At 34.8% G+C, this 72089-nt stretch overlaps 2 protein-coding genes and 1 long non-coding RNA gene across 12 annotated transcripts; 2 read left to right on the plus strand and 1 right to left on the minus strand.

Annotated features, from left to right (window-relative positions):
• The first annotated feature begins 27511 nt into the window (after positions 1–27511).
• Positions 27512–30198, plus strand: LOC147556619 (uncharacterized). Its single transcript, XR_015235093.1, has 3 exons — positions 27512–27727; positions 29197–29688; positions 29858–30198. It is a non-coding gene; the product is annotated as an uncharacterized LOC147556619 (long non-coding RNA).
• A 1637-nt stretch (positions 30199–31835) lies between these two features.
• On the minus strand, positions 31836–45632 carry LOC147556620 (uncharacterized). 10 transcript variants are annotated; one of them, XM_086657541.1, is made up of 14 exons: positions 45209–45365; positions 41000–41130; positions 39476–39816; positions 39248–39398; positions 38268–38608; positions 38031–38175; positions 37412–37752; positions 37187–37337; positions 36400–36734; positions 35560–35707; positions 34971–35308; positions 34736–34886; positions 32753–33090; positions 31836–32434 (listed from the first exon to the last, which is right to left on the minus strand). In XM_086657541.1, exons 2-14 carry the CDS (start codon positions 41019–41021, stop codon positions 31997–31999), a joined length of 3240 nt encoding a protein of 1079 aa, XP_086513667.1. In that variant the 5' UTR covers positions 41022–41130; positions 45209–45365; the 3' UTR covers positions 31836–31996. The 10 variants fall into 10 exon arrangements, with proteins under 10 accessions (XP_086513667.1, XP_086513666.1, XP_086513665.1 ...); XM_086657540.1 differs by having other exon boundaries at positions 36400–36737; positions 45209–45277; XM_086657539.1 differs by having other exon boundaries at positions 32753–33096; positions 34736–34898; positions 36400–36737; positions 45209–45277.
• A 16227-nt stretch (positions 45633–61859) lies between these two features.
• On the plus strand, positions 61860–71255 carry LOC147556621 (uncharacterized). The gene is made up of 6 exons (XM_086657542.1): positions 61860–61949; positions 63100–64557; positions 68003–68125; positions 69607–69687; positions 69769–69951; positions 70778–71255. Exons 2-6 carry the CDS (start codon positions 63189–63191, stop codon positions 70999–71001), a joined length of 1980 nt encoding a protein of 659 aa, XP_086513668.1. The 5' UTR covers positions 61860–61949; positions 63100–63188; the 3' UTR covers positions 71002–71255.
• Positions 71256–72089: the final 834 nt, after the last annotated feature.

The following is a 72089-nucleotide window of genomic DNA, read 5'->3' on the forward strand; positions in this document are numbered from 1 at the left end:
CACAGTTTTACTTGTCGAGATTTATTCCAAATTTACCTCATGCCTTAGACTGTGTATGAATCTCATACTATGTCTTAGGTGACAGTTTAGTTTGACTACCGTAGTAGTCGGTTTTAAACTTTGATTATTATCAATTAATTTGAAGATTGCTATCTTCAACCTTGATAATTTCTAGTATTCTTTACTAGAGTTAAGGCTTTTAATTTCTTATGTAGAATTTGCAACAGTTACGGCTTAAACACTTTTAAGCCTACTTTCCTTCCATGTCTGGAAGTTTGCTATAATGACATGTTCAACTATTTGTACTACTTTCATCCTTTAGCCTTCTAGGATGTTTGAGTAGTGTCTCGGGTTTTCAAACCGAATTCGATGTCTAAATGCTAATCATGTCCGACATGATTGACTTTATGTTTACTAACATAGATGTCTCTCTCACGCGTGCTTGCTCATCGGTGCCTTTCAGACTGCGAGTGTTGCAACGCTCTTTGTCATGAGTTTTTAGGTCGAAATTCTTTTAGACTTTTCCGAGTCTTAGATTTTCGGTTTCGGATCTCAAGCATCTCAGCGTACTAAGTTTCTCTTATCCTATCATCTTTTTGGTCTATGCTTATAGATCTTTAGATGCCCAAAATGGCATTTTTATCCTTGTGTGTGGTCCTTTTATTGTGTCAGTTTGTTACTGTTATACAACATCTTTTGTCGTACTCAATCTTTTGTATGTACTCTGCATACGGACCCCTAAAGGTTTGTTTCCCCCCCTTACCTTCTTGAAACTCGTGATTCAAGATTTTTCTTCATTCCTCACGAATCAAACTTCTTTGATTGCCTCTATGAATCGAAGGTTCTAACTCTTGCGTGCTTTTAATCCGTCGATGGATTTCTGAAGCATGCTAATGGAACCAACTGGACTAGAGGAATCTTATTCGTCTTGTCCGGTTTCAATAAACATGAATGTTTCCATTTTCAATTCCGGAAAACTAATTTAGGTCTTCTGTTGACTTAAATTATCAAGCTACATGTCTTGATGAGATATGGATTCCATGATGATTTTTGGCTTCTAGCCAAAATCTAGAGTCAGTTTCCGTCTCTGCGCAGATCTTTTATCTCTTTAGAAATAACCTTTATCTTCTGAATCTTTGAGATTTTTCTTTTGACTTTAAGGGCTTTTGACCAACAATTTGGAATGTTCTCAACAGCTTTGAGATATTCCTTTAGAGACACTTTCAACTACTTTGAGAGTTCTCCTGCGAATTACATTCGCTTTTGTGCGGTAGGTTTTTAAGATCCAATCCTTACCTTTTCCTTTTCCGAGGAACCGCGGTTTTACAGTCTTTCAACAGTTTTGTTGCTCTTGGTCGAACTTAATCGGCCAGTACATTTTTCATGATTGTTCTTCATGATTTTTCTCATGATCGAATTAATTCGACTTGTACTTTTCTCCCACTTATTCTTGTAATAATTAGTACTTTTCTCCCAGATTACTAGGTATGCAAATTACTAAAAGAATACTATCATGAGCAACAAACACTTTGTTCTCTTGATTGTTTGTGGAGGAAGCCCAAATTTCTTCCAAAAAAATTGCGTCAGACTTTAGATAGTTTTTGTATCCTCCTAAAACACTTTTACACAAGATTTAGCTTTTAGACGGATTTTGGTAAGTGTGAAAGTAATCGTTTCTAGAATATATCCCAATCGTATTCGGATGACTTGGCTTAAAGCCATCATTGATCGAATCATGCATAGCAGTGTTCGATTACTCCCACTGAATCCATCATCCGTCGGATGTGTTCCATGGAGTAGAGTTGGAAAATTGTTTCTCAACTTCTTTAATGGTTATCAAGTGTTTGACTCAAGTTTTCACCACTCCAATCGGATGGCTTACTCTCTTGTCAAAGTGATTCTTTACTACGGTTTGTACTTCCTTTGAACCTTTCAAACATTCCGACTCACACTTTATGATTTGTACGTTCCCATACTTCATGAAGTTTGTCGGAGCACATATTGAAGTATCTATCCTTAGCTTCTGCAAGTAAACTTATAGGTTTACATAGCACCGTATGAGTCCTAATAGATTACTAGTCTCTATGCCCTTTTAAAAGGGGTGACTTTGTCAATTAGTCCTTAATACTTAATCGACAATGCTGAAGTTAATGAGTTTGAATCTCTTGATATTCGTCATTATCAATGTTAACCTTTAGTTAATTTACCACTGGTTTAAAACATCAGATGTTTCTAGAAGAACAAAATAATCGCTATTAAGTTCTAACCTAGATCAGTGTTTAAAGGAAGACTTTGATCCCTTTCAGCATCCCTAGCATTACTGCTTCTGCTCCCTCTTGGATCTTTACTTCTTTTATTCAAGTATGTAATTCCCTTAAGCTCCCACTGAGCCGCTCATCTGGTCTTAAATACCTGATGAAGGAATTCTATGATACTTGTTTAACTTTGTTAACAAGGATACGGAATCGGAATTTCATGATCCATTCGTTTTGTTCTCCAGGTGCTAAAGGTAGTTTCCCTTTTGAACGCCCTAACCATTATTTGGAAGCGTTTACAGTAATGAGGAATACTCTTGATCATGTACTCGGCAACTGCTTTTCTTTGATCAAATGTTTGTCTCACTTGACTGACCTTTTGCCCTTTTGAATCTCAAGAAACACTTTCTTAAATTCCTTTTATAAAATCTCAAGAACCTTTCTTAGATTTGATATTCCTGTGTGTTCTACTCAGTTGTTCATAACAAACTGAGTGAGTCATCTAAGGTCTTATCTATATTTGTTTAATCGATATTGAATTGGGTGATAGATTAATTTTGTTGCCTTCTGATGAGCCCAAAAGGGTACACCCGCAAGTATACGGGCGTCAACTAGTAAAACCCAGTAAGACCGGGGTCGAATCCTCAGGGACCAAGTATAATCTATTCTAAAACTTGTATCTATGGCAATTTCCTCTTTTAAAGATAGTCTTAAAAATAAAATAACTAAAACAGAAACAATAAAAAGTTGATAATCGGGAAACTTATGAGAAGAGAGAATCTAAGGTTTCAGGATCCACGTTAGCAAATATGACATCTAACTTATGCAATTCAGATCTTCTCCTTATATAACTCAAGGAAGAATAACCAACCTCGGATGATTTTGACTTTTCAGAACACTTACTTGAAAACTTTCAATTTCGGTACGTAAAATCACGGGTACTCTAACTATTAGATATCAAAAGTAAGCATGAAACATTAAACATTAAAGACCTAATGTCTAAATATGAACCATCAAACATAAGTATAACTAATGAAAGGGGTTATCGTGAAAGATACGCGAAGAAATCCAAGTATTAAGTACTTAAAAGTGATTAGGTCAGAAAATCACACAAAACTAAAGCTTAACCTTAACCCTAGATCGGGAAAGTTAGTTACTCATGATGGATGAGAGCATAATAATGATAAAGAGAAGAAAAATAATAACATTAAAGAAAGAAAAAGAATCGGAGAAGAAAACACCTTGTATCACTAAATTTTCCTCTGCGCAGCCAAACAGGCCCTTAAGGAAAATAATTTTCCAGGAAGGAAATAATTTTGCTACGTAAATCAAACGCGGTCTTCTTCAACCTCTCGACTTTCTCTCTCTAACCCACTGTCTTCTCTCTCTTTCTCACTCTATCCTCTTTTTTTCTCTTTCTTAACAAACAGTAACTCTCTCTTTCTCTCTCTAACAGTAACAGCAAAGAAAGAAGAAGAAAAAGATGATTTTTAATGGAGTTTTATAATTAATTCAATCTCTCTTTCTCTCTACAATCCAGTAGCCTTCTCTCTCTCTCTCTAACTCTTTCAAATGGACCTTCTCTCTCTCACAAAGAGAAGAATTAGAAGAAGAAAAAGAAACATAAACAAAAAAACTCTCAAACTCTCTAGCCTCGATTTTCTTCTTTAATGGAGGATCATTTCTCCTCTGCTCTCTCCGCCCTTTTTTAGAATTGAAAAGCTCTCCTTCTTGCTCCTCAAGTCAGTTACTAAGTCGGTTGTTTCCTTTTTCCATCGGTCGGTTACTTCCTTTTCTTCATCAGTCGGTTGCTCTGTTTTTTTAGAAGTCGGTTGCTCTGTTTTTTTAGAAGTCGGTTGCTTTTTTTTTTAGAAACAGAGAAACAAGAAGGAAGAAGACGACGGTCGTTAAGGAGGTTATAAGCTCCTATTCTAGTGCTTCGCGGCTGGTCAAAAAGGAGTGCCGCTCAAGTCTTAATCCGTTGCCACGTGACTCGGTTAAATATTCACCGTTAGATCCTCCCGTGTTACTCCGTTAGCTCGGTGTACCTCTGCCGTAACCGAATGTGGCCCGCGACTTCTCCAGTCCGTCCGATTACTTGTTGGATGCGCGCCATGTGTCCTTCTTGACTTTTGGTACATTGAATTTGACCCGAACTTTGACTCACTCTATTTTGCTCATCCGAACTTCGATTTGACTTCCGTTTTCGCCTACGGGTTTGTCTTGGACTCTACTTTCCATCCAAACACTAATTTGGACCATGAAATCAGAGTCAACAAATGACCAAAATACCCCTAGCCTGCATTTTCTCCAACTTTTATCCATTTTGCACACATAACTCTGAAAAAGGTACCTGAGTAGAAAAAAGGAGTAATTCATGAGAGTAATTGCCCTAGATAGACTAACTTGTCCAAATTAAGAGACTCAGATGGGACATTTTCATGTCTCATCACCTTCCTTTAGGATGACTTTCAGATTGCCTTGGAGGTCTCGTACCTCTCCATTTATGACTTCTGTAGGAACCTCTTCCTCAGTTTGTCTTAATGGTTACGCTAGCATCTATTACTCTTTCAAAGAGAATGTTATACGATTGCTTGCAAAAAGGCTTTTGACCTTCTCCGGTATGAGTCAACACTGGGATTGGGTATTCTAGTAAGCTCTCCTTTTGAATCTGAGAACTATTCTCGGATTCATTCTTCCATTCTAGGAAGTTGATCAACACCTTCCTTAGGCGTGATTCAAGGTTGAACCTGTTTCCTTGTGTCATCTTAACTCTACATAAAAAAATGGCAAAGTTTTAAAACTCGTTATCGTTTTTGAAAAACATTAGTTTTCCCACATTATTCAATATAAAATCGTCCTCGATTGAATAAGTGATTCCAAGATCCTAGTTCTTCGGAGTAAAGCGGACGAAGGCCCTACCCTTTGACTCCGTCGTTCTGGGTGAGCGAACTACTTCACTGATCATACCTTATGACTCTTGGTTGATAGATTTCATTAATGAATGACTAATCTATCCTTTTGCCTCGAGTATCCAAGACTCTTTTGCTGATCTCGTTGAGTAGAACCATTTAGACATGTAGGCCTCTTCTATAGACCTACCCGCATTGTCCCAAGGTAGAGGAGGTACTCTGCGAAGGCCGACCCACCTTCCTCGAACAAGGGCGCAACGAGTGTCTTAATCTGGATAGGCGATTACTCAAGATTACTTTTGGGGACTTTTACGCTAGTCTGGCGTTTGTTATAGTGAACTATTTAGTCTAACTAACATCCACGACATAAAGCGTAAATAAGTAAGTAAATGCGCGCGAGAAAGTAAATCAAACAGACATGGATCCTAGTATGGCCCCTAACCTAGAAGATCTAATCTCCTTTGGCTTGCTTCTTGTTTCACCTTTTAGTTCGTCTAGATCTCCATATTTGAACCTCCATTGATTTCTCCCACTCGCCTTTGGATTTCCTCCTTGAGTTTCTTCAATGGACTCATAAACCCTAAACTCTAATTACAAGAGTCATACGATTCGCAGATCGTGTAAACTTGAAATTAAAATTATTACAAATTATGCACCCATCTGTGCTTAAAACAAGAATAAGAAATAAATTCTATGGCCATACTAGTTTCCGCATTCACATCACATGCAATCATATAATATATTTTAAGGCTAACAATTATATATGCATGTATATCCGGGAGATACTCTTGTCGACATCCATATGTCATGTACGGACCTTAAGTCTACATCAAAGGATTAGACTAATGGTGCGTCTTGGTTTGATTCTAAAATTCGATTTTAAAGAGAAATTCCATTTGGGCCTTGAATGGCCCGGGTTAATTTCGGAAATATTTGGATTGGAATCGAGAGAAAATTTGGATAAAACTCCCACTCGAATGATGGCCCCTTTTCGTGGTCCGAAAAGCCTTGAAAAAACTTGGGACAAGTCCTAGACAAGTCCCGGCCCAAGCCCAAAAAGGGCTCGGACAAGGTCTGGACATGGCACAGCCCATAGGGCCGGCATGTCCGGGCCGAGGCCTTTAGGCCTGATGATGTGGCGTTAAAATGCCACATTTGGATCACTTAACTTCGATGAGTTAGTTCGTTTCGGGTTTTATTTCTAACTATTTATGTGTTTTTCTTGGTAGGTACCTTATTTGGAGTTTGACGCTTCATTCGGAATAAAACAGAACATTTATCGCATTATCATCTCATGTGGAAGAGATCGGAAGGAAAGAGCATCAGGGGTATTTTTGTCATTTTGAGAAAATCAGAGGTTAGGTGGAAAGTGAAGTCAATGGTGAGTCCGATGGCGAAAACGGAAGTTGAATCGGAGTTCGGACGGGAAAGTTAAGGAAGAAAGAAGTCGAGGGGCATTTTTGTCTACTTTGGAAATTAGAAAGGTAGAAATATATTTTGAAGGCACCCCTTGAGTGTACTACTAAATGAGAGGGAAAGCCCAACTCCCGAAGTCCAATATCCCCAAGAAGAAGACCAACATGAAATTTTATGAGCACTCCCATCTAAAATGGCCCAAGTCAAGGTCTTTATGACCAAGTCTAGGGCTTGGTTGGGGTTAGAAAAGAAAAGAGAAAAAGTCTGAAAAAGGGGTATCATCTTCTCAATTAGAAATTAGGGTTTAGGAGGAGAGTTTAGAGAGAGAGAGAGAGAAGAGAACCCGCTGGCCATAGCTTGGCCGGCCGGGAAAACAGCAAGCTCGAGCTCTACAACAACCGAGAAGATCTTCACCAGCTCTGGTACAGCAACATCTAGGGTTCAGACGAACAACTCGTCTCCGACAAGAAGCAGCTCGGGTATCACCACTGAAGTAACTCAGGACCAGCTGAAGCAGAGGCCACCAGTAGCAATACGGGACGAACAGCAGCTCGAGTTTTCACCATTAGAACAGCAAGCGCGAGTGAGGCTGCTTGAGATAGCAGTCGGGTGCGTGAAAAAGCAGCTCGAACAAACACGGGAACAACAGCTATTAAGTGCAAGAGCAGCTCGGGACGGTACTGTGGCAAGTCGGCAGGAGCTTGCTTGGCCGGAATCCCATTTTCCCGAGCCGGAACTCACCTTTCTTGGCCGGGATTTATCACTTTAGCCGGGACTATTTAGGGTGGTTCCAGCCATTATTTTGGCCGGAAACGTTAGGGGTTTTGCTCCATACATCATTGCCTTGCCTCCTATAATGTTTGATTTTGTTTTGAGCAACAAATCTAAGAGAGAGAAAGCTTGCTTTGAGCTTTCATAGTGATTTAGGGTTAAGAGGAAGAAGACAACTCTGTTGTTAAGGGGAGGTCAAGTTCGGTTGAGAGGACACCTATTGTATTCTGTTAAAGGGACTCTTGCATTCTTTTACAGGGAGATCGACAGCACTTCAACACATATATTTCCCGTCGATCTTAGTCTCGCGCCTCATCGGAATAGGGAGATTCTCATCTTAACTCATGTCTTTCTTTGTTTTCTTCCCGTTTATTATTTGTATCGCCATGTCTAGCTAGCTTTTGTAGTCGGATACTCGTGAAACATGTTTTGATGTGACAAAAGAGTTTTATTGCTTTTAATGATAAAATCTTCCGGGTTTTTAGACCGTTCATGGACTCGAATCTGAGTTAAACTAGGGGTGGGAAAAAGATCCGGAAGACCACTATCCGACCCGTTCGACCGAGATAAAAAGTGTCCATGGACACCCGATGGTCATAACGGTCAGTGTCCGACCGACCCGAAAGAATTGGTGGACGGTCACGGTCAAAATTCTATGTCGAAGGACCGACCGCTAACCGACCGACCAATACAGACCGTCCAAATAACCGACCGGTACAAGTGACCGAACAGGTTGACCGACTAAACTGTCCTCATTTTTAGAAGTTGACCGTTGAATTTTATAGACATTTGAATATATGATGGTCGTTGGCTATAGTCATATAGTCCCCTAGAAGACCAAACATTAGTACATGGCTTAATTATATCTTGTCAAATGATGATCAACTGTGTTTTTTTCTTTTTTGTATTTACTTTTGATTTCTTGGTTAAACATCTTCATTTGTAAGTAATTTTGTTTGTGGTAATAAAATAAAGTTCTGAATTTAAGTAAATTTTATTGGAAAGTCCGGACGCAGACCGTCCGGTGTCCGACTGGCCCGGTAAAATAAACGGTCTTGGACGGTCAATGGACAGAGAATTCTTGAGAGTGACCGTCCGAGTCCGCCCGAGTAAATAGGTGGTCACCAACAGTTTATGTCCGAGTCGACCGGTTCGATGAAGTTAGAGTCCGGTACAGACCGGTCCGGACCGATTCCCACCCCTAAGTTAAACCAAGAGTTCGTTGACCAATCCAAGTAAATGGGTGAAGTTAACTAACTTTTCATGCTTATAGATCATTAGTACTAGTCACTATCGATTTTGTGGATCGAAGTATCCCTCTCATTCGATTCTTGCTCGACTCTTCCCGAATTTCTAACCTTTAGTTTAGTTAGCCTTATTTGTTTATTTATTTGAAATCAATCCAAAAACCAAATTATTATCTTTTCGTTTTTAGTCTGAGTTAGTGACTGACACTTAAACCGGTGGGTTAGACTTTCTCGATATTCGTATTACCTTCCTATCTTCGTGGATCGATCCCGGTCTTACCGGGTTATTACTTGACGCCCGTATACTTGCGGGTGGAGACCTATTTAGGAAACTTTTTAGGCCCATCACCTGACCTCGTCCTGGCCGTAGCCAGGACGCTAGTCCATGCACCAGACGCGTCCTAGACGCATCTGGTGCTGGACCGGACCAGCACTAGGTGTCTCGGACCTAGTCCGAGACACCTAGGACCCCCCAGACGCGTGTGGTCTAGAGCTACCGGACGCGTCTGGTCGCGTCTGATGGACGCGTCCCAGACGCGTCCTGGTTAAGCTGCTGGTCGTTTGGAAGAAGCGACCTAGAGCAGCTGGACTCGTCTGGAAGGCGCGTCCACCCAGTAACTGGACGCGTCCTCCAGCAGTCTGGGACGCGTCTTCTAGGCTGCTGGTCCGGCCAGGAAGCTTCCTGGCCGGAACTATTGAGTTTCTAAAAACTCAATAGTTTCCAATATTTTTTTTTTTGTAGCAATTCTATTGAAACACTTCTAAAATATCTCAAATTATTTTTAGAACAATTCTAAAATTTCCAAATTTTGTTTTTCACATGTTTCCAAAACTTAAAACAACTCTTTTAATCAAACCAATTTGGATCAAAATTTTAGGGTTTGAAACTCTTTTCAAGAACAAATTTTGAAATCTTTTGGCAAATACTTGAATCTTATTCAAAATTAATCAAAATTTTGTGTTCAAAACACTTTTAAACACAATAATCTATCTAGAAAAGCATGGAATTGGTCCAAAACTTAGATAAGATAGGCTAATTGTAAGAGATTCGTGTTCAAAACACTTTTAAACACAATAATCTATCTAGAAAAGCATTGAATTGGTCCAAAACTTAGATAAGATAGGCTAATTGCAAGAGGCTCTGACACCACTGTTGGGTTTTACACCCTTCTACTAGTGTTTATAGCGGAAATAAGACATCTAATGTCTACACTAGTATTCTCAGGATCACATGCATAAGCCCATAATAATACTAAGTAAAACGTCGAAACCTTTCCAATTGCTTATGAGAAGACCAAGTGCTTCAAGAGTAGCTCCTCTACTTGGGACACGAGCAATCAACTTGATCTCCCACCTTGTTGTTTAGCTAGCACACCAATGGTGGTTGGAAGAAGAACTCTTTTCTTCTTGACTAGATAGATAGTTATGGGAATTAGCTCACTTTCTCCTCTCTACTTGATATGGTAGAGTAAGAAAGCTTAGAGAGAAATTCCACACCTTATTCTCTGCCCTAAGAGTGTTTATATAGAAACCTAATAAGAATCCGCCTCCTTTTAGGTTTCCTAAAACACCCTTTAGAATAAGATTTAAGGAAATTGTCGAAAATAGCAACTATTGATATTTTCTTGATTCCCTAAGGAGATGACGTCCAAACCCAGCCAAAATTGACAGATTTAATGTTCATAACATAAGGAAACGTCCCTCCAAAAAACAGCCCAATCCGAGCCCTAAAAGTGCCCGAATCGGCCTAGGCCCAAAAACTCTATTTTTGGCCTTTTTGTACTATCTTTGCCTAATTCCTTTTTAGGCCTATGAGATATGTTTATGGGGCATTCCCATTGTCATATCTCACTCCCACTAGTCATATCCTAGATCAATTTGACACTCTTGTGTGTAACTCGTTATAGTATCCGATCGAAGTTAGCTGCGAATTACTGCGTAATTCGACGATCGTAGTTGGTCTCTAGCTACAACTCTACGATCCCTAAATCAATCGGACTTGATGATCTTCAACTTCTATTGTCCTATCCGACAAATTGTTCGCATTGTCACCTTGGTCGAAGGACAACTCCTTCAACACCTTCACTAACGTATGATTGAATTGCTTTGAAATTGATTAACCTAAATTACAAACAAATTAAGAAATAAGTTAAAAATTTTGGAAACTTGGAAGGAAGAACTATTTTTGTAATAAGTATAAGTAATTGTGGAAGATTGATGGATGAGTTGAAGGAACAATTTGTCAAATAGTGAAGGTTCATAGAAGAGGATAAAAACATATATTACTTGACATTTATTAGTTAGAGGATTATTTAGAGATAACTACAAAAAAAAGGATGTCTAGACAATAAAAAGGGACTTTATTATAATAATGAAGGGTGTCTAGACGATATCCATAGCGAGCACAAATCCCTTCAGTTTTATTATATAGATATCTATATAATAAAATAGAAGGGAAAAACGTTGACTGGGACAAACATCTTTTTTTAATAAAGGATATTTTGTCTAGAAGCCGTTTACCAAATTTAAAATATAGTCTTTCTTAGAAATAAGATAACTTATTTAAAAGAAATCATATTCTTCTCAGAATAAAATAACTAATTTAATGAAATAGAATATATTGTAAGGGTTAAAAAAAGAAATTGAAATCTTTCCCTCTCTCTCATTAATAAAGGATATTGTCTAAAAGGCCTTCCCAAAATTTAAAATATAGTCCTTCTTAGAAATAAAATAACTTATTTGAAAAAGAAATCGTGTCCTTTTTAGAATAAAATAACTAATTTAAGAAAATAAGAAATAGAATATATTTGTAAGGGTTAAAAAATAGAAATTGAAATCTCTCCCTCTCTCTCTCTCTCAATAAAATAACTAATTTAAGAAGAAAATAAACAATAACTACAATACCAAAAAATTAAGGTATCCACAATATAACAATAATAAATATGAAAAGTTGTCAAATTTAATTGATACGCTATTCGCGCCCTAGAGCACAAGATATATACCCTAATGTATGCAATGAGACAAAAAAAAAAGAAAAGAAATAAAACAGCATTTTTGTAGATTTTGGCTACCAAATAAACATTTTCTCAATCTTTTGAGACAAAATAAGATCGAAGTCAACAACACCATTTTCAACAACCAAATATTTTTGAAATGTATGATGAGGCCACTCAACATTATAAACATTTAATGATTAAATAGACGATAAGAGAAAATTTAAATAATTTATTAGATAAAATGTTAAATTACATACGTTACATGTTTAAATAAGTATATAATTAAAATTTTCATCGTCTTTGTGTTCGAAAAATATGTTAATGATTGAGGCCAAACCTAAAATTCGTCCAAATTAACAATAAGGACAGACCACCCCTGTCTGTTTTATAATTGAACGAGATTTAGTACAAAACGAGGCATCCCGAATATGACCTCTTTACTTCCTTATAACTCTTGTTTTTCGTGAAATTATGGGTTCAATATTTGTTTGCGCATTTACAAGTGTGTCAAGGGAATCTAATTAATGATATTGTAGATTAAAATCATAACCAAAATACACCATATTTGTACATTTTCTTAAAATAGCTTTTACCTAAATTTGGAGAACTCTATATCATCCTCGATCTTTTTTTCCGCTTAGAGGCACTAACGTATGATTGAATTGTACAACGCATACCATATACATTATAGTCCATGGGTATATAGACCAAAATTAATTTGATAATAGGTCTATAGACCATTCTTCTTAGATTATGGATTTTTGGTCCTTTTACAAGAAGGGTATAAAGTATGGCTAATTTATTGGGTAATACCAAATGTATCCCAAATCAAAAAACCCAGGGTTTTTTGAATTTACGAGGGTTTTAGGAAACTTTCCCAAAACCCGTGGGCGTGATTTGTGGGGGATCTTTATTCAGCCGAAACAGATTGGATACCAATCTTCATAAAAACACTTTCTCTCTCTAAACTTACTTCATTTGGGATTTCAATCGGTTTAATGTACCTTGATTTTAGGATAAATTTAGGAAAAAACGGTTAGATTCTCACGAAAATTTCTCTCTCTTCTATAATCTGTTTAGAAACAAAATCTAAACTTTCCCAAATCAATTTTCTCTCTCTTCTTTACAGATTTAATATGGAGATTTATTAGCCAAAAATATGGAGATTTATTAGAAAAAAAAAAGATAGAAACAAATCATAATTTCTCTCTCCTCTAAACAGATTTGGAAATCAAATTTTCTCTTTCCTATTATCTGAATCAATCTAGGATCAATTTAGCGTGATTTGGGGGTTAATATACAAAACATATATATCACTTTCTCTCACTTAACTTTCAGTTTTGGAAATAGTATATTTTTCTGGGAACATTAAAGCAACATTTGTTTTCGTTTTTTACTCTTACATAAATACAAATCGAATACAAATTATGAAACAAATACGTAAATTATGTATTATTTATGACGAATAAACCATCATTAGTCAAGTATACAACGTAATTTATCAAATGTATTTGGGTCTTGTTCAGTAAATTACACATACTTTCTATTACATAACACATAATTTCTTTTACATTACACATCGTTTACATTCTGTTACCAAAAAATCGTTTACACTATATTGTCGAAGAGCATATGTAGTCTTGAGCAGGACAAACAACATTTACACTATATTGTCGAAAGAGCATATCCAAATGATTTTGCACCACCAGGAAACAAATGACCAACTTCAGTAGCAAATTCCATAAGTAACAACAAAACTGCAAAAAGAAAACATATACATTTGTTAACAAAACAAACAATTTACTAGAAACGACATGTATAATGGAATAAATTATGCATACTGTTTGTTAAACTTCATAATGTGTTAGAAGACAAACATAACGTTAGTTCGAATCACAAGGTCACTGTTATGTGAAAAAATATGTATAATGTGCAATAAATTACATATAATTTTTGGAACATTTATTGTACTATAAACGGCAACTGTTTTGTGAAAAAAGTACGCGTAAAGTACATGTACTTTATATCCAGAGAAAATAATGAATCTGAATATACCGCAAATCTGAGTCCGTCAGTGAAGATGAATCTGATCTGAAAAAAACTTCAGTAATGATTAAACGAAAATCTTAAGATACATACCACGAAAATTGAAAGATATAGAACATACCTAGATTCAATAAAACATTAAATATGATATAAAGATCAAAGATTTCATTATTGATATTAAAATTTTAGAGAGAGAGAGAGAAGTTTAGACTTCCATTTCAGATCTATCAAAGATGGAAATATATATTATGAGAAAGATCTACAATTGAATCGTTTTTTCAGAAATAATACATAACAATTTGATACAGTTTAAAAAATTAATTATTAGATCTTAAAAATGAATCTAAATACAAAACAGTAATATCAAATACATGAAAACAAAAACGAAATCTTACAAATGAATGTTCTCATTATGATTTTAGCAAAAAATAATTACCTTCAAGAATTGATCTTCGATAAGTTTAATGGAGATGAATGTAGAGTTCTGATGTTAATAGTGGTTAAACAACTAGGTTAATGTTCTTGAAAATGAGATATACTATATTACGGTTACATATTAGATTTGTTAATATTTCTTTCATTATAATTCTGATTGGAGAGAGAAAGATGGAGACAATTAAGGAAATGATATATACATGATTATTTTGGCAAAAACGGTTACAAAATATATGGAAAGGTTATAATAGGTATTAATAAGGATTAAATATTATAGAGATTTGATATTTTTCTCGAGATGAATACAAATGGACTAGATCTCTTTTATGATGATTAATTTGGTTTTTAAATCCTTTTTAGGATTATAGAGGATTAAATCTCCTATTAGGACCCTATTTTTGGTCTATAGACTCAAAAATTATATACATTATCAGCGCAACATCTAGCAAAGAAAATTATACGAAATCATTAGAAACGATACGGACCGACATATATACATAGTTAATGATAGATATCAACGGTTAGACAAAGTTAACACACAATTTAACAAAGGAGGTGAGCTGGATAGAGAGACATAAACAAGACATAAACAAGATACCTATAGTCTAAAAAACATGATAAGAGAGAGAAGATCAATCTTATCATAGTGACCAGCTTTCTTAAAGAGCCCATATGTTAAAGAATTAAACATTGAGATCATACTCACTTTTCAACTTGACAAAAAAAGACCAAAAAGGGATTTGGTTTCCAAAAGTGCAGCTTACTTCATCCAATGATTGTGACTCTCCTTTGACTTGAGCTCTTGTTTTAATACTAATTTAAGGGGGTAACTTGAGCTTCTTACATTTCCTCCTCTTGCTCCAACTTTTTCACACTTCTTTGTGAGGTATTGCCTTCTTCTCTCTACATTCTCTTTGCCTACTCGATTCTCTGTCTGCACCTACATATTTGTTCTTTTTATTGTCTATTCTTATGTTCCTAACTTGTATATTTGAGTACCCGTATTTAGGCAGTTGTTTTTTTAAAGGATAAACAATTGTTTGATCGTAAAGCTAAAATATGTACAAAAGATCGCTTATTTTATATCTATACAAAAAAAAACTCTATGGTTAGTAGAGAAATGTCAGAGAGGGAGATCCGTAATAATTTTGGCATTCTTTTGATTTCTTTAGAGAGGGAGTCCATAACAATATTTGGCATTCTTTGATTTATTAATGGCGCGATCTTTAACGTTCGCGATATAAATTAAGAGCTGATTTTGATAGATATGTTTGTTTATATGAGAGTCGTTGTGTTCGACAACCATATCTATCTAACATATCTAGGTTGCCTAATTTATTAATTGAGTTAAAATTGAATCAGCTCTTCCTTTATTAATATTAAATATGTGGATCTTTTTGATATTGCTCTACTAGGGTGTAGGGACATTAGCCCTACTAAAAAGAATTAACGTTTATGAGGATGATCTACATAATGCATTATGTTGGCCCTCGTTTTCTCTAATATCTCCATTAATATTAATGTAATGGAAGATTATCTATACAAGCGTGATGTCATGTACGACACGTCTCTTGGTTGAATCCCGATCGAACAAAGTGGCAGAACAAGATCTATTAAAAACTTTCTTTCTCTAGATTTTGACCGGTCACGTCTCCCAACCTGGATTCAATCAGGAGACGGGTTGAACATAGTATCATTTTCCTTATCTGTATTTTGACATGGATCTAACGGGTCTACTTAATTACCAAAAAAAAATGCTTTGAAAACATTGTAAAACAACGGTGTATTCGCTCTCACATTTTTAGGTCTCAAAGTTTCTTTCTATTCTTCAAAATTTAAATATAAACAACAAACTCGTGAACTTTTTTTTAGATGAAAATTCACTTCTCTAGTGAAACTTGATGAGAAAAAACTGACTAATCCATATTTTTTTTTAATAAAAAAAAAATTCGAAGAATTCAAATCTGAAAAATAGAAAACATCCGTTCAACTGTATTACTTCATTTGCATTGGAACTTTATATAAAATTTTAAATAATTTATTCAACCTCAAATTTCATCTGTTTTTTTAGTTCTATATTTCATCCTGTGTTAGTAAATGAATTCTCTGATTGTTATATTTAGATTTATTGGTGTAAAATGTTAAGTAACTTCTTTTCTGCTATAGAAAGCTACCACGACATATACCTAGTATTTTATTTCATATTATAAAAGTACTAGTTTTTTTTAACACAAAGGAGAATTTTTGAATAGTTTTTATGCTGAGGTGGGAAAAAACAAAACTACCTTGATGTATTTTATATTTTGATTTGGTAAATCTGACAACTCAATTTTTTCTAGTCTACGTATTTTCGCATTTTCCCATTGGTTGCAAGAGGCTGCAATTGTTTGAGACAGGATTAGAAAAAATGTTAATTTTGTTAACCAAATAAAATATCAGTACTTAGATTTTTAACCAAACAAAATATAACTTGTTTTTCTTTTAACAAACAAAATTTAAAATTGGAGTTTGATCTAATCTTCTGTTTGGAAAATTGAGAAAGGAATACCTCTGTGATTGTATAATTTGATATATTAAGATGTCTCACGATCTCCGATGGCAGATCATGTTGATTAAGAACGGTTGGAACCAATAATTGTTTCTGTTTTGGAGTTTGGTTCAGTTTTATTGTGGAACAGAACCCAAGCTATTCATAATTTATATATCTCCTGGTTTGTGGAAAATCAAGTGCAAAAACTGATAACGATTATGAAATCAATTTAGTTTAAATCAAAAGCAAGATTTTAAGAATCAGTTTTAGATGATTCAAAAAATCAAGTTCTTCGTCCCCTAGCTCAATAATCTCGAGTTGTATGAAGATGAAGATGGACGGGTTAATAGAAGAACTCTTCATTTAAAACACCTCGAGATACCATGTAAATCGACAGTTGATAGATAAAAGAATTCAATCGCATAGATTGATAACTAAAATCCATTTCATCAATTAGTGATTACAATAGGGCACGGGTATTTATAGAGTACAAGTTGTGTATAATAAGGAAACAAGAAGTGAGGGAGAGAAAGAGAGTGGAGTCAGCTGTTTAGGAGATCCTAGAGGAACTGTTTAATATCTTTTTTTAGAAAGGTAATATAGTATATGTGTCTCGAATTCGGAACCTAGAAGATAGAAGAGACTACTCTTCTTGTGGTCTTGATAATCAATGGTTGATCTTGAGTGTTATCTTTAGCTATTAAGTATCCTTGTAGTTAAAAATCTTTACACAGAGATATTTGAGGAAAAAGAATCTTAGAAAATAAGAATCACCACAACGGAGCCATATAGCGTTCAGTTGTCTCTAATACAGTACTGAATACCGAACATCTCTATAAATATGAGTTCGTTGTACGTATGGTATAGCCAGTGCCCGTATGGCATAGAGATTTTATCGGGTTGTTTGAAGAGAGAAGAGAAAAGATAAAAAGAAAAACGTGTGGATTTAAAGAGAGAGAATATAAGGGGAAAAAGAGAAATAGTATGAGAAGTTATAAGTAGTAGGTAGTTATTCTGAGTTTTAAATATCTATCTTTGTTATATAGATACTAGGGTATAGCCCATGCCCGTAGGGCACGGAAATTTCTATATTTATGTTATACTAAATTATCAAATATTTTGGTCTTATACGAATATTGAAGTAATAAATATGTTTAAAATAATAACGGATATATTGAGTTGTTTGAAGGGAGAAAAGAGGAAAGAGAGAAAAAGAGTTTGAGAGTTTTTAGGGAGTGGGTAGTTATTTTGACTATTAGATATCTATCTTTTCAAAGACTCTTTAAAATGAAGGGTTGTGATTTACAAAAGAAAATTGGACGACCGATATTTATAAACCAAAGTTATGACCATTTTGTTATATAGATGACCATTTTGTTATATAGATATTAAGTTCTAAGTAGTTGATCCCAAAATATAGATAAATAATATATGTATCTTTCGTGCTCTTTCTGTTACTGAGTAAACATACTTCTTACCCTACAACTTTTTGTGGCCATTTTCACTCCATCTAACTAACTTCTTGTGTTTCCATCTACTTAGATTTTGATTTTTCACTCAAGAATCAATGGATCAGAACAAAAAAGAAGAAATGGGGACGAACACAAATTTTGTGAAGCAACCAGAAGTGAATTCAACCCCACGAAGTAGCCCTACGACTGAAGTTCTGCCTCATGGTCCTGTTACTGGTTCGGGAGTCAACAAGGAGAACCCAATTGACGTTGAAACTATCAATGTCGATCTTTCTTTAGGAGTTAACGTTGCATACTCGGTGCAGCAAGACAAAAATAATTCGACATTGGGCGTGGGAAGTGTTGGAAATGACAAAGGTATTCTCTACATATAAAGTTGTTGTTACAAAAAAAAAAATCGAACACTTGCACAATAAAATTCTATATTTTTTTTAGATAGTTTTAGTAATTTTATGTTTAGTTTTAGTAATTTTAGAATCTTTGGAAAGCAAACAAGACCGCAAACTTTAAATACGCACTTGCATAGGGGGCATTGACCGAAAAGACCAAAATCTAATGGTTAAATAAGAACGAATCCACTTCCAAGAAAAAATGAGGCATTTTTTCGTTCTTTTTTATCTTTCTCCAAACAGAAATGCACATTATCTCTTCCTAAAATCACGTCTTTCTCTAAGTAGAATCACGTTATTCTTTCTACTTTCTCTCAAATTCTATTTTCTCTCTCCAATCTTGACTACTCGACATTTTTTTCTCTGTCTCCCAATTCTTTTCTCTCTAAATACTTTTCTCTCCCTTGAATGTACAAGACCCATGAAACCGTATAAGACATCTACAATGTCCTGTGTGTACCCTAATTTTTTTTCTTTGGTATGTTTTTTTATATTGTTCCTTCATGACATCCATAGACATTCATAAAAATGTATAAGACATTTATGAGCGTACTTTGCATAAGTGATTCATCACATGAACAAGACATTCATAAAAATGTATGAGACATTCATGAATGTACTATACATACCCTAAATTTTCTTTTAATCAATTTTTTTTATATTGTGGATTCATATAAAAAAATAGCGAGTCAAAATCCTAATAGTTATAGTGACCAACATGCATCTCAATATAGATTCATATAACACAAAAAAAACGGTTCTCTAAATATCACTTCATTGATTTTGTGAGTATTTGTTCAAACATAGCAAGATCTTGATTTTCTAGAGAAAAAGTTGAAGAAAGAATAATTTGGAAAAACAAGATTTGATTTTGTTTTCGTGAAACAAAGAGTGGAATTTAATTTCGACAAAAATTTTGGTCGGTCTAAAATTGAACACGTTTTGTCGGTCTAAATTTTTTACAAGTTTACAGAAATACTAATAGAAATATGATGCATTTATGTATGACAAGACTCTATAACTATTATTAAGGAAAAGAAGATGTTGCTACAATCACACAGTTAGTTAGGGGGGATGGGGGCCGGAGGGGGAGGTAAATTGAATATTTTATTCACAATAACACCCAAAATTTAACATTTTTACTATTAGTAGTTTTTTTTTTTTTTTTTTGAAAACTACTAGTAGTTATAAATAGTTGAAATAAGGAACAAACATGAAAAAAAAAGTTAAATGATTTGTAACATAATCTTTTACTTTTGGAGGTACATGCAATCACATAATTAAGTTAGGGTTAAGTTAAGTAAAATCAGCTTAAATTATTACAGCAGGAGGTTAACTACTAAACTGAAATATTATGTATACTACAAAGTAAAACCCGATAAAGCTCTATAAGTGCGGTCTCCTAAATTCATAAGTTTAGAGGAATACATATGTTATGGGGTGTTTACAACAATAACTTGGGAAGCCTTTAGAACTTCGCAACCAATGAAAGCTCTATAGGCGTCTCATATTACATGATCCTAATTAGATTATGTTTCTTTCAATGAACAAAAATCAATCTTCTTCCTCTTCTTCTTACGCTGAACTTAGTTTTTCTCCTTATGTTTCTTCCTACAATCTCAAATCTTCTCAAGCTGGATGGAAATTTCTTAATGTTTTTATTGTGAAGATGATTAATAATTAAATAGAAGAGAAATCAAGAAGAAAAATTGAAGAAACCAACCAAAACAAGAAGAAGTAATTATGGTGGTTGTTCATTTTTTCAATTAGACGGAGTCTGATAAGTGTATTTCGAATATTTCAAAATTAAAAGCGAAATTTCGACAAATTTCAGTCGAAATACTGAACTAAATATCTATAAATGTGTTTTAGTATACTAGTTTTGAAAAACTGAAAAATTTAGATCACTTTGACTAAATTTTTTAGTTTTCATGCCTGACAAAAACACATCTAACATCCTTATAAGGATAAGTTTGAACAAAGATTGTTGTGACTTCTTCCCCTAAATTGTTGCAAGGAAATAGGTCCATTCCCTTTCGATCATTAATATAACCCTTTCTTATTCCTCTCTTCATTTGTGTTCTTCTACTTTAATTATTATCAATCAGTTTCGGAAGATGTTTTTATTAGTTAGAGTGTTATACAATACGTCTTTTTAAACTTTTCTTTAGATCAATTAGCTCTCATTCATGCTTAGATTAATTTGACGTCAAGAAGTGAATACCTATTTTGATGTTTTTTATCTAATCGAAAACTTTTTTTTTTGTGAAGACTCGACGTTAATATTGTGTCGGATGATTTATTATTTTTAATTATTTTTTTATGGTAATCATTCTTTGTCCATGAGTTTATTGTATGTATATATCTTTCCATTTAATATATAATAATAATGATATATGTATATATATATATATATATATATATATATCTATTGACCATGCTACATATATAAATGGTTGTTATAATATACATATATATACTTGTGTAGGAAAAACGCCAGTCATTGATGAGGAACCAGAGTTGAATGGAAATATTGCAGATGAGTTGAGTCCCGAAGAAGTGAGACATTTGTTGTTTCAAGGCCATGAAAATGAATCAGTCGCCCAAGATTTGATTAGCAAAATTGACCAACGCACATTCAATCCTCAAAGCTCAGGTACATCTAGACCAGTTCCTCAAAATCCATCACCCGGTATGTTTATTTATATATTAATGTTTGCTTCACGTAACTACAGAAGAAAGAGTTCTACTATTTGTTCACCCACTTAGCTCCTTAATTATGCCCTTTCATATTACTTTGTATGCATGATTCGAAAGACTAGGGGATCCCTTAATTGCTCCCTTTCAAAACCTAGGACTCAAAACAACTGAAAGAGTCCTTGCATCACGAATATATTACATTATGAATTGAATAGGTTCTATAACTACTACTACTTTATTTATAACCCAAATCAATAATTCATGGATTCCTACTTTTATCGGAATCGAATTTGGGACTTTTGGAATGTGAAATTAATGTCCCACTACTACACCAAATAGTAGTAGACCCTTTTGTTGATATTGGACTCTCTTAATTGTCGCCTCTTTGTTTGGGCTCATTTAGCCCTTTTTAAGAGATACGGAGTATATATAACTGTGGGGCATATCTCAAAATAAATAGATATTATTTGGTTGACAATGAGATTTTGCCTTTGTACATTTGAGATTGATAATGAGATTCTGCCTTTGTAAATTTGAGATTATTCTCACGCGCCCGCTCATGTGGGACATATTTTTAGATTACCATTTTTTTGTTGGGTGACGTATGACATGTGATCCTACAAAATTATTTTTACAAAATTATATAAACGAGAGACTTTGTGTCTAGTGGACTATTCTCATATCTACTACAAAGTTAACTCAATTAAGTTATGTTTTTTATTCGCAGATCCAAATCTTTGCTGCTTCTATTGTTGGAAAAATGTGATGCATGATGTGGCTCCTGTCAAAAACAGAAGTTGTGGTCATTACTTCCATGTCCATTGCTTTCAAGCTCAAACTCCTTATGTGAGACAAATACATTTAACCAATCGTCGTTGCAGGTTCTGCTTCCTCACATAGACAAAAGCATATGCTAAGTATGAGAGATTTGATTTTAACTAATCGTATCAGACACATATTCTCTCTTTCTTCGATCTCTTTATTTTGCTTAGAACATCTCTTCCTTCTTTTATTTAATAATATCCATAAAACATTAGTTTCTTTTACTCAATTAGTTGGGTGATTGAGATGGTTAAAGTTGGTTTTTATTCTCCCTAAGTTGAACTCATAATAAGTTCCATTTTATAATGTTGTATAACATTATATCTTACTTCTTAAATTTGAATATGGATTGAAAGACAAAATATTTATACTTCTTATCCACTTCTTTGATTTTGTTATTTTGTTTTATTTTCTAAGTTTATTCGTTGTACATGCGTGAAATTTATTAAGAGTATATAGCATAACAAAATATAGTATGTGTATAAGACAATAGATGTTGATATAAAGAGGATCTCACAACACCAGTGAGGCGGTGAATAAGTTCTCTCTTTAGATGGGTCATGACTTAAGCTGGCATCAAGGAAGGTGAGTTTCCTATTTTCTTGAGATTCTAGTATTTTACTTTTTTGAAGTTGTTATTTCGAAATTGATTAGGTTTAGGAAACTCCGAGGCTATATAGAAAGGATCTAGTAGTTGTTTAACTCGTTCAGTTTTATCAATGAAATTAAGTATTTAGTTTAATCTTGTAAGCTTCGGTTCTAAAAGTCTTAAGACGAAGATCTGAGACTTTTTTCTGAGTTTTCCTCTGCGTCAAAAATACTTTCATCATAGAGCTAGGAAGGAATAATGTCCTCGAATGCTTCAAAATCCAAGTATTGATGTTTGACCTCTCCATCCATTAAAACTATGACTACGGTGAATAATTTCAAAGTGGATGTCATCCCAACGATCTCAAGCAATGGCTTCCCATATCGGGTTGTTTTGTATGTACAATTAAGTATTAATATCGTGTGGAAACACTTCAGTAGCTAAATTTCGGGTGTACCTAAAATAAGTTTTTGATTTCTCAAATTTTACTCTTCATTAAATGTCGATGGACATAATTGTGTTATACTGACAATTTCATTAATTGCATAGATGTTCTTCATTCTTGTTGGCTACACTGAATTTGTATCTTTTATTGTATATGTCACGCATTTTCAAGATATTAACATTAAAGCTACCACGCAATTGAGAAAGAATTTCTCGTGATTCCACACCAATATCAAGTAGTTCTTTAACAACAACATTTTCTTCTGATTTCAACCTATTTGCATATCAATGACCAATTAAAGTTTTTGTAATTTTTGGTTATGGATTCCAGACACCACTTCACCTTCTACATGTCAGGGTCCATCGATTTTCTTTCAGCTTGAATAAAAAATCACATTTGTTCGTACAATTTTTTATCGGGCCCACGGATTTTAGGCCCAAAATAAAATTCAAAAAGGGATTAAGGATCAATCTTCCCACAAAATAGGATTTTAGTCCTTTTCCCTTTTGGAAGAAACATTGTTGATACATAATGTATTATGTCTGACACATATAAAAAAAATGAAATAAAGTATAAAACTTTAACCATAAATAACACGTTATTTACGAAACAAAACAAGAATCAATAAACAGAAAAACACTGTAACTTTGACATCTAGACATACTTTAACTATACTAAGTGTGTTTTGTTGTAGAAATATACGTAATTGATACTAAATAACGTGTATATTGCGAAACAGATAGTAAGTTTGAAATAAAAAATCAGAGATAAAAAAATGAGAATTTTGGGGATTGGTGTTCGAAAGTGGATTTTTTCTTATATAAAAGGTTATACTGGGTATTATGATTAAATAGTAATGATAGAGATCTGTTTTTTCTATAGAGGTGGGTCAATTTGGACTAAATATCCATTATAATTATTATTTTGGCTTAAAATCCTATTTTAATATTAGGGTGGATTAGATATGGGTTAGGTGTAGATTTTTGGACCAGGAACCCAAAAATTATTTTTATCTTCAGGGTGGTTCTTTTGTTTTTGGGATTAATACCGCTTTATGATGCGAACTATACTCTCCACTTCTTTCACATCGTAGTTCAATCTTTGATTTATTACCACCTCTCCTCCAAGCAGAGTTACCTATCATAACCCCGGACATGTGATTTCTTTCAAAATTTTCTTTGTCCATTTAACTAAGTGATCTCTTGATTCAAACACTTAGTTGTAAAAAGGGAAAATGACTTTGGTTGAGAAAATTATCATAATAACTAAAAAAGCTTATATCTCTTTTTATTAACTGAAAATTGTCAAAATATTATGGTCTATGATACTTGAAGTGTAAAATAATATGGGCAATTGTTATTAAGGTCATTTTTTGCTCTTTTCATCCCCAAACTACCCTTATATATTTAAATCAGTTTATCAATAAACTCAAATTCTTTAGGATTTATTTTTCTGTGACTCTCCATTGACTGAGAAAAGGAGAGATCTAGAGAGAGAAACACTCCCTCATAATCTTCTCACATAACTCCATTAAAGGAGCTCGTACTCGAATTGCTCCATCAAATCGATTTCCTCTTTGTTCTTCATCAACTTCAACTTTCTCATCATCTTCTTCATCGAAGATTCAGAGATCTCAAGGTCTGATGGATGCGAACGATTTGATGAAATCTGTACCGAAACAATGACTGTTCTTGTTCATTTCCCGATCCTATTAGTAATAACTGTGATGATAAATCAACTGCTGTGTCTGAAGATTTAACTGAATCTGTTATTGATCTTAGACTAAGAGAACTAGTTTGTGAAAGTAATAAAAGACCATCAAATTCATCTTTTGAGCATGATCTTTTTGATATTTCTTAAGCTTTTAATGATTTCTCAGCTTATAGTAGTGATATTTCTGGTAAGTTACAGAAATTAGCTGAAAATCTTTCCATGAAAATCTACATGTTCAGAATCAGAAAATTAAGAATCTGATTCATGGCTAGGGTTTCTAAACCGTGAAGATTTATCATCTGAGATTTTCGAGTGTCTTTCGCCGGAAAATCTCCAACAATCTATAAAATCTTATTTAGGGATGTGGATAGTGGGAGTGGTTATAATAAGGTATTTAAGAGGTCTAGGTCTACTGGTTTTGTTGGTGTAACATTTGGAAGGGCTAAACTCAAAAGCTCAAATGAGGTAGAGACAGATAGGGAGTTCGAAAAAAAAAAAAGAATTGGTGAAGAAGATAAAGGTGTTCGAGTTCCTACCAAGTATCCAAACAAGCTTCATGAGAAACTTGCGGTTTTAGAAGGGTAGGTTAAGCGAATTGCATCTGATAAAATCTTTCGACGGAAAATCTCGAACAATCTATAAAATCTTATAATGATGATCTTTAATCTTCATCTAGTGTGTAAAACGGTCAGATTTAACACTCTCCTGACTTTTCTTCTTCTTCCATACAATCCACCCTTTTTCTGCTGACGTCTTCTCAACTTCTTTAAACTGCAATCCTTTTGGTTTCGAGTACGAATAAAACAACGAACACTATAGCGACATAAGAAATAACCCGAAAAACATAAATGCATATGATATGAATTTTATTTTGATGATGATGATGATGATGCACAAAGAGATCTGAAACCAGATGGATGGTGAACTAAACGGAACTAAATGGGTCAAATGTAGCTACTATTTTGTGTTGGCATATAAGTATTTTTCAGTGATGATGGCTTCATGAATTTTATATGATGAATGATGAAATCAATTCTAAACTTAAGATCTCGTAGATACATACTCTTAATTTATATTCTCGATTTGCAAATTGAGTTCGCAAGATATGCAACCCAAGATTATATTCTGCAAAGTTCACAAATCATGTTTGCAATCTATGTTTTGCAAACACAGTTTGCAGTTTACATTATGCAGACACATGTTTGCAGTTTACATTATGCAAACATATGTTTGCAGATAGATTGTTGCAAACACGTTTGTGGAACAGATTGTTGCAAACACGTTTGCATAACAGATTTTTGCAAACACGTTTGCATAACAGATTTTTGCAAACACGTTTGCATAACAGATTTTTGCAAACACATTTGCATAAAAACGTAAAGGCAAAAAACGCCGATTTTTTCTGGGCTTTTTTTTTTGAAAAAAGTGTTGAAAGTGGATCTTGTTAGAAAGCTAATGAAAAATCATTTCTAAATATATAATTTTTATAGAAACCGACATATCAAACATAAGTTATATCGATTTAAAGTTTAAAGAAAAATAAAAGAATTTAGTTACACAAAATGACAAAAAGGAGTATTTTAGTATTTACACACTTTTTGACCTAAATAATAATTTTCAAATGTTTTGTGCTTTTTTACTCATTTTCAATATTATTTTGACCTTTCTAGAAATTACCCCTTGTAAAAAACTCATTACCATAAATGCTTACTACCCCTTCATTTGATCCCATATATTGGCGATCTTGTTCTTTGTGATCACCAACTTCATTACTACACATTCCAAGGTTGATCTCAACTTCCCATACGTCCAATCTCCAATACGAGGGCCTTCCAATTCTCAAGATGGTTATGTTCCTTTCTGTCATGCTACATTCCTTGGGTATCGAGTCCTCCAAAATCCGAAGAGTCGGAAGACGTTTGGATTGAAGATTTTGAAAGAAGAACATCAATTAAGTCCTAAAGAAAAAACCCATAAGAAGAATGAATTAGTTTTAGAATTGTGCGACCCCGAACCGGGTCTAATAATATCGGGTAAAGACTCACTGTTTTCAACTCCAGTAACATAATGAATCTAGAGAAATTGAACACTTGGCAGATTTCCTTTAGATATTTGACACAAGACCACCGATTTCAATTACACCCATAAAACTTACCTTAATTCTTTTCCAGATAACCTGTTTGTCTAATTGACCCAACTATTCGTATCGAACAAACAACAACTTATATCAAGCAAACAAAGGTTGTCTTGTTAGTTTAGGAAATGGATTACAAATCTTATTATCCTCTTCTTCATCAGAGATTCTCTTATTAGTTTAAGAAATCGAAGATATTTCTTAGATCAAGTCGTTCAAATCATATAATCTAGTGAGAGAAACTACTGACCTAAGAATTTCAAGATTCCATATCGCTTTTCTCTGTAGATCGATATTCATAAGAAAACTTCCAATGTTGTATATTATGTTACTAGAAGAAATTGATACAAATGATTTTCAAACTCGTTTTGTAATTAATCTGGCTTTCTTAGTCGATGAAAGAATAGAAAAATTGAGGGGGAAAGAGAAGAAAAAATTGAACCCACCCGAAAATAAAACTAAAACCTAATTTTACACATTTATATACGGAAAGCCAGCACTTTGGGGAAAGCAAAATAGTTTCCTAGGTGTGAAATTTTAAAGGGAATACGTAAAATTTTAAAAAATTTCCGGAGAAACACATTTTATCGGGAATACTTTTTTTAAGTACAAATACTATTTACCTTTTTGGGATAGGTCATTCTCTCAAAATAACCTAAGTCACACTTCCCCCCTTGTTCTTACCTTCTTATAACAGTAAAAATCTAGAGAGAGAGATAAACAGAAATTTAGAGAGAGGGAGAATCTTCTTCATCAAGCATCAACATCAAGCATTAACAAGGTCGACCATTAACAACATCAAGAAGTAATAATGGGTCGTTCAAAGGCCTCTTCAAGCATTAATCGTCAAGAGAGGTACCCCATTAAATTTAGGGTTTTGATTTTTATTGGGTGTTTAGATCTACTAGTTATTAAGGTATATTGGATGATTCTTTTGTGTTTAGGGTTTGAAAACGAGTAAGAACGAACTGTTCGTGTTAATCATTTTTTATCAAAACTTATTATATTCTTGCACAGTTTTGATTACGTTTAAAACGAAAGTTACAACAGAAATATGAGCAATTTATACAAAATATGTTACGGTACTGCCATTTTCACCACGTTAAAGTTTCTCTTACTACTTAATAATCACTATGTTTAGATGGGTCCTTTAGCGATTCTTTGAATTGTTAGAACTGTTTTTAACTTTATTTGTTTCGGTAAAATTTCTCGCATAATGACTACTTTACATCGTAATGGTAACATTACACTTTCTTTTAGTATTTTTTTTCGTCAATTTTCTATATCAAACAATCAAACCCCACATAACTATATGAGTTATCACGTCTAAGCAGTGGCGGACCCAGGAAATTCTCCCTGTGGGGGCACTTTTAGTTAGAACGAAAATCGTCCAAATCTTTTAATGTCAAAGCGAGTAATTATTGTACATTATAGTTACATTCGAATCCAATTCAGCCACTATCGTCTTATGAGTTACTTTGATTGAAATCAATAAAAGTAATCTTATACACATTCGGATTGAACATAAAGAAGTTAAGGAAAGAAGGTGGACAAATTCATTTTAGAAAAATAGTCTCGAAAATAACACACACACAGATATATATATATAAGAAAATGAAATAAAAAAATAAGGAATTCGAATGATATAGAGAAAAATATTTCTAACAATGTTAATGGGAGTCTTTGAATTTATGAGGAATTCGAACTCGGGTTCGGACGGTGGACAACTTGAGTTGACACCACAACACCAACTATTCTTTAGTGACAAAAATCTGGAGTTATTAATATATATCCATTTCACCTCTATTAAGAATCAACACCAACCAAACTATGGGCCGTGGGGGCACGTGACCCCACTGGTCCCTATGTGGGTCCGCCCCTGCGTCTAAGTGGATAGGGCATAACATGATTTAGCTAATGTTGTTCATTTGTCATCACTGTTATCCCAAATGAGAAATTTGACGTCCAAGTACATAGCTATAGGTATCCCATTTGCACACCATAACAAAGAAGAAACTTTATTGAGACAAAGTCCAGTGAAAAGACCTCTAAAGTTGAGAGAGAGCAAGTTGGTCATTAAAATCATTTATCACCATCAAGTTGACAGTGTGTGAGTGAGGCAAAAAGTGATCATGATTAAAATCATTTATCACCATGTCATTACTTTTTGCAGTTAGTTGAGATGCAACATCATTGGAAATGTATTAGTATATATGCATTAAACTTTGAGAAATAGTTCATGTCTCTTGTCTAATCTTGTTATTGCAACAAAAAAAATGTCTATTTCGCATTGATGTTTTACTTGAAATATTTTTGATATGTAGGAGTAAAAACAGAGAGTGGATCAATCTGCTCTAGTGTCCTCTCCACGTGAAGTGGTTCCTCGCGGTAGGCCTACCGTGTCTGTGTTAAAAAAATTAGTAATACAACAATAAAATTAGGGATTTAAGAGATTTGAAACGTGTATTTGAATACACTTTCCTTAAAGCAATATTTGCTCCCTCTCCACTTGAGATTACTTATAGGTTATGAGCAAATTATCTCCCAAGATAAAACAAGCCTTATGCACCAATCATTCGAGGCAGAAGAAGGAGTATGCGGCGAGGGCGTATTTACTTTACGTTGTCGGATCTTGTATTTGTCCCGACAAGAGTGGGAACATGGTGAATGTTCAATACCTTCAGTGTTTTGAAGAGTTGGACAAGGTCCATAATTACTCATGGGGCTCCGCCTGCCTTGCTAACCTGCTGCATCAAATGTCAACTTCGACCAGGTTGAAAGTGAAACAGATGGGTGGATGCTTTACCCTTCTTATGGTACGTGCGAGTTTCGTACTCAATCATTTTATTAATTATTTTTATAATTAGTTTACTGAATATCTGAAGCATTTTCTTAGATTTGTATTTACAAGTATTTTCATAGTCTTAATAAATGGGATGTTAAACCGAATTTTCGTTGCTTATAAATGTGTTCGCCACTGTGAAGGTCTTCCCAGTCGAAGTGGCTGAGAGTACCTGGAGCAAAGGGTGTTTGAACTTGTTGGTTTCATAAGTGCAATCAATGACAACAAATTGAGGGAAACACAATGCAAGCTGAACACTCCTAGGATGTGCAAAAAACAAGTCATTTACCTCTTCAGAATTTTTATAGTATCTATACTTGACTACATAGTGGTAATCCATGCACAACTTCGTAAACTGTTGCATTACTGACCTACCTTCACTTTTCTCACACTTGACCTTTCGTTGTGCATTGTGCACAGTCCTCATTGTAGAAAAGTTATCTTTCTTCGTTTGTTTTATATGCAACAATATATCTTTGGGGCATGATCCACTTTTAGTTAATGCAGTAACTAATTCTAGCTCATCTTCTTTAAACCTAGTTACATATGCATGACCTGTGAGGCTTTTCTCCAACGGGTGATTCTGGTGTCCATCGAGTAATTAACAATCCACTTGTCGTGAGGTACGTTATATTTTACCTTTATACCAAATAGGCAATCACATTTAAGAACCCGTACGCCTTCTTTTACTTGGGTTTGTATTATGAAACCCAATTTTTCTCTTTGTGGCTACCAAAAACACCGCTTCGACTACATCAATACAAGGTATACAACCCATTTTCTTCATTGTTTACTGACCTCCCCCCTTTTATCACAATAACAAATCGAGCTTCCACAGTAGTTTCGGTGCACCAAACTATTGCCTCATTCCTCGAATCAAATAACTGCAACATATAAAAAAGTACATTATGTGTTTTATAAGAATGAATCAATAACATCGGTAAAAACGATAACAAGGTGTACCACAAATTACATACCATGTGATACATCGACAAATACTGGAATAGATGCTTCATTTCTGGACATTGAAGAAGCATTTGACTTAAGTTTAAAAGACTGAACAAAGAATAAAACGGAAAGCCAAATTGTAAAAAATTTAAAGGAAGAATAACACTGACCCATTTCGTGGATCCATAACCCACGAAATGTTTCGTGGCCACGAACCATTTTGTGGTCCGTACACCCACGAAACCTCAAAACCAATTTTTCTGCCTCGCGAACTTCCTTCGAAGTTTTGAACCAGCTGGAGTTTAAGGTTAAAAAAAATCGAAATAAATAAAGTAAAAAAGTCATTACCTCTTCAATGTCATCTAAACCCAACCATGATTCTTGGTCTTCTTGGGTGATGCTATCTTGAGCTATACTTCCATCAACATTATCAAAGTTTTTGGGTTCTTTCTCCATATTTTAGGTAACTAATGTGAAATTTTTGAAGAAAAACAAAGTTGTTTAATGATTCAAAGATGAAGGTGAAGAGTGGTTATGAATAAAAAAAAGTTTTGAAAGAAAAATCATAGATATGAAGAACTTGAAGAACAATAATGGAGGTTTAATGGAGTTGGAAGTTTTAAAACACAAATTGTCTTTTTGTTTGATCCCTCGGAAGATTTTTAGATTTTGTTTGTTTATTGGAGTAATTAATTAGTAAACCATCCAAAATTTGAAATTGTTTTTTAAGTCCCTAAATTTATTTCCCCATAACAACTTACAAAAGAAATTTGTCAAACAAAATTGACCAATTTTTTACCAAGCTTTCACACCTCGAAAACTTCTTTGCTTTCCCCAAAGTGCTGGCCATTCGGAAAGGTAATTTGATCATTATCAAAAAAAATAAAAAATAGACATCACCCACCTTTTCTCCTTTTGGCAATCGAACAACATATTTGGGCCGAAACATCAATTTTTTTCTTCATTAAATTACAAATTTGCTATCACAAGGAGCTGAGGCTTACAAAACTTTGATTCATCTTTCTGTTAGTATCTAAACGTATTTTCCGACTTATTCCAATTTAGTGCATAGGAATATTTTACCGTATTTATACAGAAAAATACTTGGAAAAATTCGAACCATCACGACCTTGATCGCCATAAATGTCTTGGTCAGAAAGGGAAGCAGCAAAATAAGTCATAGTAATGCCTTCCTGTTTTAGGATAATAATGATAGTTGAGTAGAATATGAGCATTTGACAGACCTAAAAAGAGCTTATATTACAAGAAATATATCTCAATCAAGATGACAACAAAGAACTCTCAAGTCTCAACACTTCCATGTAATAAGTTATCTACCGTCGAAGCTTTCTCAACAACCACTTCTTTCGTATTTTCACATCCAAAGCTAGAAATGTCTTTGCTTTGATCTCATCCTCTAAAAGATCACAAGCATCTAATATAAGATCTTCACCGATATCAGGAATCGCCTGAAGCTCGCACATAACATTTTCAATTGATATTGATTTTTCATTCTCTTCTTTCTTCTGATTCTTTAACGTCGTAACTACTGCTGCCATCTCACTTATAGCATCTTTCACACTGTGACTATCATTTCTATGCAATTTTCTTCGAGTCTGGCACTTCAGTTGTGTCATCAAAGGACGCTTTTTAATACATGAGTGTGGCATCGACTCTTTCACATCCTTCACTAGATCTCCATCATATATCATACACAAGTCCCTATAATCTGCCAAGATTTTAGTTCTATATGACTGAGCATCAGGGTGTTCCTGCATCATACAATCCATCTTTAGCGGTTTAGCCACAAAAGATGTAGTCTAATTTTAAATGTAATAACAAATACGAGTCTTTCATCCTTCTGTCTTCTTCGAATAAAAAATCAATCTCAAACGGATGTGTTTTTAGCTATAAAATATGTTTGCATTTGAGTTGAAAACCTGTCTTAAGATCTAATTCTATTGAACAAATAATAACGTATATCAACTCATGTCAATTACTTAAAAATGCACATAAATCTAAGTCAGATTCAGATTATAAGAAAGAAAAAAAAAAACGCCACATGAGAAAATTTCATTCAATGAGCTCACCTGTATGTAAGCCTCCCAGACATCATCAGAAGCAGTCACCATTTGTCGCTTATCATCCCAGACAAAACCATTGTGGTTAAGAAGAACCTTTATATAGTTATAATGCTTCCTCAAATTTTTGAACCGATTTCTCAAGATATCCTTGTCATATCTTGAATCAAATTTCGAATTGAAACATGTTACCATGAGTTCCCACGCTTGTTTACGGAAGGTATTACCAATCCTATTCCCTATATGCACCTGCTCTAGCATAAGCTCGATGAAATAACGATCCATTGGTGGTGTCCAGTAAGTTCTCGACTGACCACAAGTAGCTAGGGTCTCCCTAGTTTTTCCTTCTACAACTTGAGAAAGTGGCAGTTAGCTAATAATGCATTCAATAAAACAAACTAAAACTCCAAAAAAAGATTTTATTTTTCAAAAATCTAATGAAAGAAAAAGTGCAGATAATTTAGTCATTAGCTGAACCCATTACTTACCTTTCTAGGTGAATGACTCTTATGGGCAAAGTTGATCCAAACTTCAAAGATTCCATAAATATAAAGGGCATAATAACTAAGAGTCTAAGACAAGCAGCAGTAGTGGGTGTATAGGGTCCATAAAGGACCTAATTTGTGCCATAAAGGATCTAATGATAATGAGTATTTATATTAAGGTGGTGTTCCTCGTCCGCCTTTATTCACTCACCATGCCAGACACCTTTTACTGGTATCATATACCAATATGTGTTCGTTTTAGATAGGTTTAAGCAAAAGCATATATTGGTAGAGCCTTGTGAGCGAGTTAATAAACCACACAGCAATCAATAGGTCAGAAAACAAAATTCGTTTACTGAAAGTTGTGGAATATCAAATGCTCAACTCTAGGTCAGTAATTCAAATAAGTTGTTTTATGCAAATATTAGTCTAATTATATTCATAGCTGAACTAGTAAAAGGTAGAATTAATCACAAATTATTATCTTTCAGGCAAAATAAATAAAAACATTAGTTTCGAATTTTCGCAATTAGCTTCAGGATAAAGTGCACACTGTGTAGTCCTGTTTCAATGTTCATACTCATAGAAATTACATAAACTCAATCATCATTACATGGTCCTAGAGTTTAATTATGTTATTTACCAACAAGAAATGATTCCAAGTCTAAGGGTGAGGGAGAAACATACCACAATGATGTTAAAATCATACAATTTACGATTCATATCGCACAATTTGAATCGGATCGTACAAGTTTCATTCCAAATCGTACTTAAAATCGTTTTCGAGCCTGAATCAAAAATTCGTAAGTTGAATTGTACTTTAAACGTGAATCGTGGGATTCAGCGTGAATCGTAAGATTCAACTTTTTGTAGAATCGAAAGGGTATTTCAGGTTTAAAACTTTAAGCCCTTGTTTGCATAAAGCAAGTTAAAAGAAAGATGGATGGAGAAAAAGGAAAATAAGATTAAACTACTTAAAGTTGCATTTAAGGTTAGGAATGAACATTAACAGTTAACCAAGTATTTCTTTTTTTTTTCTTTACTGTTTTTCCCTTCGTTCTTTATTCTTAGTCTAAAGACACTAAATAACTAACTTTCTCTCTCTCGCTCTCTAAACTCACTGTTCATACCTCCTTCCCTTGCTTATATCTTCTTCCTTTTATGAATAACTCTTCAAACTGACCTCTCTCTCGCTCTCTAAACTCACTGTTAATCATTTTTTATTTGTACTCTTTTTACACGTGAACTGTTTTCTAGTAGTTATCTTTTTACATGTATTCTGATTTTTTTTTATAAGAATCTCTTTTTTCTTTGGGTATGTAGGCTTAGTACTAGTTCCGAACATATAGTTAACATACTAAATAACATATATATATATAATTATATATCATATACAACAAATGTACACATAAAGAAGTCTTACGAGTTTCGATTTGAATATACGAATTGATTTCTAAAATCCAAAAACGATTCGTGTCACGATTTACGATTTGATAGCATTACATACCAGTATTCCTCGGGAGTATGTCATCTTCTGTATCTGCATTCTCACCCAATTGGCTTGCTTTTCCATTAGAATTTGTGTTCTCATATATCATGCATAATTTTTTATAGTCCAAGACAGCTTTAGTTCGATGAGATTGTGAATCAGGGTGTGCCTGCATGTATAACTAGATATTAAATGTAAATTGTGGCAAGTAGCTATTTAAATACAAACAGATTAGTTAAATAACACAACACACCTCAAGGTAAGCATCCCGAGCATCATCTTCGGCTGTTACCATCTGTTTAGTATTATCCAAAGTGAACCCTTTTTCCGGAAGGAGATTCTTTATTTCGATGTATTGCTTCCTCAAACTCTTGCAACGACTTCTGAGCACATCTTTATCATGCGGGGACCCGAACTTGGCCGTGAAAAGTGTGATCATGTCTGTCCATGCTTGTTCGTTAAATGACTTGTCAATTCTATTTCCTATATTTACCTGCTCTAGCATAAGGTCCATGAAGTACTGGTCCATAGTTGGTGTCCAATATGTTCTGGAGCCATCAGAAAGAAAGGTTTGGTCACCTATCTCTTCACCTACCAATTCGAGCAAGCCAATCACTATAAGTAATCAGTTAATCCAAAAAAATAATGCCTCCCCATTCCTCTACATATAGTACTTGCACACCCAAATGGACATTCACAATATTCAGATGATCCATCCTCAGGATCATTCTAATTGACATTTTCTTCAAATCCTCTTCGTTTTTTAATCCAGTTGACACAACTTAATTATCTTCAAATCCGAACGTAATTATCCTAGTTTTGTGCAAAGTTAGATGACTCACCGTTTGACAATCTTATAACATCCTTGTTGACATCAGCATAGTTCTCAGAGCTACTTCCTCCATCAAAAGGTGCATTTCTGAATATAATGCACAAATCATTGTAGTCTGAAAGGGTTCTGTTTATATATGATAGTGTATCAGGGTGTTCCTGCACGGCTAGTACGTATCAATTGCAGTAGTAACCATGATTACGTTTAATAGTATAATAATCTATGTAACATGGACACATGCATTCGTATCAGTATCCAACACGGGTAGAAAGTTCCTGATACACCTAGGGAAAAAGGCCAAAAAACAGATACAAATATATATATATATATATATATATATATATATATATATATATTAATATATAAATACTTTGTTTTCGTTACCATTTTTACTTGTGTCAACCTTTGTTTCATTATACGGAATAGGTGTTAACCTAGAGGGTGTTTATTGTCGAAACACTAGTTCTTGCATGTGCACATGAACTGTTTGACTTTGTTTCCAATTGGGACGCTCTGATATAGTAACATTTAAATCAGAAAAAAGTCAGAATCCTTGTACACGTATCTTTATTTTTTTTATCACTATGTACATTTTTACCATCTATTTTACAGAAATGGCATTAACCTAAAGAGCTTTTTGTCCTAACACGAGTTTGTGCAACTACACACATGTTGTAGATACAAAATATATAGCTATACCCAGTGAAGTATTGTGAGAATCTGACAAGAGTATCAGAGTATTTGACACGAGCAAAGAATTTCTGAGTGCTGGCATATCAGGCACGCTAAATACTGAAAAGGAGTACCCATTTTACAAAGGTAATAAGGATTTAATGAACAAGAAATGCACCTGGACATATGTACCACAAATGTAATCATCAGCTATTATCATCTGCCGTGAGTCGTCCCAGGAAAAGCCACCTTGTCCAAGAAGATTATTTATATCATTGAATTGTTTCCACAATTTTTTATAATGTTGTCTCAGAACACCTTCCTCGTATTCAGATCCAAATTCTGCATTAAATGATGTGATAATATCTGTCCAAGCTTCATTCCTGCAAGTAGGATCGATCTTATGTCCTTTATGAACATGGTGCAACATAAGATCGACAAAATAGCGATCTATCTCCGGAGTCCAGTATGATCCTGAATTGTTGCAGCTAGGGACATCCTGGTCTACCAACCCTTCTACAAATTCATAAACTATCGAATAAGGGAAAAAGAGGAGGAAATAGTAGGTGCTAAAAAACATATCTTCAAAAGCTTCACCATGTGTAACAAACCTTTAATTTATTCGAATATATACATATACAATATATATAGATAGATAATATCATAATATGCACGCCATTTAATTGAGAAAACCATACGTCGAGAATTTTAATGCAGGCAGTAACTAGTTGTTGACCTGTCTTTGTAAATTTTATTGACTGCACATGCACAATGTAGTCCCTAAATGATCTTTTTCCTTCCAAATTTAGAACAATGCTAACACAAAGCAGTAGGTGCAAATACACTGAATAATAACAGCACTAGATATCTTCTCCTGAAGAAGTCAGAATTCTCAAATAAATGATATTACTTATGAACTGAAGATAAGCGCACAATAGATTAAAAGATGGATACCGTAAACGCACCAAAACTGATTTCTAGAACTTCATCTCCATAGTTCGTTACATAATTTAGACAACTATTTCTTCCAGTAGCAGTGAAGCTTCCAAATATTAGGCACAGGTCATCATAATTCGGCACGATTCTAACTCTATAAGATCTAGCGTCAGGGTGTGCCTGCACAACTCAACTATAAGATTCTTTGAGTTTAACTGATTTTAATCGTGTGATGTTAACTAGTAAGGACATACCTTAATGTAAGCATCCCAGATGTTATCATCGGCTCTTACCGTTTGTCGAGTTTCATCCCAAGTGAACCCATTTTGTTCTAGAAGTATCTTTATATCGGTATATTTCTTCCTCAAACTTTTATATCGATTTTTTAGAACCTCTTTGTCATGTTGTGATCCAAATTTTGAATTAAACAATGTCGTTATATCTATCCAAGCTTGTGAAATAAATGTATTATCAATCTTGTTCCCCTTAATCAATTGGTCTAACATAAGGTCGATGAAGTAGCGGTCCATTGGCGGTGTCCAGTTTGTCCTCAAACGTTCGCAACTGATAAGGTTTCGACTACCCTTCTGTTCTCCTACAGATTGAAAGAACACTGTAGTTATCAAAAGAATAATTGATTCACCGAATGCCAGTTATTGCGTACTAAAATCCACTTGCGTGATTAATAACAGAACATCACTTTGTAGTCTGAGTTAATAATCAACGATTATAGATAATTTCTTTCTTTTGCCAGGTAAACAAGCATAAAAGACGACTACTGCAATTTGATCAACAATAGAAAAATAGTGCTTAACAATAAAGTTCGAATTATGACCAAAAAATATCACGAGTTGGCAGAAGATAAAACCCAACCAATTCGCATGACATAATTTTCATTGTCCGGCTTTTGGATAGAACTGTTTTTTCTTCCCTCGGCAATTTCATCTCCATATATCATACATAAATCGTTATAATCTGGCACCAGTGTAGTTCTAAAAGAGCGTGCATCAGGGTGTGCCTGCACAAAGCATATGTTATATAACAGCCACTACCCATTAGCAGCCCATGTTAATTGCTTACCATTCCAAATGAATAAGAAAAGGACTGTACCTTGATATAAGCATCCCAGACACAATCATCAGCAACAACCATTTGACGCAATTCATCCAAATCAAAGCCACTTTGGCCAAGAAGATATTTCATATCATTGTAATGTTTCCTCAAGATTTTGTACCGACTCCTCAGAACATTTTTGTTGTAATTCGATTCGAACTTTTCATTAAAATACGAAATCATCTCTGTCCATGCTAGCTTGTTAAATGTATTTTCAATCTTGGTTCCTTTGTGCACCTGCTCTAACATGAGGTCAACAAAATATCGATCCATTGTCGGTGACCAATTTGTCCTATTACGGTCTTCATTATTAAGGTTATGGAAACAAGATCCTTTTCCTGCCATTTAATGAACCTGGAAAAAATTACTTATTGAAATGAACCATGCACCCACATCAACTATGCTGACCAATATAGATAAATCACCCCTGTTAAAGCCAAACCATTTATTGGTTCCTAGGAAGCACTTTATAATCCTACGCAGCGTACTCTAAATAGGATGTTGACTACGTTCACGTTTGAAGCTCGACAATTTAAGAGCTCGACTTTCCCTCTACAAATATGTTCATAAGATTACAAATTTGACACATGCTGAAGCACTTTAACTAACTAATAACTATAAAACATCAAAATAAAATAACAGAAAACATAACTAAGACATTGTGCAACAAAGAGAGAGCTTATAAACCAATGAGTCAATAAGGAGAACAAACGCCCCCGTCATAGGGTTCCTTCCACCCCTAGGAATGGGCAACTAGAACTTACAAAATCGACAACTATCCTAATTAGACTCTATTTCCTTAGTTAGTAATTCAATATTGGAACTCTAATAATATGAATATCTACTACTTCAAATAATATGAAACTCTCACTCCCCTTTGTTGCTTCTGGTATAATGACTAATAGAGGTGCACCCCTTCAATATCGCCATTGTCTGCATCAATTACCTTGAGTAGTTAAGAATGAACAAAGACATACCTAACTTCATCCTTGCTGCGTCATCTTCAAGGTCTATATCATGACTTGAACGACTGTACCTCCCATCAGCAGTTGCATACCCATATATAACACACAAATCGTTATAGTTCAAAATGGGTTTAGTTTTATATGACCGCATATCTGGATGTGCCTGCATGTATAATCAATAACTGAATTAAGGTAAAAAAAGAACATGCGTAGTAAGAATCTCATGTATAAGCAACTAACCTTAACATAAGAATCCCAAACGTGATCAGCAGCTATCACCATTTGCCGTGTTTCATTCCAAGCAAATCCACTTTGTTCAAGAAGAATCTTGACATCATTGTGCTGCTCCCACAAATTTTTGTACCGACCTTTAAGAACATCTTTGTCATATTTAGAACCAAATTTTGCATTGAAGATTGTCAGCATATCTGTCCATGCTTGTTTAGTGAAGGTATAACCAACCCTATTGCCTTTATGAACCTGATCAAGTAGAAGGTCGATGAAATAGCGCTCCATCGTTGGTGTCCAAAATGTTCTTGAACGCTCACTACTTGGGGTAACCTGGTTAGCCATTATGTTTCCTACACAATCATAACTTACCAATAAATAGCTATACATTTAATTATGAAAATTATGTCATCCGATCAATATACGTAACCATTTATGTATCTTGGCTGCACTTCCATCCAAGGGCGGAGCCAAGATTTAAAGTTACCCCAGACTAACCTAAAAGTGCTTAGAAAGCAAAAATTTCATTTCAGACATATATGCACTAACAAGTAGTATTTGAAAAGTACTTTTTTGCCCAATATGTAAAATTTCGTTAATGGTTCAAACATAAAGAACTTAGAAAAATTTACCTTAACAGTTTATAATGTACGTGAGCATTGGTACTTTGGGGACAAAGAAATAACTAAAACATAATTTGGATGGAACCTAACAAAACGGGTAAGAGCATAAAAAAAAAGGGTCAACAAAGAATTAGGTCCAGAAGCAGGGGGCATAACTTGGGACTAAAAGTGAAAATATATATATATATATAATATAAGGGCCAATACCGAACTAATTTAATAGAATTAAAACTCGGAAATGAGGGACAGAGGATTTGACTCGGATTGTGTTGGGTGATGGACTGAGTACAGGACCACCTTGGCTGTCTCCCATGTAATGTTTAGCTTTTCCCTATATCTTACAAAGTTTTACCCCTGACTGCAGCCAGGGGTCGCCACCGCCTGACTCCGCCCTTGCTTCCATCAATTCGTGTTCTAAGTGTACCCGCTTTCATATTTAAGAAATTAAAATCATCTTATTCGCCTCCTAATGGTGTATACATATTAACAAGATATCAATCACTGGTTAAGGCAACGAACTTCAACTATCCATATGCACGCAAAGACTTCTTATGCCAGATTGGTTCTCTAGGACCTGGTCATTGTCATCATATATACATGCAGATTCTGCAACGAGCATATTCTGGATATAGGTGGAAAGAAGAATGCAAATTAAGCTTCCAGATTAAGAATGTCTATACAATAATGCTAGTTCCCACTTTTTTCATAAAGAGTTACAGTGAAAGAAAATATCTTGAACAAGAGCAAGATAATCTGTAAGAAAAGCATGGGTCAAAATAAAAAGATGCTGAAATAACTTAGAGGTGAGCTGCAAAACTGAGTTGCAGTTCAGCAAATGAAGCATAACACATGCGCTTAAGATTTGTTCTTGAACACTAAACAATCCATCATCACAAACCATTGCCATAAATACCTTGTTGTTGACTTGGAAACATATTCCTAATTCACCATTCAACTCCATCTCTGATCATATCTTCGAAACCCCAACATCTCCTAACTAGTGAATCATTTCCTTGTTATTGTAACATCCAGATATGTGTTGAACTTTGTACCGGAGTAAAATTAAGTAGCTAACATTAAGGATGTGCAACAAAAAAACTTGATATAGAAATAAACAACAAAATGAGGTTCAGAAATGGGGAATTAGGTAGACGAGCCAATTATATGTTGGTGTTGGCTAATAGTTTTATAGGCTTAGGCCCTTGTGCAAACCCATGCAAACTATGTGGGAAATTTGTGTCGATTTGTGCAAAACTGTGCAGGCCCGTGCGAACCTAACATAGGGAGTTGAGCATAAAAAAATTGATGGATCCTTTTCAAGAAAAGAAAATTTGGCTAAGAGAGTTTTGACTAGTTTCCCCTTTGTAGAATAAATAATTTTAGAATGAGAAGTTAAGCAGAAGACCAAAATTTGTGTTGGTTTTGATTAAAAAGGCATATCAAAATTCTTTCTTTTAAGTTTAGGCTCCCACTGTAATCATGTGCAATCCGTGCAACACTATGCAAACCAAGTGCAAAATATGTTGAACTTGTGCAAACCCGTGCAACCCTCACATAGGGAGCTAGCGCCTAAAAAAGTTGGATTCTTTTTAAAAAAAAAAAAAGAAAAATTAGTCTAATAAGTTTGGATCCCACTTTAATACATTAGAAACTTCACGAGTACAAACAGGTTCAAGTGATAGCAATACTATAATTTTTATTAACTAATTTACACTAAACATAGATGCAGAAGTTGACAAATTCAAGAAGACCATGTTCAACACGATAAACTTAAATGGTAATGAGTTGGAAATCTATATTTTATTGCTAATAATGAATAGACGATGGCATGTGTTATTAGGTCATTGTCATTACCACACCTCTCAGAGTAGCAAAGTTCATAGTTATAATTAAATGAAATATCACGCAAAGCGTAACAATAAATGGAACCTAATGAACATTGTTGAAAGAAATCAACTGTTATAAAATGTATTTCGTTTGAGACCTTCAATGCAGTAACCATTTTCACATTAAAATCACTGTAAAGGGAAAACATAAAAAGGTAAAATTGTACAGCGTACGGCTAGCATGGAAATGTAAGCAAATTAAGTTCATCTAGGCCTCGAATCGCTCTACTTCTTTATGCTCCACCCTTTCCAATTAGGTAGTTTCAAGGACCTTCCCTCCCTCGGCCATGCCCCTCATGTCGTAAGCATTTCAATGAACCACAACATCTGATAAATGTGACCAACAATTTCCCAAGGATCTCTAAAGCTTGTTAAGAAAGTAAGCTTTCCTCCATACCCGAAAGCCAACCAACCACAGCAATATACGAACTCACCTAGTACTAGTAGTATGTGTTTGTCTGAAATTTGAATTAATTTTTCATGTTAAGCATGAGAAATTGTGTTCTTTATCTATATAAATGAGCTAGATTTTATCACAAGCAAGGTATTAAATATCGGTTTCGGTGTATATTTCGGTAGGCTCGAAAACGGAAACATTTTGTTGAATGGAAAAGTTATGCAAATGATAGAAATGTGATATAATGCTTTATCACTAGATCGTTAGACAATAATTAAGCTTCAAAAATATGTCACCATACTCTAGCACCAATTGGTTAAGGTAAAAATAACAATACACAAACTTCTTAGCTCGACAAACACTTAAAATGGGTCTGCATCCATTACAGGTTCAACCATCTCTCTAACACATTCATATAATGGGTCTTCATCACCCACTAAAATAGTTCGTAGAAGGGTATTCGGGTCATTTGGAAAACCTTTCCACCGCCCCTTCTACTTCACGGCATCTTCTTCTTCGGCGGTTTTTTCAATCAAATATTTGTCTCCAAAGACTGAAACTGCATTACATATTAACAGGGCATGTTACTGCTTTTCTCTCTCTAAAGCTTTCAAAATGTTTTAGGGTTTCATTTCTCTATCAGTAGCTTTTTGTTTTCCACAAGTTGGAGGCCAAATGAAATTTGTCGAAATATTTTGCAAAAATTTCGCACGGAAACTTGCAAAAAGAACCGCGTAGCCTCTTGCTTGTCCTCAAGGGTCGAAACCGGAATTTGTCGGTCCATGTCGCCGAAAAATTTCGTTTTTTAATACCTTGATTACAAGTCTCCATCTTAAATGCACAAGTTTCTAGCTGTACAAAATGTATGAATTTGAAAAGAAGACTTGCATTAAGATCTGATGGTTATATGCGTCAACTCAAGTACAATATATAAAAGACATACACATTAGTCTTTTCTGATTCAGATTTATAAATAGGAAAAGAAGTCTAACCAATGTTTAAAAAGGCGCATAAGATGCGCATCGAGACGTAAGCCTCAAGGCAAAATATAGGTGTACCGCATCAAAACTTACGCCTCAGTGTTGTAGTAACTTTCTTTGCTTTTCTTTAATTTCTAGAAGTAGTCAGAAGAGTAAAAGTAACCGAAAGCATTCATATCCTTTCACTTTACTATTAAAAAACTAATTTTCTGTAGTACTACAAATAAATTCAATAAAATATACTATTAATAGAAGAAAATATTGTATCTATATTAAAATATATAAGATTGAAGCTAGACCTCTTCACCGCCTCGCGTTATCAAAGAAAACCGCATCAAGGCGTAAAATGCTTTTTTAAACATCGAGTCTAACTCTTACCTTGTTTGGTTGAGTTTCTCACATTACCATAAATCAATTTAGGCGTTATGTGCGAATCCATTAGTAGCTCATTTCATGGTGCACCCCCAAAAGTTACCAAAAGGTTGTAGGTTTAATTTCTTGACGGCTACAGTTACCCTTTCGAACTATTCAATGTAATTTGTGATGTAAATACAGTAAAGTAATCTTGCCTTTTAGGTCTCCTAGGCAGTAGTTTGTTAGCTTTTAAGAGACTTCATATGGCCTTTAAGTGCATAAGTTTTGTTGTTATGGCGGTTCATGTGCACTTCAGTCCCCAATTTTTGTATCATGATGTAATCAATGTTGTTTGTTGTAATAACTTATGTAGTCTGTCTCGGCCTAGATGGCCCAGAATCTCGTGTAGCGGCTCGGTCTCGGACCTCTCTCCTGAGATAGACTCGGCCGAAACACCGAGTTAGGGTTTGGCTGAGTTTCTCGTCTATCTCAGCCAATACAAACCGAGACGAACCTACTTGGCGCGGCCGGTCGCCAGCTTTACGATTTTTGGATTTCTTTTTTGAAATTTTATTAAGCTTTTCCATCGCAACATCGAAGTGGAGCCAATATAGAAATAGAAGATGATGGTAGTGAATCTGAGGGTGATAACGATTAAGAGAAACAACATAGCTATAGTACTACTAGTTATTAAACTTATTACTTATTAGTTATTGAATATTGAATAATTATAAAGTATGAACTTCATTATTTACTTTTTCATTGAACTACTATGATAGGATTTTGATTATTATGAATCATTGAAGTAATTTTAAGTTTTAAATTAGGAGAATTATGATTTATGAGGTAACGAGGAGCAAGGTAATTTTAAGTTTTAAGTCCGAAAAATTTTTCTGTTTTGTGCAGGTAATAGTGTAACACTAATAACAGGATTACAAGAGATTGGTGCAGGAAAATTTCTACACCTGCTGTCTCGCCAAGTTTCTAGGCCTTCGGCTGGACAGAGACCGAGACCAAATACATAAGTAATGACTCTTGGAGTCGATCTCAAAAAAGTTAGGAGTTACATTTAATCTCTTTTCCCCCTTCCCCTACATCTGGAATACCACAAGAGATATTTAGAACTTTGCCTGTGGGTATTTAGAACTTTCAAGTAAGGAATTAAATTTCAATATGACTGAAATATTTCCATTTCCATGCCTACCGAAATTTCCACCGAAACTTCATTCCTTGCTTTCAAGAGCTCAGAACAGTTCATTTATGCAAAATTTTGTAATGTAATAGGAATGCATTTGAAAAAACTCTATTACCAGAGCTTTCCATCGAAGAGATGGAGTACAACCTTGATTTGTAGCCATTACAGATAAATTCAAACGCCATAAGAACAGAATTGAAAATACCCAAAACGGAAAACCAAGAACAGAAAAATCAAACCCTAAATCCAATAACATTAACTACATAATCAAATTTATGAAAGTAAGAATGGTAAGATTTTGAATTAAAACCTTGTTTATAATTGTAGTTTTTTGGCGCCTGGTGGAGATAATCGAAGAGAATAACTTCACCTGGCAAACTCTCGGGCATGTTTGGCTGCAGATGTAACCCTAAAACAACAATTAGCCTATCCGAGACAGTTTGTGTCTGTATGGTTCTTTTCCCGGTATTGATTATTGAAAGGCCAGCGTTTTGAGGAAATTAAAATAATTTTCGGGGTGTGAAAATTAAAATAGTTTTCGGGGTGTATTTTCTAATTGTCAGGAAGAAAACAAATTTGTTGACCATTTCTTCTCCATTTCGCAAGGGTCGTCGGAATCCGGCCACCACCATCATCACCAAAATCCGGCTACCATCATCATAATTTGTATCTTTCTCTCTCTCTTTCTCTCTCTCTTTCTCTCCCTCTATCTATATCTCGTTCTCTCTCTCATTGTATCTCGGTTTCTCTGATCACCAAACCCTAATACTCAGTCGCATTCTCATTCTCCCTAAACTCTCTCTCTCTCTCGCAGTTTTAGAATTCGTGGTCGGTCGGCCCACAAAATGTTTCGTGGCCCGACTGTCCACGAAAAGTTTGTGGTCGGCCGACTACGAAATGGTTCGTGGTCGACCAACCCCACGAAACCCTCCTCGAGGTCTTATTCCGGCGAAGGAAAAGCTTTCCTTCGCTGAAACTGTGTATGAAAGAGAGAGATTGTAAGAGAGAGGGAGAGAGAGAAGGAGAGGGAAGAGAGAGACTGTGAGATTTAGAGAGTCAAACTATAAGAGAGAGAGTGAGATAGTGAGGAGAGGAAGGAAAAAACAAAAATAAAAAATAGTGGTGGTTGTTGTGGCCGGAAATGGTGATCGGAGTTGGTGGTCGGAGTTGAAGATGATGAAAAAGAAGAAGAGAAAGAAGAAATATTTTGTTTCCCCTTAAAATTTGTTTCCCCGAAAATCTCCAAAATCTCACATAATCCCTTTAAAATTTTCCACCCTATAAACTATTTTGATTTCACCAAAACGAAGACCTACTGAAAGTGACAAGAGGAAAATTTGACCTCAAATTTGTGACAAGAGGAAAATTTAGCCCCAGTTGTGAAAAATAAAAGAGGGAAAAAGAAAGACAATAGAAAATATAACAAAGAGATAGGGACAAGAAGAACTAGATTGTATTTCTTATGTAATTGTAGATAATTTCTCCACTTTGGTACATTGGTTTGGTCCATTGGGTACCTTGATACATTAGCTAGAGCCCTCTTTATATAAGCATTTAGCTAGATGAGTTACATAACCAATAGTCACACAATAATGGTGTTTGAATACAATGTAATGGTGGTGAGAGTTACAAAGTGTGGTGGTCATCTACCATCAATGAAACATTTACAACACTCCCCCTGAATGTCCACCACATTAGAAATTGCCTCATTAAAATCTTACTAGGAAAACCTAATGGGACAAAACCATATTAAAGGGAAAAAGAGTACAAATTCGTTCTTCCTGTAAATCTTTGATGAACACATAATCTGCCTCATTAAAGCCTTGTTAGGAAAAACTCTGTGAGAATAATCTTAAAGAAGGAAAAAAGAGTACAATATGAAAATGTAGTATATAATGTCTTCGTAAACTTGCTTTCGCTCATGAAGGTTGAGGGCATTGTTCCACTTTTTACCTTCAGCTTCCTTTTGGTATGTAAATAAAAAAAAAATAAGTAGCATTTGACATTTCAAGTTGAATGCATATAATACTTTAAAGTTCATGTATCCTTTTGATTGAAGCTTGTTAAATCCTTCAGGTATATCAGTTGAAGTCACTCTTTAGTTACTCGTATTTCTCATAAATATATAATATTTTGTGAAACCGGTGTATAAATCACATTTTAGTGTATATTATAAATTTTATGCACAATTCATCTTACACACATAATACGTGTTAAATTCATCATTCGATGACTATTGTTCTAAGATAGAGTTGCCTCGCCAAAACCTTGCCTGGAAAATTCAATCGGACAAAACCTGAACGAAGGAAAAAGACTACAACCTTTAGAAAATTAAAATAACTTTCAAGTACGCATAGTTGTCACATTAAAACCTTGACAAAGAAAACCCTATGGGACAAAACCTTGACGAAGGAAAAAGAGTACAACGCGATTGACATTTTATACATGAATGATGGTTGTTTTCTAAAACCACATTACAACATACGTAATGTATTTTTGTACCACATTAGGTACTTCTGCACCTTAATTTTCTTTGATAGATACAACTCGAGACAATGTTTGAAGCTTAGAGTCTTTTAGTTTTTTAGAATATGGTTATTTTCAAGACTTTCCTTACTAATTTTTTTTCAATACTCTACTCTAAAGCTTTGATAAACTCTTCAGAAGTCACAATAAGATTTATCAATACTTCATAACTCAACTCGAGAACTTTTTTAATCATATAAAAAATTATAAATAGGCTTCAAGCCCTTTATAGCCTAAATGACTTTTTATTTCTTACATACATCTACTTTATTACCTTAAGGGTAAGTCTTGGTTAGTGTTTCGATTTCATGTCTGAAGGCTTAATTGTTTGTAAGAAAAATCCATAAGTTAATGAATTATTTCGTCAAATCTAGTCAATTACTTTGAGAAATGTAGTATCAATACGATCATAGTAGCTACTATTTTCAGAAAATGCATCGTTTCTAACGATTTAATTTGATCTCACAAACTTACACAAAGTGCATATGTTTCAATGAGTTTTCTCGTTTGAGTACTCGTGCCTCATTAAGGGTCATTTGTCTCTTTTCAGACATATCATCTTCAGGGGATTTTATTAGGAACATGAATCATATTTCTTTATCATTTGATAACCTCTTCAAGAGGATTCTTATACAAACTTGTTTCTTCAGTGTCCAAGAGTGTATGCCATTTTGATCAGCTCAGGATTTTTCATTTTCCATGACCTTTATCCGTACATGAGTATATTAAGCTCTGAAAAATATCAATATTTGGAGGTAGTGAATTCTCCGTTTATCAATTCTAAATGAGAGAAACTTGATAATTTTCAAGTATTTTACGACATTGAATCTAGGACTTCCTCCCCTATTGTCGATAAGTTTGTCTCCTTTGATAATAAAAGTCATATGTCATATGTGCATATACTTCAAGGTTGTGTAAAAGACGAAAATAAAAATCAATTGCTTCAGGCAAATTTTGATTTTTGTTATCATATGATCTATAGGACCAGAGTTGTTATCTAATCCTAACTTCAGGTGTGATTGATTACACATGAGATATATCACAACTTCAGGTGTGATTGATTACACATGAGATATATTATCTTCATGTAATTTTGAGATTTGAAGACTTAATTCACTCACACCAAACTTCAGGTTTGATAATCTCATATACATACATATGCTTCAATTTGATTGCAACAACAATCAGATGGTTAAATATTTTATTTGGAAAAATCTCTATTGACAGATCTAATAAGAGAGGAGAATTGAAGTACTTACATGAGATAATTTCATCATAGTTGTAAAATATAAGTCACAAGATAAATTAGTTGTCAAAGACTCAAAGATGTCATTTAAAAAAATATTAGTTATTTGTTCTTGAATGAAATTACCAATCATGTATTTGTAAAATGTTTATCAAATATACATTTAAGATATGTATATAAAACTAAAAATGAGTTATGAGAGAAATTTCAATTTATTTTCGAGACATAACTTACCTTGACCTTACCATAGACTGAATTGGATTTACATACATATTAGCTGGCAATATTAACCTTTTAGTCATTATCATCTATGTAATTCTCATATCATTTTGATATAGTTTCAATATGTCTTAACAACAATAAAATAAATGGTTACGATAAATAAGAACAATAACTTTGAATAGACAACCAAGAAAAGTCCAAATACCTTGTAACTTATCAATTACAATTAAATTAACTTACCAATCTTTTATTTTCTTATATCTTGATCAAGGAGTTGATAATTTTCTTCTTCCCTTTGAGCATAGAGCAATTTATGTTGATAACGTGTTGTGAAAAATAAAAGAAGGAGGAAGAAAGACAATAGAAATATAACCAAAAGATAGAGACAAGAAGAACTTGATTGTATTCTTATGTAATTGTAGACAATTTCTCTACTTTTGTACATTGGATTGGTTCATTGGGTACCTTGATACATTAGCTAGAGACATCTTTATATAGGCATTTAGCTAGATAAGTTACAGAACCAGTAGACACGCATGATAATGGTGTTTGAATACAAAGTAATGGCGGAGAACTTATGGTGGTGAGAGTTACAAAGTGTGGTGGCCATCCACCATCATCAAACATTTACAACAACCCCCACATTTCTCCAACGATCTCGTTTTATTTTTTCTGAAAAAGAAAATGAAAACCTCCCCATGTCTCTAATTTTAGTTAATATTACCCGGAAATTTAATCTGTTTTTGTTTGGAAAGTTTTATGGACAATGTTCAAATATGTTAAAGGCAATGCATTTTTTACTAAAACTTGATCAAAATAAGTTGACCAATTAAATATGGTCAGAGACTCTAAAAAAAATGGTTAGAGACAAACCAAATTTGAGGGTGTTTGTCACCCACCTCTTCCTTCTCATTTCTTCCGGCAAAATGTCGTCGGTCGGTCGATAATTTCCCGACGACCACCTAAAAATATAGTGTTCACCTTTTTTCCTTCCTTCTTCTTCTTATTCTTCTTCTTCTCTTTTTCTTCCTTTCTATCGTCTTTGTTCTTCCATCGCTATCGGTCGACGAAGGGCTCCTCCCCTTTGCCGGCCAATAGAGGGAGATGAGAAAAAAGAAGAAAATTAGAAGAATAAAAAGAAGGAGAACAAGAAGAAGAAAGAAAAAATTCGGGCGACCAGCGCCCGGTGACAACCTAAAGAAAATTGATGTTGTTAGGTCAAACACGCATTGCCTCTTAACGCACGTTGCTTTTAACCAAACTAGGTACTGCCTTTATCAAGATTGCCTTTAACAACTTTGGGCGTTGTCTATAAAATTTCCTAATTTATTTTCTGATTCTCTCCCTCGCAATATCAATGTCGATGAGTGAACAATTCGTTTATGTGTAATTATAACGGTGTTAGCTAAAAGGATCAACCGTGCCCATAAGACGTGGCGGTTTGAACTCTGGCGCGGTAGAAAATTGACATTTGAATGTCTTTTGAAAAATCTCCCTGCATCATGGTCACCTAGATATTCTTGGAACAGTTAGTTCCAAATTGGATCCCAATTTGTGACCAACCGCAAAATTTGACCTCCATATTTGTTCAACATACCAAACGATATCCAAATCCATTTTCGATCACTTATCTTCAAAAATCATTTTCATCCCCCACCCAAACAGAACGACGTCTCCACCGCCCCACATTGAAAGCAAATTTGTGATAAGACGTCTAGAATTCTGAAATTTAATATCAACTTATACATATTCATGAGACTTATGAGCATTTAGTATTTGCATTTGTATGTTTCACATATTATTTGCAGGCTATATGTATCCATTATCGAAGTTCATAGTATTCATCGGTATCTAGGATTAATACGAGGGAGATGGAATACTTCTTGATAGGACATCGATATAAATCAGTTCGTAGTTTTATCGACTTTGCGAATCGTCGATATGGAAACTGTAGCATCACATACTCCAATACAAAAGGAGTGACTTATCTCAGCCATCAGAGTGGGAGTCTCTGCTATGTGGTGTTGGCACACTTAGGTGGGTCGAACAGGATCAGCGTAATGAAATACGTCGTAAATGGTCACATAGACGTATGGTTCATTACATCGATTCCAGATATGAGTACACTGTCACTAGGTGAATAGTGACAGAGCTATTATAGTCTAGTATGGACTCTGGGAGTGTCCCCTTAGGCAGCATTAACTTAAGTGATCAACCTCGGAGTGTGAAAACGCATGTGTCTCTTCATGAGATAAAATTTAAGTAGTTATATGCTGGTTACAGGACTAACAAGATGTAAATAATCCTCCGTGGTGACAAACCATTTTCGGAGATACATTCACGGATGCTCAACATGCAATGTACTTAATGTCCGATAGAACGAAGTGTTTTAGCTTTCTTTATTAAAACGGAAGTTAGGACGATATCCTATGGTGGACGTAGATAAGTCCTGTGGGTTGATGGACCCACTTGGCCGATTTAATAACAGGCTTTGGATCCTAATCTTAAAGCTCTAAACCATTAATGCACATTAAGGGTATTTCAGGAAAGAAGAAGAGATAAAACTGAAGATAAGGATTAGGGTTTAGAGAAAGCAATGGAGGTGGGGCCCACATGGGGGAGGCGGCACACCTAGGGGTAAAATCCTAGGTGCCTAAACCGACTCCCCTAGCCTATATAAACCCCCCCTCTTCATTCTCTAAAAAAAACACACACATTCTCATCCTCTAAAACAGATTAGGATCTCCTTTCAGTTTATTTTTCTTCTGTTTATACTCTTTCAGGTTGACTGCTCCACTGAGGTCTAGCATCATAATTGGAGGAGTTCATTAAGATTAAGAAACTAAGGGGAAGCATTATCTTCTAGTAGAAACCCTACTAGAATTCGGAGTTGAACTGTAGTTTTACTTCGTAACAGAAACGTGCAGATTTGAGCACCTTCGGAGCCGAATTGGCCTAGGGTTATTTCTGACAAAGTTGTTCAAAATACGACTTCCAGTCGGTCCTAAAATTTTCAGAGCATTTGGAACTATATCCAAATAGGTATAGACGAAAAACTACAACAGTACAGCTTAAGCATAAATCAGAAAGGTTGCGGATAGGCTGCGGATTGGTTCTATTTCTTATTTATTCAATCCAGAACTCTCAGGTATGATCTAATATTATCTTTTTTATTGCTTTATGTTTATAGAACATGTTAAACATCCTTTTTCTACTGCATAGTAAAATAATTTTATTTCTATCGTATTTTATCAACAATTGGTATCAGAGCAAGGTTTAAGCATGTTCTATACAATATATAGCATTAAAAGATTGTTTATACGATTATAATCATAGAAATACTTGTAGAGAAATTTTATTTCTCTTAGATCAAGGTATTAATGATTTAGATTAATCATATAAAGTGTTTTGATCAAGTTCTAATATATCTAATTTTAATATTCTAGTAGAAATAGTTCTAGTAGTTTGTATATTCATACAAATTTGTTTTCTATGGAACAATGGATATAGAAAGTATGTAAACGTGTTTCAATAATTTTATTTATATGCATATGCCACATTGAATTATCTTATTGATAGTTATGAATTAGTTTTGAGTTTTTCATGAATTGTTTTTAAAAAAGAAAGTTTCTTGAAAAACCCTAGATTCATAAGTTTTGATTCATGCTATGTATTATGGATTGACTACTGTTTTATGTAATTTTTACATGTTACTTTATAATTGTCATGATAGCATTAGACATATGTAGTTTTTCATGATGATTATATTTTTTAATGAAACTAATAATTAAGAATTATGCATGATCTTATTGTTTTCATTAAAATGTTGTATGCTTTTGCATGATGCTCATAAAGAATCAAGTGGGAGAGGATTTAGGATAATGGACGGCAACTATTATTGCTAAAATCCACGGTCTTCCACTAAAGTGCCACACACGTTTCAATCTTCACCGAGGTACACTTCGTTGTATCGTTCCTTCGGACGGTCTGGATTGTCAGATATGTGTGGATGGTATTTCAATGGACAAGACAATTGTCTCTCACCCAGATAGATCACTTCCCAACGGATACTATCATCTGGAGTGAGAAGATAATGGGTCTTGTATAGTGGTGTACACTTGACTGGGATCACCTACATCTCGCGCACACGACGTTGTGTCATTCCTTCGGAAGGTGTAAGTGAATTTTGGAGACCAAAGATAATCAGAATTCAAATAAGTTTTTATTGCTAATCATGATCATACACTCCCCACGGAGATTAGACTTTTCATGGAGTTAGTTTTCTGATTCATATTCATGATGGTTTTTGAGCTTGATGAAACTCATATTCATGCTTATGGTTTTATGTTTATTTGATTAAATGGAATTACCCTTTATGCTCATGAGATATATGTATTGCATGTTGATATTACTTTCAGAATAATGTCGAACTCTTTCAGTCCATTGACGTCAATCCTGAGGGATAATAAGTTAACCGGTCCAAATTACCTGGATTGGAAAAGGAATCTTGACATTGTTCTCACTGCTGAGGAGTATGCTTTTGTTCTTACTGAACCTAGACCCGTTATGTCAGTCAATGCAAATCAGGCTTCTAGAGACCGACTCGTTAAGTGGCAGAACGCTTATGATATGGCTAAATGTTACATTTTGGCGTCCATATCAAATGTGTTGCAAAAACAACAAAAGGACAAGCTTACTGCACTTGAGATAATTAACAACCTGAATTTGATGTTTGTCGAGCAGTCTTCTTCTACAAGGCGGATAACAATGAGGGATGTACTCAACATCAAGATGAGTGAAGGATCATCGGTTCAGGACCATATGTTAAAAATGATCTGTTACTTCTCTAAATTCGAGGTCCTTGGAGCAGACATGGATCAGGATTCCAAGACGTACATAGTCTTACATTTTTTGCCCAACTCGTTCAACCAATTCAAAGTCAGCTATGCTATGAGCAAAAAGTCTTATACGCTGATTGAATTGATGAATGAGCTGCAGATTGCTGAGGACATAGTTCGTAGAAGATCAGCACATGCCTCGGTGGGGGAAGTTCCTTTTAAGCCGAAAGGCAAGAAGGGAAAAAAAAAGAAGGGGTCGGAATTAAGAGGTCAGGCAAAAAGGGGTCACCTAAAAAGGTAAAGAAGGGAACAAAGTGTTTCAAGTGTGGTGAGAAGGGTCATTGGAAGAAGGATTGTCCTAAGCTTGCCAATAAACGTCAGAATCAAAGTAGTTGTATTCCACTTATAGTCGAAATATGTTTTGTGGCCATTAATCCTAACACTTGGTGTGTGGATTCTGGGGCTAACAATCATATTTGGAATACCATGCAGGGGCTTGTGAGAACGAGGCGACTAGGGAAAGGTGAAGTGCAGGTTCTGATGGGCTCAGACGTTGGGATATCGGCAGAAACGGTTGGGGATTTTATTTTACATTTTGGAGATAGAAAAACATTAAAATTGGAAAACGTTTATTTTGTCCCTTCTATGAAAAGGAAATTTATTTATGTTTTTAAGTTAAGACAAGCAGGATACTCGGTTTTATTTGAGGATGATGTTTTAATAAAGAAGAATGGTCAGATTATATGTTCTGGTTTTGAAAATAACGGTTTATATTTGGTTAATCCCTCTCCATGCGAAATGTTAAATAATGAGATATCATCTTCATCATCTAAGAAGAGAAAGATAGATTCAGACTCTATTTACCTATGGCATTTGAGGTTGGGTCACATCGGGCAAGACGGGATTCGTAGACTGCCAGCCAATGGATTGTTGGACTCATTGTCTAATGATCCCATGCCAACATGGGAGTCTTGCATCGAAGCAAAATTGACCAGGAAACCATTTAATGCCAAGGGGTAGAGGGCTTCCGAGCCATTTGAGCTGGTTCACATTGATGTTTGTGGTCCAATGAACATCGCCGCCAGAGGAGGATATGTGTATTTCGTTACCTTTACAGATGACTATTCTAGGTATGGACACATTTACCTAAATCATCACAAGTTTGAGACTTTTGGGAGATTCCTTGAGTTTAAGGCTGAGTGTGAAAAGCAATTGGATAAGCTCTTAAAGACACTTCGATCTGATCGAGGTGGTGAGTATCTATCTGACGAGTTCTCTGAATACCTGTCAAGAGAAGGTATTGTTTCACAACTTTCAGCACCAGGATGCCCTCAACAGAATGGAGTAGCTAAAAGGAGAAACAAAACCTTACTTGACGTGATTAGGTCGATGATGAGTTATTCTTCTTTACCAACGTCTTTTTGGGGATATGCCCTGGAAAGTGCAGTTTATATACTGAACTTGGTTCTGTCTAAGGCAGTCCAAAATACACCCCATGAGTTGTGGACAGGTAGAAAACCTAGTCGGGGACACTTGCATATATGGGGATGTCCAACACATGTGCGAGTTGGAAAGCCTTGTAAGATAGAACCAAGGTCAGAGGTCTGGATTTTTGTGGGGTATCCAAAAGGGACCAAGGGTGGTTTATTCTATAGTCCAACTGACAAGAAAGTTCTTGTTTCCACAAGTGTTGTCTTTCTTGAGAAGGACTATATGATAGATCACAAGCCAAGGAGCCAATTAATCCTTCATGAGTTACTAGCAGATAAGCCACAGATGGTATGTGATTTCAATCGCACACCCGTTACCGATGAACCAAAAGAAATAATTTTACCTAACCCGGTTAGTGAGCCCGTGCTCCGTCGCAGTGGGAGAATCATAAGATCTCCAAACAGATTAGTATACCTTGGGGAGTCTTTTCAGATGGTTCCAGAGGAATCTGAAGCAGATCCATTCTATTACAAAGAAGCTATGGAGGATGTAGACGCTCAAAATTGGAAAGAAGCACTGAAACGGGAAACGGAATCGATGTACAAAAATGAAGTGTGGCAACTTGTGAAACCACCGACACAAATTATTCCAATTGGGTACAAATGGGTTTACAAGAGAAAAATAGGACATGATGGAAAGGTGGAGACCTACAAGGCAAGACTAGTGGTTAAGGGGTTCACACAAAAGGAAGGAGTTGACTATGAGGAGACTTTTTCTCCAGTAGTTAGACTCAAGTCTATCAGAGTACTCTTGGCGATTGCTGCTTACCATGATTATGAGATTTGGCAGGTGGATGTGAAGACAACCTTTTTATATGGCCATTTGGCGGAAGACATCTACATGAGGCAACTAGATGGTTTTATTGCTAAAGGACAAGAAGACCTAATGTGTAAGTTGCAAAGGTCAATTTATGGACTTAAGCAAGCATCTAGGAGTTGGAATCATCGTTTTGATGAAGCAGTCAGTTCTTATGGCTTCATTCAAAATGATGATGATCCATGTGTTTACAAGAATTATGAAGGAAGCATGGTGGTATTTTTGGTTTTATATGTGGATGACATATTGCTTATCGGGAATGATATTGGGGGTATGGCAGCTACCAAAATTTAGCTTGCAAGTAATTTTGAAATGAAGGATTTGGGTGAGGCCAACTATATTCTTGGGATCACATTATTAAGGGACTGGCAGAGAAGAATATTGTGGTTATCACAAGTGAGATATGTAGAGAAAATTCTGGCGAGATTCGCATTGGAGGATTCCAAGAAAGGTTTATTACCTTTCAGGCATGAGATCAGTCTTTCTAAAAAGCAGTCACCTCAGACTGATGTGGAAAAATTACGAATGAGCAAAGTTCCTTATGCTTCGGCGGTAGGAAGTTTGATGTATGCTATGTTGTTTACAAGGCCAGATATCTGCTTCGCGGTTGGTATAGTCAGTAGATTTCAGTCTAACCCAGGTATGGCTCATTGGGAAGCGGTTAAGCACATATTCAGGTATCTTCGGAGAATGAAAGATTATGTGTTGTGCTTTGGTAATGAGGAGTTATGCCCGATTGGGTATACTGATTCTGACTTGCAGGCGGATGAAAGCAGGAGAAAATCTACATCCGGGTATGTCTTCACTTTAGGTGGAGGAGCCGTCAGCTGGAGAAGTAAGAAATAGTCGTGTATTGTAGATTCAACGATGTAGGCAGAATACATTGCTGCATGCGAAGCAGCAAAGAAAACGGTTTGGTTGAAAAACTTTTTGATGGGTTTAAGAGTAGTTCCCAGTGCAGATGGTCCAACGATTCTTAATTGTGACAATACGGGAGCTATAGCTCAGTCTAAAGACCCTAGGAACCACGGAAAGAGTAGGCACACAAAACGCAAGTATCACCGACAAAGGAGTATTCCAAAGCGTGGTGACGTATCAGTTACCAAGATCGCTACTGCAAACAATCTAGCGGATCCGTTTACAACTTATACATATTCATGAGACTTATGAGCATTTAGTATTTGCATTTGTATGGTTCACATAGTATTTGCAGGCTATATGTATCCATTATCGAAGTCCATAGTTTTCATCGGTATCAAGGATTGATACTAAGGAGATGGAATACTTCTTGATAGGACATCGATATAAATCAGTTCGCAGTTTTATCGACTTTGAGAATCATCGATATGGAGACTGTAGCATCACATACTCCAATACAAAAGGAGTGGCTTATCTCAGCCATCGGAGTGGGAGTCTCTGGTACGTGGTGTTGGCACACTTAGGTGGGTCCAACAGGATAATGAAATACGTCGTAAATGGTCACATAGACGTATGGTTCATTACATCGATTCCAGATATGAGTACACTGTCTCTAGGTGAATAGTCACAGATATGACGTTCCTTCAATATTTAAAGATCCAAACTTGAAGAGTTTCGTTTGGAAATTTCGATTAAAATTGAAAACCCATGATTGAAATTGATCTAATTTGTTAGGGTTGACTGTCAAAATGGGGAAGTTGATCTAATTTGTTGAAATTTTTGGTGTTAAAGAAGAAAAAAAGGAAAAAAAATGAAAGATGACAGAGGAGAGAGAAACTGAGATTTTAGTGAGAGAAAGAGAGAGAGAGAGAGAGAGGTCAGAGAGGTTAGAGAGAGAGAGAGGTTAGTCTCTCTCTTAAATTTTTTTTTCTCTCTCTTCCATTTCAATTTTTTTTTTAGATTCTCTCTCTCTCTAAACTCCGACGAAGAGGGTTTCCCTCGCCGGAGTAGGTCGAAATCGACCTTGAACAGATCTGTTCAAGGTCGAACTAGGTCGACTTCGACCTTGAATAGATCTGTTCAAGGTCGATTTCGACCTACTCCGGCGAAGGGAAACCCCCTTCGCTGGAGTTGAGAGAGAGAGAGGGAGAGGAGAGAATCTAAAAAAAAAAATTCTTTTTTTTTAGAGAGAGAGAAAAAAAAAGTTTGAAGGTCGCCGGCCGGAATTTGACCGGCCGGCGACCCTGTTGGTGAAGACGATGATGTGGCTTGTTTTAACAAGGTGGCAGAGAGAGAAAACATGTTGGAGGAGAGAGAAAAGAAATGGAAGAGAGAGACTAACGATGTTATAACGGAAGGGGGTCATATGGGTATTTCTCGTAAAGTAGGGGGCCAGGCGGGAAGCTGGTCACAAAGTTGGGGGCCATTAGGGAAATAACCCAAAAATTTATTATTTCTTTTTAGAGAGAGAGAGGTTAGAGAGAGAGAGAGAGAGAGAAAGAGAGAAAGGTCTGTTCACAGACTTGTTTAGAGAGAGAGGAAAAAAAATTTATGTTTGAAGGTTACCAGTCGGAACATTACCCGACCGACGATCTTCGCTGGTGAAGACGATGAGGCTGCGAGAAGATGAGGTGGTAGAGAGGTGATGAGATGGAGGAGAGAGAGGTGATGACTAGTTAGCAGAGTTATAATGGTAACTGAAAAAGGAGGTTATCTTGGTATTTTTGATAAAGTAGGGGGTTAGGCAGGAAGCTGGTCACAAAATTGGGGGCTATTTGTAAAATAACCCAAGATTAAATAAGGTAAAAGTGGAAACAGATGAAGCTTTGAGGATCCTTTTATTGGTTCAACAGGCCGATGAAGACCCAATTTAGGGTTCTTTTTCATCATCTTGAGTTATAAGATATGAATTTGATGAATTTCTGTTAATGGGAATAAAGATTGCTTTGTCGGTTCATGGTTTGTAGAGTTTTTTATTGGTTCTTGATCTTTAGACGCGAAACCCCATGTGGTAATACGATGAACTAGAGGGAGAGAACCAGGAAGATGAATATGTGTTAATGGAGACTGCTAAGGGCACTCATCCTTACTTCAAAAGGCACCCCTAATGAGTAATTTTGTGTGTGCCTACAGTTATTTCACATCTGAATGACTTCACTTTTTTTCCCGTAAAAAAAAAGTTGATTTTCGTACTCAGGCTTTCCAATGTATCAAACGGACCCTAAATGGTCTTTCAAGACAAACATACTTTGATGGTGACAAAATATTAATTAATTAAAGACTAAAGAAAGCAAAGGTAGAAATGGAAACTTCCAAGATCCTTAAGATGGAATGGTCTTTAAGACCCAACCTATTTTGACGATGAAAATCATAGATCTTCACTTTTTATATTCATGATTTATCAATCCTATGTAATGAGTGTTATACCTCTTGAAGTCCTATATCAAAAAAGAAAGAATTGAAGGCGTTATATGTTGATCGAGATATTTAGAAACATCTATTCTATTATTAACATTGATTATAATCAATTTTTTTTGATAACTTGTCATTCCTCCTTTACTGCGTGTAAATAAATGTTCTTCATCAATTTTTTTTGATAACTTGTCATTCCTCCTTTACTGCGTGTAAATAAATGTTCTTCCCTTTTTATCTAGAAAAATAATAGAATTGCTTCCAAATAAAGTAAATCATTAGTTTTTGTTGATTAGACTAACTGAATAAAATCAATTAAATAAATTTTCACTAACGCTTGTTCTTTTATTGGAAAGACCTTAAAACAAAGAGTTGTCACTCATCAATCCTAACGTACGTTGACCTCGTGTTCAGAAATTGACTTCTTTTTCTTAAAAGGATTTCTTTTTTAAATTTCAACATTTTACCAAAACTTATAAAAATTGGTAAATGGTAGAAAAATAAATCTCTTATAAAAGTATGTAAGTAAAATTTGTGTGATTTGATTAAAAAACATATAGAATAAAGTATATTTATCACCATTGTTTGGGGAGGTATAAAAAGGAATACAAGTACGAGGACATTTGCCTATACTCAGATGTGAATGTAATCAAATTTCTTGTTGAGGAGGTTTCCCTAGTATTTAAATAAATAAAGAATGATAGTTGTTTGTAATAAAAATCTATTATATAAAACAGAAGGGAAAACGATGACTGGGACAAACATCCTTTTTTAATAAGGGATATTGTCTAGAGGCCCTTCTCAAAATTTAAAATATAGTCCTTCGTAGAGATAAAGTTACCTGTTTAAAAAATAATAACCGTATCCTTCTTAGAAATAAAATAACTAATTTAAGGAAAAAAGAAACAAAATAAACTTCAAGGGTTAAAAAAAGAAATTAAAATCTTTCTCTCTCTTTCAATAAAATAATAACAAAGGATATTGTGTAGAAGTCCTTCTCAAAATTTAAAATATAGTCCTTCGTAGAAATAAAGTTACCTATTTAAAAAACAATAATCGTTTCCTTCTTAGAAATCAATTAGCTAATTTAAGAAAAAAAAAGAAACAAAATAAACTTCAAGGGTTAAAAAATGAAATTAAAATCTCTCTCTTTCTCTTTCAATAAAATAATAACTAATTTAAGAGAAAAGAAACAAAAAAAATAATGCAAAAAAATAATAACTAATAAAAATCTCTCTCAATAAATTTCGTAACATATTGATCTCCGTGCACTTCTCAAAATTTTAAATATAGTCCTTCGTAGAAATAATGTTACCTATTTAAAAAACATTATTCCTTTCATTCTTAGAAATAAAAATTCTAATTAAAAAAAAAAAGAAACAAAATAAATTTCAAGAGTTAAAAAAAGAAATTAAAATCTCTTCCTCTCTCTCTCTCAATAGAATAAGAACTAATTTTAGAGAAAAGAAACAACAAAATAATACAAACAAAAATAATAACTAATAAAAATCTCTCTCTCTCAATTAAATATAACAATAAATTTCGTAACATTTGATTGATACAGTTGTCCGTGCCCTAGGGCACGGGATATACCCTAGTAAATAATATGAGAACAATGTCAAGTCATCTAAATTTTTCCTACTGTTTTCTACATTAACATTCACATTTACATATTAATTGTTGCTTTAAACATATAACCAACATAAGCTGTGACTACATAGACACGTCCAAAGAGGAATGAATGGTGGGGAGTCAGAAAGACCACCACTTTATCTTCTCACTAGGTTGGTTTTCTTTTCATTCTTAGACTTGAATAATCTGAATCTGAATCGTATGGCTCAAATAAACACAAAATAGACTTAAACAAACTATTTAGACGAGTCACACAAACCATTAGATAAAAACAAACATTCTGAAATTTGACTTGTATCAGTTCAAGCTTCGAGTCAACATTCAAATTTGACATAAAAAAACAAACACTACCTAGCTTTTTAGGACTTATTCCTATGTAGCCCCCCACTTGTCATCAACTTGAAAATTTGACTCTCATACTTATCTAACATTCAAATGTAACCCCAATTTGTGACCAACATTGAAACTTGAGGGAAAGAACAACACTTTCATAATTACGTTAGTCGAATTTAACAGTCAATAATTGAAATGAACGGTAAAAAAGTTAAAAAAATTATTGAATGTTGAATTTGACTAACTAAATCATGGTTCTGGAGGTAAATCAGGACAAATTCGTAGGCCAAATTTTATAGTTTTTTTTTTTTTTTTTGAAAGGCCAAATTTTATAGTTGGTCACATATTGGATATAACTCTTTTTTACATGGTGAGAAACAGATGTTTAAGGTGCCTATAAAAATCAACGTCCTACGTGCCATAGAACGTTTTAACTGACTTTGGTTCCACGTAGTAGAATATGAGTGGGTCCCACAACCAGAGCCTTTAAAACCCCAAGCTCTTTCATTGCCAAAACCCCCCCCCCTCTCTAGTCTCCCCCGCTTCTCTTCCCATTCCCTCTCTCTCTCTCTCTCTCTCTCTTAAATCATCGCAACCTTGTTTTGATCGTCATTCTGGTACGAACACTTCCTCATAATCAACCTTCAATATCAATTTTCTGATTTTCTTTCTCTGCAACTTTTAGATTTGATTCTTCAAATTATCAATCTAAATTCAAATTTGAGTTTATCAACATAATATACACTATTCAAATAGTTTTCACACAAATCCACCTTAATATAATGAAATTTCTTTGATTGAAATCTCAGTGATTAATGTTTCTTATGTGATTAATCTTCAATGTACCTTGAAGGGCTGGCTGATCAGTTCTTTTTTTTTAATCTTTGCTTTTGTTTCATATTGTTCTTGCTTGATTTAAAGATTCTTTATTAAGATGAATTTAAGAACCCTAATCTTTCTTGACAATCTATGAAAACCCATTATTTGGAATAAGATTAGAAGCAACTTTAGTTTTGCCAAAACCCTCTCTTTCTCAAAACATTTCAGTTTTTACAACTTGTGGACTGTCAGTGTATAACCTCTGTTGGGTTTTATTGCTTTTTGCTATTGAATACATATTGCTCACTGATACATAGTTGAAGGACATAGAATCAAGATTGATGGATTTCAGTTTGTTATAGTAGACCAATTTAGTCAGCTCCTAAACATAAAGTGATGGGTTAGTGATGTACTATGATAAAACTCCTCCGCAGAGCGAGCTACGGCCACTTCGATCGAGATGAACAAAACATAGAAAACCCTAACAGTTTCAACACTAGTTAGGTTCTCGAGAATGAAGCGTCTAATTAGTACTGATAATAACGAATCACAGACAGTTTCTGACAATTCCTTCGTTTTCTTTAACAAAGAGTGGTAAACCCCAAGGATACAATGGCCTAACAACTACGATTATGAAAATTTAGAAAAACTATTTAAGAACATGAGACTAGATGGGCATGTTGTCAAAGATGACTTTGGGGCTTCGACATAGATGTGAAAGGATCTATTTCATATTTGGGAATCTGTTTACGATTTATCGTCTTTTGGGACAACTATATTCTAAAATATGTTAATATATCACTTTGGTGTGGACATCATTTCTCTCGTTGGGTCCTAAAACCTTGATTTGTACATTGATTTCTAACAATTCATGTTAGCTTTAGATAATTGATCTATTTGGCTGGGCTTGGCTAGAATATTAAATTTAATTGGATAAATTTGTTGCAGGTGATATCTCTGAATCGGGTTTTCAATCTTCTATCCTCCAGTCAGTCAAGGCGCGAAGAAACAAAGATTCATTAAAAATACTATTTGGAATGAAATATCCAATGGAGAACAATAATTCTGGTTCCTCTAGTAAACAACCTCAAAATATGTCTCAGTATCACCAAAAGCAAGACGTGGGAGTTCGCATTACTAACCCAAACAGAAATCTGGAGTTCATCAATTCAGTACAGCATACTGGAACAGTAGACGGTTCTGACTCGTCTAGTAATAAACCTGAAATTATATCTCTGGTAGACACAAGCGAAGAAGCGGGATTTCCCATCTTGCCAAATCCAAATGTTTTTCACTCCGACAATTCAAATAATCATGTCAGCAGCATGGTAGTTACTGACCCACCTCGTAATCTACATGCAAGTGCTCCTCCGCTACATCAAAACCAAGAAGTTGGATATGGCCATGCGCCAAGTTTGGACTTGTCGAGTTTCTGTGATTTAGTCAGTGATATGGGAAACATAAGTGAGGATGGTCAAGCTAGAGCCCAGAATATGAGCTCCACAAATTTTATGCATCCTGCAATGTACCCACTCATGACAAGGAATAATGTAGGATCATTTCAGACTCATGTCCACCCTGTCATGGTAAGCAATTTGAATATCAACCATAATTCTGCCCAGTTCAACCGTCCACAAAGACCTCAGACTGACAGGAGCTTCTTACATGTCGGGCCTAACACACCCGACGGATTTCAACAAAACATTCAGTGGAATGGAATGGGATATGGTACAAATTTGAGGCCTGATACACCCATGCCCACTGACATGTACAGGTCAATGGTTGGAATAAACAGTAACACAATGCCTCAATACCCTTACCAACAAGAACAAATGGTTCCTAACCAAGTCCCAAATTCGGTTCGTTCTAATTATCCTTTTTTCTTAGAAGCTTTACGCCGCCGCAATGCGATGACTCAGTCACATGGATTAGTTGCGCCGCAAGTTGATGGAAACAGTTTGTCTCTGGGGGGCAACTTTCGTCATTCAAACGTGCGCACCAATAACACTGCAAATTTGTTTGGCAGTAATATCAGCACAAACTTGATTTCACCGGGCGTGCTCCAAACATCAGAAGTTAATGGTCAACATTGTTACCCTATACAAAGTGGCCAGGTCTTAGGAACTGGAGGAATTATGAGTTCAAGATACATGAATATTGATCCAAATAGAGGTTCTCATGGTTATTCTACTGAACCCTCCAGACAATCAGGGGACATCCGCGCTGCACTACTTAATGAACAAATAATGCGAACCAGAATGGCGCGAGTTTCTCGTACAGGTACTCAGATTCCTAATGAACGTGGTCTCACCGAACTACAGCAAGCATGGCGAGATAATCCCAGCAGCACTCTTTCAGGGATTTCTCCCTCTGCTGGAACTATAACAAGCAGCAGAAGTCACTCAGGTATTTATAAGGATTCTCAGCCATTGTTTCAAGTTGGGTTGTTTAGATTTCATTAGGAAAGTTACTGGTTGAAGAAGATCTTCCAACCCATAAAAATAAACTCGATATATATATATATATATATATATATATATATATATATATATAGATAAGATAGTACTTAAAAGAGAAACTCAGAGTTGCAATATAGAGTCTTTTTAGGCAGAAACGACATCCAGGAAGTGGACAGGGTCTCATAAAACCATGTTACTCAGCAATGAAAACAAAATTCGAAATGTTAAACTACTTCGAAACTAGCAAGGTCTCTTTATATAGTATTTGTTTGGTTGAGTCATTTATGGGTAGAAAGTATGATTCCTAGCTCTTTATTTACTGCACCCGGCGCATAATTAAGAATCTACTTAAGAGCACAGGGACTTGTTACACAGAAATTAGTGTGCTTTGAGTCACAATTATAAGGAAAAAAGTATTACCTATATCCACTACAGCTGTGTTTAGCCAATGTTTCACAATTCGCTAGGACATTAAGATTCCTTGCAATTACTCTAGATAACTGCGCCGCTTTGCCTGTGTTGGGTATGCTTGCCAATCACCTGATGTTGGGCATAGGTGAAGTGATGTAGGACAGAAATGGGAAGTTGGAAATAAGGAAGAAAATAGCTTGATTATATTATAGATATAAGAAATAACGCACTAGTATCACACCAGTACAAACTAGGAATCACTCCTAGAGCCCTTAGGCATCACACCTTTGGGGTATTTGCATCACACAAACACATAAAGCTTAACTAGCTGCTGGAATACTCTCTGTCTCCCTCCAAACAGCAGAATTACATGCCTTATATAGGCCTAAAACCCACCTTTGCTATCTTTACTTGAGACTATTGAACTTCTAAACTCCTATAGCACTAAAAAACATTATAAAGGACATTTAAGACATTAAAGAAACACTATAAGACATTAAAGACATTAAAGAGACACTAAATGACATTAAAGACACTTAACCATCCTAATACTTAGAAACTAGTAGAATCTCCACAAAGACATGTGGATCAGGCCCGCATTATTCAAGGTTCTAAGTGGGCCATTCATGCAAGACACGCCAAATCAGAATTTGGGTCTGGCAATCCTTCTTTTGACGTCTCTCATATGCCTTAAACAGTTGCTGCCATTCATCTCTATCATGAAGTCATCATAAAACTTCACGAGGTAAGCCTGCAATGTTCTATAAGGATCCTTGGTATCTTAAACCAGGTTTGGCGAACCTCTATGTTTGTACAGGTACTGCTCATTTACCTCGATGTACTTGGATGCTATCAAGTTAGGTAGAGCTGTTTCATTACTAGAAGGAAAGAGTTTTCCTTAGTGACCAGCGAATAAGTTTCAAATGTGCCAGTTGAATCCATGATGCAGACTTCCATCTTTTGTGGTCTGAGGACGTATGGTGGCATAAAAGCCATAACTCGTTTAAGGGTGAGAATTTCATAAAAAGGACTCTGACTTGTTACCTACCCTGAGGATATTTTTAGGCCTAAGAAATCGTAAGTAAGGTAATTACTCCTAACACCAATTGCGAAAATGTTAGAAATATATAGACTTATTGCAATCCTTATAAACCAACAATTAATAAAGTGGTTTAGTGTGGCTACCCAGAATAGCATATTGAAGAGGTACATCCCTAGCATACCGCCTAATAAACATGGTAGTGTACTGCGTATAACTGGTACCTGTACCACGTACCGAAGCTATCAGGCGCACTAAAATGAGTATGACTTTCCTCCCCTGTCAGCTGCTTCGCTCCATATTGTTTAGGGGAAAAACCTTACATTTGGCAAGGAATCCGGTCTTTCGCTTAGGAGTAACATGTAAAAAGCCTATGCCTTCCTTCGCCGTAGGAAACATTGCTCTAATATCATGAGGAATTCCAATTAGGCAGACAATGTATAGCTTCGTAGAGATAGATTGAACAAATGTTTCATCGATATTTATGGATGTATATTTACAAACCTTGGTTATGTATTAAGTACACAACCCGAATCTGCACGTTTCTTATATTCCAAATAAATTATGAAGATAAATATGGTTTATCACCCCTTACAATACACTAAAGATTCCCCTAGAATCACGGAAAGTTGGAAAAAAATATTCATTACCAATTCTTTCTGTATATGCCATTATTTCTTCGTAACTCTCGGAATCCAGTAAACTTTTTGGCGTGATGGGAGTCACATTTTTATTTTTTCTCATGTATAAGTTACAAGTAACATGGTTTCCGTTGACACCATTCTGATAATTTGGGATTTCTAATGATAAGTGCTTGACATCCTAACTTAATTCTTCGAGAAGGAGATTGATAGCCTCATTTGGACAAGCAGAATATTTCTGCAGTAGCTTTTCTACTAGTGCTTAGTTTAGAGAGCTTTAAAATAGCTAAATTTGGTTGTTTGGTTAAATTTTTAAAAAAACGCTTTTAGAAAAATAAATTAATATGATGCATTTGACAAAAATAAGTTAAAAGTGATTTTCTAGAACAATTGCACAATTCACCTATTTTCATAATAACTAACCGATAAAACTATTTTTTTAGTTTTATTCTACGATCAAATTATTAAACTACAATTTTATTCTAATAAACAATAGAATAAGTATGAGAAGATATATTAATCACTTAATTAGTTGATTCTCAATTTGTAGTGGTTATAATGGTGAATAATTTCTATTTGAATTTTATTTTGTTGATTAATTGGTTGTGAGTCTTAAAATTCTGTTAAATTAAAAGACGGTAACATGAAGCACCTCACAGAAGATATTAGACATTATCTAGAGAGATGAAGATAGACATGCATTACCTTTAAACTAGAATTTAAGAAAGAACACAAAAAAAAGAATAGCTACATAATGAAGTTAATTAATGGAGAAAGAGAGGAGAAAAATATGTATCTCTAAATTTGTTGGTCATTATCTAATACTCTTGCCAATTATTTTGTGAGAAACTTTGTGTAGTGATTGAAGAGACATGTAGAGAGAAAAAGTGATATGCAGGGAGAGAGAAAAAGAAAGATAGTCACAGAGAGAAAAAGATCAAGAAGTGACCTTGTAAATTTTTGTGCAGACCCCATCTTTTGTGTTACTTACCGGCTTCCGACTTTTATGGCGTAAAAATTTTTAGCTTCCCGAAAATCTATAAAGCTAAAGCTATATTTTGTAGGCTCTGCGTTTTCCAACGATAAGCCCTTTTATAGCTATTGATTTTTGTACCAAACGGGATAAAATGAATAAGTACTTTAGAATAAGCTAAATGCTAGCTTTTAGCTACTTTTAAGCTAAACCAAACGAGGCCTAAGATGGATTTGTAAACCATTAAATATTTCCTTTATTATCATGTCCCAGTATCTTGGCACCTTGCTTCATTTCTGGTATAACAGTTATTTGAAATGTGTTTTAGGGCCTTCTAGGCAACCTATTAATGTAGCGATTTCTCAAGATGCTGGAAATTTGACCACCATTGCTAGTAAGAGGGAACACATCCAACCAGCAACGAGGGGAACACAACATGTTTCAGGGAAAGGTTAGGCAACTCATACTGTTTATACTTTAATCTTCATAGAACTATTGGATTCACGTCAAGAATCATAGACCAAGATTTTTTCTTCAGATTCATTGGTTAGTCATTATTTAGATATAATAAAGAATAAATCCATTTCATTCCGACACCTGTGGTCTATTAGTAATGGAGAACATTTCCAATTTGCCAAAAACGTGTAGCACTATTATGCTGACTTTGGTAGTTTCTGAAGATAATATGTTCCATGTTCGATGGACTCGTCAACTGCATTTTGGTTTAAAATTTTATCTGCTAACTTGGAAAGAACAACTAATAATTTTTTTGGCCAAAAAGCCGTAGGCCAAATACTCTAGTGTAAAGAAAAGATCCACATGGGTTAAGCTCCCTATGTAAGGCTCACACATGTTTGAATTAAAGACTTCGATCCAGGTGGGGCGGGATTATATACCAAATGACTAAAAAAAATCGAACACAAACTTAAGAGTGATAAATTATACAATATTTTCATCATTACCATGAATTTCCATGAATGTTCATTTCTGCACTCCATGATTATTGCTAGATATTATGAACATGATTTATATGTATATTTAATTGCTTTCTTTGTAACTAAGGTATGAAGTTTCTCAAAATTTCCTTGAAAATAATATTCCCTTTCAGATCCAACCTCAAAGAAATCTTACCTTGCATTATTTCCATCAAAATGATTGAATAATAGATGGTTTGATATATATATTTCATTCATCTTAAATCACATAACCCATTTTGTAAATGAGCTAGTCACACTTCCTCTTTTCTATGTTTGTTTCTGTTCATTCAAATGCAAATCGGAATAATATCCAATATATTGATATTTCTTATTCGTTTTCTCCAAGTTTTGGTTGAAACAATTGTCCATACTCCAGAGAAATATTTTGTTATTTCGGTGGAAAAATTGCAATTTTTTGCTATATCAGCTTCTAACATTTTACAACATCTTACCAAAATGCTACTAAATTTCCTTGTTACCTTTCATTAGTTATTGTTAGATTAAAGTAAAATTCTTTCTGCACTTGTTTATTGTTTAATAGTTTTTTTCTCGAAGAATTACATCATATTCTCATCATTTGCTTCACTTGTTCATCATTTCTATTATATTTTAGAAAATTTCCACACTGACGGACATATTCCTATGAAAGATTTCCATTTCCGAGCCGACCAAAATTGAAATCTAATATCTTGTTTGTAACACAAATTTCCTGCATATACTCTTTTACACAAGTATTCCATCATTACTTAGAATTGTTGTGAGTTTTCACTTCTGCACATCACGGTTATTAGAACTTGGTAACGTAATTTATATGCTTAGGTTATTGTTTGCTTACACTACAATAAAAGTTCATGTGAGATTTCCGTCTTTTACACAACATTTCCATCATTACTAGGAATTTACGTGACTTTGGAAGATCGTAACTTAATACCTTGGATATGATGACTGTTTTCAGGGAAACGAAGTCCAGCACAAGGGAGCCAACATCCTCAATCTTCTAAAGTGTTACTTGGACCATCTGTTACAACTGGTATTGGTAACTATATATAGACCTTCTTGTGATAAATTAAGCGTTTTTAGTTGAACTTATACTAAATCATATGATGATTAAATGCAGGTAAACCAGTTCCTATAGCAGCTAGGAGCCTGCTGAAGTCAGTAGTTCATGGCAGGGAGCAAAATGTTAGCGCGAGTAGATTGAAACAACCCATTTCAGCTGTTTCGGGACCTCCGACTCAGAGAAGAACTGCTCAACATTCCAAGATATCTTCTTTACCATCAGAACATATTAGATGGAAAGGTACTTTTAGATCATTAAGTATGTTCCAAATTAGACTACTTTGACTGCTAGACTAGTCTTGACATCCAACTTGGTCCTTACACGAACTTCCTAATTTCTCACTCTGAGATCATTCTTTATCGCATAATGAATAGACGTAAACCTATTGTTGTATTTTTTTAGTCATAACTACATACAAGTTTCACATCATGCACAATGAAGTACCTGTTGGGTGGTCTCGGGGCTCTCACCTACAAAGTTAGCTCAAAGAGATGAGGTTTTCCCTCACACTTAACTGACCACTTGCCCCTTCCACAATCCGATTTGGGATTATCTTACTACTAACAAGGCGTAAAGAGTGTCCAAAAGTCCAACATGAGAATCAGAGTCCTTGGCGTGAGTATCCGTGTATACTGAAAAGATATTGAAAGAGTATCCTGTTACATAGTTATCAATTATTTTGGGCCTTCTCTATATCTATTTTGTGTTTGACATCTTATACGTGTTTTCGGTGGATAACAAAACAGTGATATACTAGTATTCAAGAGAACGTTATATGTTAGTTGGATTTACAATATGAATATTGTTATGTGTAATACTTTCAATCCTAGACCCAAATACCGAAGTGACTGAATACTATGATAATTTTGGGTTGACAATGTCAATATTGTTCTATGTAAAGTTAGGATCACCATAACATTTACATTATCCTCTTGATGTATATCGCAACATGTTTACGCTATAAGATTTTAAGCCTTAAATATGACTACGATCAAGCCATTACTACATTATCAATGAAATCATAGTTACAATCATAATTAGTTGTAACGAGAACGTAAATTTGCAGGTCTTGACAGTTTTGCTTCTAGGGCTGTGGAGGAAAATTGCGCGATATGCAAGAGGAATCTCACTTTTACACCGACTGGTCCTGTATCACAACCTTCTATTCCACCAGAAGTTGCAGTTCTTCCATGTCGCCACACTTTCCATGACGAATGCTTGCAGAAAATTACTCCTCCAGAAGAGTCTAAAAATCCCTCCTGCATTCCTTGTGCCCTTGGCATCCCTTAGGTAGTAATAACCGAGCTTCTATTTTCGTTCTTGTTTTTTGGTTCAGACATTCTCTTTTCTATGGTCCTTGCACATAGAAAAGATAGAGAAACATTTAAAACCCCAAAAAGAATTTAAAAGAAAAAGAATATTAGAACAAAGTAGAGTTTTTTGTGAAATTTTATAGACATGAGAATGAAAGTAATAGAGATATAGACAGAATGTATAAGTATTGTTTGAAACTCTTTCGATTAGGAATACAGACAACTTAACTACATTTTCTTTCTAGTACTTTTCATATTCCTTGCCTTAATATTATGCAGAACTAAATGAAATTTTGGTTGCTTACGAAGTTGGTGAAAGTCTGTCGTAGGTTGTAAATGGTTACCGCCAACTATTATTATTCTGCTATTTGCCGTTCCTTTACAACAAAATTTTTCTTCAATGAATCGTGTTATGAGTAAGATGAAGATTGAGCCAGATCTAAACAAGTATCGTATGCGATTCATTTATTCAAATGATTTTGAAGCTACACAAGGTAAAGAACTCTTGGTTTATAAGCTAGAGAAGAGTCTATCTGTCTGAAACAAGCACCAATGGTTTAAAAGGGTTAAATCGTGCTTGAAGGATAAAGGGTATCCTGTGACAACTTTATTTCATTCTTGTCCCTTTCATAAATTTTCTGATGGAGATTTGATTATACCTCTGTTTTATGTTGATGATATGTTGATTGTTGGTCAGAATGCTAACAAAATTAACAGGTTAAAGAAAGAAGTAAACAAGTATTTCGATATGAAAGATTTGGATCCACCAAAATAAATTCTTGACATGCACATCTCTCGTGATAGAGAAGTTCGAAAGCTATAGTTATCATAAGAAACTTACAATGGAGAAGGTTTTATAAAGGTTGAAGAAACTTACAATGGAGAAGGTTTTATAAAGGTTGAATATGGACAAGACAAAACCGATGAGTTGCCCGTTAGCTAGTCACTTCAAATTGACTCATGATCTGTGTCCATCAACTGGACGCGAGAAATAAGAAACGGAGAAAATTCCTTATGGTTCAGTTGTAGAAAGCTTGATGTATGCAATGGTGTGTACAAGATCCG

The sequence above is a fragment of the Eschscholzia californica genome, unplaced genomic scaffold (genome assembly GCF_041429995.1).
Source record: "Eschscholzia californica isolate CP2 unplaced genomic scaffold, dmEscCali1.0.p SCAF_2, whole genome shotgun sequence".
Taxonomy (NCBI): domain Eukaryota; kingdom Viridiplantae; phylum Streptophyta; class Magnoliopsida; order Ranunculales; family Papaveraceae; genus Eschscholzia; species Eschscholzia californica.

What these genes read in the sequence shown, in the direction of transcription:
- LOC147556620 (XM_086657532.1), bottom strand. Translation starts at nt 45,287, where the DNA reads ATGCCCGAGAGTTTGCCAGGTGAAGTTATTCTCTTCGATTATCTCCAC. An exon ending in TCTGGGATGCTTATATCAAG is followed by an intron (nt 38,176 to 38,267) that starts GTACAGTCCTTT and finishes TGCTTTGTGCAG; the next exon opens with GCACACCCTGATGCACGCTC. An exon ending in CTCGGGATGCTTACCTTGAG is followed by an intron (nt 34,899 to 34,970) that starts GTGTGTTGTGTT and finishes TTTAATATCTAG; the next exon opens with TTATACATGCAGGCACACCC.
- LOC147556621 (XM_086657542.1), top strand. Translation starts at nt 63,189, where the DNA reads ATGAAATATCCAATGGAGAACAATAATTCTGGTTCCTCTAGTAAACAA. An exon ending in AAGCAGCAGAAGTCACTCAG is followed by an intron (nt 64,558 to 68,002) that starts GTATTTATAAGG and finishes AATGTGTTTTAG; the next exon opens with GGCCTTCTAGGCAACCTATT. An exon ending in ATCTGTTACAACTGGTATTG is followed by an intron (nt 69,688 to 69,768) that starts GTAACTATATAT and finishes GATTAAATGCAG; the next exon opens with GTAAACCAGTTCCTATAGCA.